The sequence below is a fragment of the Gastrolobium bilobum genome, unplaced genomic scaffold, assembly GCF_033153095.1.
Source record: "Gastrolobium bilobum isolate Gb01-03AN ecotype WA unplaced genomic scaffold, APGP_CSIRO_Gbil_v1 utg31888, whole genome shotgun sequence".
Taxonomy (NCBI): domain Eukaryota; kingdom Viridiplantae; phylum Streptophyta; class Magnoliopsida; order Fabales; family Fabaceae; genus Gastrolobium; species Gastrolobium bilobum.
Genome location: NW_026898389.1, coordinates 1 through 52,855, shown reverse-complemented (window position 1 = coordinate 52,855; position 52,855 = coordinate 1). Strand labels below are relative to the sequence as shown.

The window sequence follows — 52,855 nt, the reverse complement described above, 5'->3', positions numbered from 1 at the left end:
AGTCATTCTCCAGTGCAAACCCCTTCACAGCTGAAGAAATTAAGGTACTGGATGATCTGGAGCTCGGTGGCCTGAAGTTGTTTGGGTTAACGAAATCATTACGTTTGTTGAAGCGTAAGTATCTTCGTTCTCTTGATGAAGCTGCTGCGTCCCGGGAAGAAAAAGCAAAAACTGTTGCCGAGTTACTCAAAGTGAAAGAAGATTTTTCATCGATGAAGGAAAAATATATCCAAAGTTCGTCTGACTTGGGAAAGGCACAAGCATCCTTAACACAAATTCGAAGCGATCATGAGAAGCTTCAATATCTCCATGCCTGCAACAGCAAGAGTTTGAGTGATTTCAAAATCACGTATGAGAGGGCAGAGGGGGAAATGAAGTTAGCACAGGACAAATTGACGGAAGCCATGACCCAGTTCAGTGAAGCTCAGGATGAAGCTCAACTCTACCGGGGTGAACTTGAAAAATCCATCACTGGTTCCTTTTACAATGCATTAAGCCAAGTGCAAATTCTGAACCCATATTTGCTTTTGAATGTGGTTGGCCTAAGCCCTCGTGCCTATGTTGTTGATGGCCGAATCATGTTTCCAGCGGCCTCCTCCCCTTCCCGTGTTGCGGTTTCACAATCCGAGAAAGTTGCTGCCGTTGAGGATGGTGATGAGGCTACCAACCAACCTGCAAAGGAAGTTGAATCGACCAACCAATCCGGCAAGGAGGTTGTGGTGCTAGAAGATCTTCCTGTCAACCCGACGAAATGAAGGGCCGGAATGCCGGTTGTATTTGTAACTTGTTGGGATCCTTTGGGTCCCTTTTTGATTTATTATGAATATTGCCGGTTTTACCTCGGTTTTAATTTTGTTTCCTAGACATACAACTTCGTGTTTGAATATCTTGCTTTATGATATGTCGTTTTGCATCTCCTGATTCCGAATTCACCGTAGATGCATTTATCTAGGTAGTTGATTTGTCAGAATCGAGCATGTCGTTGCAGTAATGCCTTTGCTTAGGCAACTCTTTTTTGTTTTATCGAATGATATAACTTTGGCATACGCATAAGCCCCTTTATGAGGTAGCATTCCCCTTCATACCCGGATTTGTCCCAAGCTTTAGGAATTCCTAAGTGGTCGATTTTCAAATCCGAGTTATATAGATATACTTCACCTTCGTACTTGATGAGTGATACACCAAGGTTGCATTATTTTTCACTACTTTTTGGGTGAAATGTTCATCCCAATTTGTTGTCGTAAACTCGTGCATCATACGAGTTTTTGTTTCATGACCTGGCCGAGGTCAAAGCATCGTACATATTCCTCTTTATGTCAATTCGATGACGCATGTTTGTTTAACTTACTTATTCTGGTAAGCTTGCATATGTAATGGGCCTTGTCTTTTGACTTAGCCATTTAATTGAATTTGAATGTCATAACTCAATTTATCTAAGGTAAAAAAAATAATGTTAAAGTGAATAGTGACCCTAGGATTTGTACCTCGGATTTAGTATTGATATATCAAAGATAGACAAGAAAAATTCCTCATTTATTGATATCAAATTGCGAATTACATGAATTTGCCGGCATATTCGGCTTTTAATCAAACCCCTAGTAGAGGAAAGAAAAATTGCATTTTGAAATATTTAAGCGGAGGAAGCAGATTTAGCTGTAGTATGTCTTCAGCTTATCTGCATTCCAGGTCCGCTTAACTTCTTTGCCTTCAACTGTCTCCAAAATGTAAGCTCCTTTTCCGAGTTTTTCTCTAACTTGGTATGGTCCTTCCCAATTTGCAGCTAGCTTTCCATCTCTGGCATTCTTGTTGCCAATATCTGCTCTCCTGAGTACCAAGTCATTCTTTTCAAAATTCCTTGGTCTCACTTTCTTATTATACTTTGCTACAGTTTTTTGTTTGGCCATCATATTCCGGCAGTGAATAGTGACCCTAGCTTCATCCACAAGGTCTAATTCTTCAATAAGCATTCTACTGTTCTGTTGTTCACCTTGTTCAAGACTATTCAGTCTTCTCCAGGAGGGTTCTCCAATCTCCACCGGGATCAAGGCTTCACATCCATACGTTAGTCTATAAGGGGTTTCTCCAGTTGCAGTTTGGGTGCTAGTTCTGTAACCCCACAAGACAAAGTATAGCTGGTAAACCTAGCTTTCTTTTGCAGCAAACATTCGTTTTCTGAGACCCTCCACAATCACTTTGTTGGCCGCTTCGGCCTGCCCATTCGACTGTGGGTGCTCCACAGATGCGAAACGATGTGTGATGTGTAGGTCTTTCATTAGCTGCTGGAATTTCTTATCAGCAAACTGCGTTCCGTTATCAGTAACCACCTCGGCTGGGATTCCGAATCTCGAAACAATATTTCGTTCAAAGAACCTTTGCACTCTAGCCGAGGTGATCGTGGTGACTGCTTCTGCTTCTATCCACTTTGTGAAGTAATCCACAGCCACGATCAACCACTTGAGTTGTCCTTCAGCAGCTTTAAAAGGTCCTAGCAGATCCATTCCCCATTTGAAGAAGGGCCAAGGGGCCGAGATAGATTTCAGTTCTTCCGGTGGTGAAAGGATCAACTTGCCGTGCTTCTGACAGCTATCACATTTCTTGACATGCTCTTTAGAATCTGCCCCCATGGTCGGCCAGTTAATGTTACAGCAAATATTCTTGGCTCCCATCATATTTCGATAAACGTGCCGAGTCAAAGTCCTCTGGGAAGACTTACCAAAGCGGGTAAACTGACCAGGCTCTACCCGCAGCGTGAGATCCTCAAGCTCTCCATCAGGTTCGGGTCTCGGCATTACTTCTTCTCTCATATCGAGTTCAACCATGTTGACCAGCTTCTTAGATTGCTGAGGAATTAGATTCCTACCGGTTTTATCCCCTGAGTGAATTCGGGGTGGGCTCGAACGTCCCCCTTCATTTTCTTTGACAGTATCAAAGTAACAACCCCTGGATTCCTTCTGATCTCCACAAACAGTGATTATTTCATTCTTGTTGCTCACCATTTTTAACTTCTGGTGTTTTGTAGAAACCAGCATGTCCCACTGATGTATGGTCGGCCTTCCCAGGATTATATTGTATTCTGAAGGGAAGTCAGCCACTATGAACCTAACTCGTTCTGATCTGAACACTTCTTTTGTTCCCAGGGTTAACCTGAGATCAATGTAACCTTTAGGAGGCGTATGTTCTCCGTTAAAGGCTACCAACGTCGTTTTGCAAGGTTTGAGGTCCTCTTCATCCAGGTTCATCTTTTTAAAAGCATCCCAGAGTATGATGTCAGCACAACTTCCTGCATCCACTAAAATCTTCCTAACCCGGCAATTCACTAGGGTCCCCGCAATCACCAGTCCGTCAACATGACCCGGCAACACCCCGCGCATGTCCTCCTTAGTAAAGTGTAAAAGAGGTGGATCTGGCTTGGTTGGGTCTTTTTTGAACTTGGGACGATCTCGAATAGAGAGTACCTCTTTCAAGTACTTTCTTCTAGCACTTACAGTATCTCCTCCACCCCCCAAAGCGCCACTAATTACATTAGAATCAAACTCCGCTTCTGGGAATTCGTCATAGTTGGAATCATTTTTTTGATTCTTATCCTGTTTGTTCTTCTTTTCAGTAACGGGGCTTTTGCTTCGATTCCTGTTTCCCAACTTCCTTTTGTTCTTTTTGGAACCTTGAGTTTTTATTACATATTGACGCAATCTACTGTCTCTTACAAACTTCTCCACCGCATCTCGGAGATCCCATCACTGATCAATTGTGTGGCATGGCCCATCATGAAAGGCGCAGTATTTGGACTTATCTAATCCTCCTCTGTCAAATATGGGACGAGGTCTCTCCACCTTTTTCATCTCTGTCGTGGCTACTTCTCTCCAGATTTGAGAATGCGACGCATTCAAAGGTGTATACTTATCATACCTTCCAATGTGGTCTCTCATGTCCGGGATTCGTTGGCGTTGATCTTTCTTCTTGCTGTCAACTCGTTCCTTTCCCTTCGGGGGTGGGCTCCTCATTCTCGGGCTTGCTCTGTTGCCTTCGTCAGATTGCGCGTTTGCAATCTCCATTTGCTCTAGTTCAAGATATTTCTTCGAACGAGTTCTAAACTCCTCCAGTGTCTTTACTGGGTCTTTATAGACCGACTTGGCGAGTCTGGATCCACCATCCAGACCTGCGACAATGAGGTGGACGTGGACATTCTCTTGCAACCCTGGGACCTGCAATGCAGCGTCCTTGAACCGGTTAAGGTATTTTTGGAGGGTTTCTCCAGGTTGCTGTCGTACCTTTCCAAGAGCGAACTCGGACTTTGGATGCTTCTTGCTGGTTGCAAAGTTCAATAGGAACTTCTGTCCGAACTCCTCAAAGGATCCGATGGAATTAGCAGGCAGGGTTGAAAACCATGCCTGTGCTGCCCCAGTTAATGTTACAGCAAATATTCGGGATATAAGAGGTTCATCAATTCCTCGAATATACATGTCCGTGTCAAAGGCATCTATGTGCACCTGCGGATCTTGGCTCCCATCATATTTCGGTAAACGTGCCGAGTCAAAGTCCTCTGGGAAGACAACGTTTAATATTTCAGTAATGAATGGGCTGTTATTATACTGCCCCCTGCTGTACTTCCTCCTATATCCGCCAAGTTCTACTCGCCCTCAGATGTTTTGAGGATCCTGTTGATACTGAGCTCTAACCCGGTCCTCCTGACCGTCAGCATGTGCTTGATGGTTTTTTGCATCTTGGCCATCAGCGACCTAGTATCCCTGGTTTACTAGGTTACCAGGGTTTTCTGCATGAGGAACTTGGTACGATTGAACCGAGTTCCTAGGTCCTTCTCGGCCTTCAAAATTGGCTATTCTTAGCGTAGTTCGCCTTGTTAATCGCCGCTCCAGGTCTTGCATCCCTCTGGTATTTTCCTCTCGAATAGCCCTGAAATCCTGTTGCCGTTGCAAGTTAGTACGGGTTTCCAGCGCTGCTATTCGTTCCATAATTGCGTTTAACGCGTTGTTGGCCAACCGAGTATCCGGATCGGCCGATTGAGCGATGCGCGCAACCAGATCGCCAGGATGTTGGGCAGGGTTGCTCCTTATCGGAGCTACGTTCGCTGCAGCTCCCCCATTTCGACGTACCAGCGTCGAAGCGGTGTCTGAAACATCGTCTTCGACCTGGACGTGGTCGTAATCCACGTTGTTTCCGATCTGATTGTGAGGCTGATTTATCTCCTCAATGACTGGATCCAACGACTGATTCTGGTTTGGGGGTGGCTGCTGGCTACTGCTCCTCGTCTGGATTGCCATCCCTTATCAGATTTGGTGGGAACTTCATATTCAAATTCAAAGAAAATAATTCCCCACAGACGACGCCAATGTTCTGTCCTTGAGACAGAGATGTCTAGCCCAGCTAGGCTAGTACGTTAATATTGGATCTGATGCTCTCTCCAAGGTATCTACGAGGGAGATACCATTGAGTCAAGGAGATCACTGTGCACAGAATATTATAACGGCGTTAGCCAATGGGGTGTGTGTGCACAGTGACAACATAACAATAAGAGAGAGAATGTGTGTACCTTTAGGGTTTGCCCTTGTATTTATAGAGGTTACCTGTAGGTAGTGTGGATGGGCCTTTAGTCCCTACCATGAGGGTCCGGCCCTGATAGCTATGCTGTCACATTAAGATTAGTATGATTGATTAGCATCAATCCATATCTTGGATTGCCCCTTGTTGGACTTGCTACTTAATGGGCCCATTATACGGGTCCATAACAGTTACAGTTTTTAAAACTTGTTTTACAGAACAAGCCTTACAAAACGAGTTTTTTTGTTTTTTTATCTGAAAACTAAAAAATTGTTTTTAAAAACAGTAATCAAACAGAGTCTAAGTTTCTGTTATTGGTTGTCCAATTGGAGCCTTCTAGAAGAGTACTTCAAATCATCAATTAATGGTACTGTTGAGCTCACTTTTGTACCTTTGTGTTAATAATACCACTATTCCATTGAGACAAAACGACATGCTGTTTTGAACGGATTAAGGGGGTGTTTGGTATGGGTTTTTGGTAAGGATACTCAGGCAAGGAGAAATGGATTTTGAACTTGACTGCGTTTGGTAGGAGAGTTAACAAAATTTAGGTAGGAGAATCCTTTGCCCAGCCAAAGCGTTTTGTTTGCAAAATTTCTGTGGAAGCACTGTTCCAGAAAACCATATTGTGGGTGGTATTTTGGGTTTGCTGGGGAAAGAAAAAATTGAACGCCAATTTGCTAATCAAATTGTCCCTGGTCTACTATTGAAAGTGTCTTTCAACTCTCTTTCCTCAGAAGTCGTACGTCTCCAACATCAGACGTTTTCAGCAGGAAGCACAAAATATCCTCCAATGGGTCTACTGTTCTTGTGTCTCGATTGAAACAGAGCTATGAAGATAACAATGAGGTAGAAGGACGAAACAACCTAGAAACCCTATATTACGAGGAGAAATGAAGTTTAAGACAGAGACTACCTTTTGGTTTTGCCAACCTACAATCTCACTTGTCTTGTGCTCATGATAGCATAGCTGTGACTGATTGGTGTGCAAATAAAATTACTCTTGTTCAAACATTGCTGTTCCAAATGAAAGACCCACAGACGATTATGTTTGGCAAGGGTTAATCTTTCATTTCTTCATATTCAAATATTTTACAAGGGTTATTTCTGTCATTTCAACCCATTTTTCCATCAATATTTTACCTTCAACCAAACATAGGCTCAGAGAATTTAACTCAATTTTCCTGGTGATATTTTTACTTATCAAACAACTATTACCAAAATCATTTTCCCACCATATGCCTAGTAATTGTATTTTTCTGGTAATTTTTTTTTCTCCTCTACCAAACGTCCCCTAAGAGAATGCCACTCCACAACGTGGAGCCGTAAGTAAGGTGTAAGTGAACGAGACGATTTATTAGCTACCATGGTAGTTAAAATTGGAATTTTATCTAAAATCGGAAGGAGGATAAAAAAATCATAAAACTTAAAATCCTAACGAAAAAAAATTATAAAAACGTAAAAGCATTTGGAATTTTGATGAAATCTTTTTGATTAAAAAAAATCATAAAAGCGCAAATTTAAATTGGGATTTTAAATACCATATTAACTATTACTGCCCAACCTATATCAAGTCAAATCTAACGCAATATATTTGATAAGATAGAATAAATTCAGATTATATATATATATTTTTTATAAAAAATAGGTTATAGGTTTAATTTTACAAAACTAACCAATAAATAAAGTAAAATAAAAATAATTTTAATATTATTATTACACAAAAAAGTAAAATAATTTATTTAAATAATTTTATATAATAAAATAATATTAATTTAATTCTTTTTAATTTTGAAAACTTAATAAATTTAAATAAAGAGATGAATATCTCCTAACCTTAAAATCATGTTATTTTGGGGTTTAAAATAAAAATTAAAGAGTATTTTAGTAAAATACATGATATAATAGGAAAGTAAAATTCTTAAAATATATATATTTTTTATTCTAAACCCTAAAATGATATTAAAATATAGAGTAAATACCTTTTTTGCTCCTTAGCAAATTTCAGGAAGACCGTTTTAGTCTCTAGCAAATAAAAAGGCCCATTGTGGTCCCTAAGAAATTCAAAATGAACCCATTTAGTTGAAATCGTGGTCCCTCTCAAATTCAAAAAAACCCATATTAGTCTCTAAAAGGACCAAAATAGGTCCATTTTGAATTTCTTGGGGACCGCGATGAGCCTTTTTATTTGCTAGGGACTAAAGCGGGCGTCGTAAAATTTGCTGAAGACCAAAAATGGTATTTACTCTAAAATATATGATGTTAATGAATATATTTTAATTTTTAAATATATGCAAGAAGAAATCATAATTTAACTAATATCAAATTAATACATCAGGCCAAAATTAAAATATCTTAAATAAAATTACTATATTTAAACCAAAATCTAACCCAACACAACATATTTATGATGTTACTATAAAGGTCCGTTTGGTAGGGGGATACATTTTAGATTCTTAAGAAATTCATATTGAGAATCTTAATTACCTATGTTTTTGGCAATCTTAATTACTTATGTTTGGTACATGGATTCTTAAAATTTTCATGAAAAAAATGAGATTTCTGGGATTTAAAATTATGAATATGAATTCTATGAAATAGTATTGCAAGTAGGGGTGTTCATCAACCGATCCAAACCAATTCAAACTGCGAAAACCGAACCGAAAAACCGATAACCGAAAACCGAAAAATCGGAAACCGAAAAAAACCGCAAATTTTAATTGGATTGGATCGGTTTTCGGATGGGTTGATGAAAACCGATTCAATCCAAACCGATCCAATATATTAATTATCCTCTACCTACTTGTCATTTTTTCAATCATAGCCCAAACCTAAGAAAAAACTTAGTCACGTCTCATCAACTATAGTATTGTTTACTGATAGTTTTGTATTTCAAAAAAATAAAATTACAAAGCCAATATATACAAAAGATATTATTTGCACAATAATCATGAAACTAATTTTAGGATATTCAAAAAATCGAAAATCGATTCAATCCAAACCGAAAAAAATTGAATTGGATCGGATCGGATTTGAAAAAAAATCTAAACCGAATGGATGATTACATGATCAAACCGAAGGGATTGGATCGGATGAGTTTTGCTTCCAAAACCGATCCAATTCAGACCGCGAACACCCCTAATTGCAAGTAAGCATTTTTGGATTCCCACCGGGTGGAAAAATATTATATAATTTATGGAACATAAATAATCGTGTTTTAATATTTTCATGACTATAATACCTCTCTTGTTAAAGCCCTAACCGTGATACTCCATGCTGCTCCGCTTCGATGACCCAACTTCGGTCCCAACATTATTGAATCGACAACGGCGATTTTTGCTGAAGACAATTTCGTGGTTGCACCAAATGGTAATAGCGTGGTTCTGAAGATGATTTGGGATTGCTCTGATTTGTGAACAAAATTGGTTTCAGAACTGTCAAATTTGTTTGGAAAGTTTGGGGTTGATCTCAAACAACGCATTTCAATCATTTTGTGGCATATCAATTTTTTTCAGGGTTAGTTTTATAAAATTAATCTATATTCCCAAAAATAATTGTCGATTAACCAAATATAAAATTAAAAAACTTAAACAAATATTTATGAGAATATTTTAAGCTATTTCCTAACTTTCTCAAAATATTACAGGAATCGTTATTCCCATAAAAAAAAAAAAGAATTTCTCTCTTCCAAACGCTCCTTAATAGCCTAAAGATCATCATTTGATTTGATAGTAGCAAGGGGCACGGCGTTTTGTGCTGTTTGTTTCTCTCTGTGGCTCTGAGTTCCGATCACAATCGTTTCGTTCGCAACACAAATATCATGTCTAGCTCTGTAGTGGCGCATTCCAGCTCTTGGGCTTTGGCACTCGTCAAGATCTCCCCTTATACCTTCTCCGCCATCGGCATCGCCGTCGCTATCGGCGTCTCCGTCCTCGGTGCTGCCTGGTACGCCTTTCATTTCCTATCTTCCGTTTCCGTTTCCGTTTCTATTTCCATTCTTCTCATATTCGAATTCGCTTCAATTAACACATGAAGGGGGATTTACATAACCGGTAGTAGCTTGATCGGTGCTGCAATCAAAGCTCCCCGAATTACTTCCAAGAATCTCATTAGGTAAAATTACTAATCAAACTCACCGCAACTCAATTTTCATGCTTTTACACGCTCTCCACCTTTTTTTAATTTTATTTTTTAATTTTCCACTGGACTATTTATTTTTGGATTTTAGATAGGGAACACGCATTGTTTAATTTTGCTTGGATTGAGGAGTAGAATTTGGACATGTCTTCTTAGTGTGAGAAAGGTTATGATAAGATCTTTAAAATTGAGGAATAAATCTAGAACTGCTTTTTTGTGAATGACTTTTACTGGATCTATATGCGAATATATTACTTTGCCGGTGGCTTGGTGTTCATTTGTTTTGGGGATTCAGGATTTGTTAATAGAAAAATTATGTTACCTATGATTTTAGCTTAGTGCGAAGTGATTTTACTATGTATTGGGCATTAGTTTATTTCTAATAATCAATGATAATCTTTCTTTCTCGTCGATAATAAATTTATCATATAATCTGATGGGTATATCATTGTCCACTTTTAGGCATGAGGCCTACTCTATTATTACATATGTATGTAATATTTGAAAAAAAAAAAAGAAGAAGAAGAAAAGGAAAGAGAGTAGAAAGTTTCTTTCAGCAAGTTTCATTCTCCATTGAAACCCCCTCCTCCCTTTTTGTGTCAGATATAAAAGTTGAAGGATTAATACTGATGGTTTGCAACCAAATTAAGGGAAATGTTTTGAATTTTATTATTATTTTTTTGTTTTTATTGACTTCAGCTTAGAATGCACATATGCACATTATGCTGGGTGGGTATTTAGTATAGATCCCTTTTTGAAGTCAATGTGGAATGAAGTTTTTACTCAAAGTGGTATATAGATGTGTCCCGTGAGGGTGAAGTATATTGATATAGGGGTATCCATTGTAGCAATGGTAGAGACCAAGGCACTAGTGGAGCTTCCCATGTATGTGCTCAAAGGGGGAGTGTGTGTGAGTGACAACATATGAGAGGAGTAGGGAAGAAGAAGCCCCTCTCTCCAAGTGTGAGAGGGGTATTTAGAGAGGAGAGTCCTCTCTTGCAGGGGGGCTTGAGTTGGTCAGCCCATGAACTGTCTCATCAAGCTGTCCCCTGTCAGTGTACAGGGGCAGCAGTGCAGGAAGAGGGAGATGTCCCAGTGGAGTGCCTCTATTGCTTGCCATGGGTGCCCTCTAGAATGTTCTAGCATGTGGGCTTTGAGAGGTTGGGCCCATCTGGTGGGCCTAATGTAAGTTGTATCCAGAACAGGAGCCCCCTAGCTTGGTAGCTTGAAGGAGTCAAGGTGCCAAGATATATAGCAGCATAGGCTGGATACCCGTAGTGTGTAGTGTTTTAAGCAGGATATAATGTAACCGATCAGTAATACGTCGGCCTTCATGAGTTGTTTATTTGTTGTCGTCGAGTATGAGTTGTCTGATTGGCGATGCTTGAGTACTTCAAGAGAATCTTCTATTTATGGCTTGCAATTGTGCTGAACTTTGTTGTCTTCGAAGATGCGTCTTGTTGTTGAGGAAGGTCTTGAAATGTTGTTGAAGTAGTAATAATTTAATTGTAAGAATAAGCCGGCGAGCCCATGTTGAATCAAGTACCCTGTAGATGTTGGCAACTGGAACAAGAATGTCTTGACCGTATGATAATAATAAAATAACGTCGACAGGATTGCAGATCCGAGCTTCGTGAGATAATTAAAGTAGTAGATGAGATCTTCCGGAGAGGATGATGTGTTCCAAAATAGAGAGTGATGGAGATTCTCACGATAAATATATATACTCCCGTCTTCAGAAATTCCTTCTTCAGCAATAAAACTCGTTGGTGATATTAATGCATGATAAATAACGCCCATGTGGAACCAAGCAGCCTGGAGATTTTAACAGCTGGAATAAAGATGTCTTGTCCGTATGATAATAATAATACTCGCTGAATGTATGATAAATATATATGCTCCCTTCTTCAAAAATAAACTTGCTGGTGACAAATAATGTTGTAGATAAAAGCTTCTGGAGAGAATAATGCGTTCCAAGAGAGAAAGATGCTGGTAGTTTTCATAGATGATAGATATGTATGCTCCCTTCTTCAGAAATAAAACTAGCTGGTGATATGAGTGTGTGATAAAATATGCTCAGTGACTTGGGTCTTTGATGTTTGGTTGCTCCGATTTATACGTCGCTCTACGATCATGACCTGCAATAGCTAAAATAATAGCATTTAAGTGACAATAAAAACGTGCCTAGATGGGACGTTGGCTAGGCGTCATCTATTTATGACTTTTGCCGAGGGGCGGCACATCCCGGACTATGTTTGCCGAGGGGCGGCACATCCCGGACTTTGTTTGCCGAGGGGTAGCGCATCCCGGACTTTGTTTGCCGAGGGGTAGCACATCCCGGACTTTGTAACTAATTACCGGGAATATGAGTCGTCTCGCCCTACGTAATTAATTACCGGGAGTGAGAGCTGTCCCGACCTTCGTAAATAATTACCGGGCGTGAGAACCGTCCCGGCTTTCGTAAACATTACCGGGCGTGAGAACCATCCCGGCCTTCGTAAAAGAATTACCGGGCGTGAGAACCATCTCGACCTTCGTAAATAATTCCCGGGCGTGAGAATCGTCCCGGCCTTCGTAAATAATTACTGGGCGTGAAAAATGTCCCGGCCTTCGTAAACATTACCGGGTGTGAGAACCCTCTCGGCCTTCGTAAAAGAATTACCGGGCGTGAGAACCATCCCGACCTTCGTAAATATTACCGGGCATGAGAACCGTCCCGGTCTTCGTAAATACTTACCGGGCGTGAGAACCGTCCCGGCCTTCGTAAATATTACTGGGCATGAGAACCCTCCCGGCCTTCGTAAAAGAATTACCGCAACTCATATGAAATTTATGGTCATACGAAATTGATAATGATGCTGTTGGAAAGAGACATATATAATGATGTTGAAAATAAAACCTGATAGTGTGAGTCTCGCTGGACACCCTGGTGTGTAAATGTTGATTTGATAATTTGTAGTATGTTAATGAATGTTGATCTTCCTCGTGAGCTGCTTCATGTTGGGCGAGTGTGGATCACGAAGATGATGCCAAAGGGAAGTTCCCAGGATCATTCAATTATGCGCTTCCCAAAAATCATGTACACGTGAGTTGCTAGAAGTGTTCCTTTTGAAGAGAATAAATTTTAGGCATACACGAAGTGATTTTACTATGTATTGGGCATTAGTTTATTTCTAATAATCAATGATAATCTTTCTTTCTCGTGGATAATAAATTTATCATATAATCTGATGGGTATATCATTGTCCACTTTTAGGCATGAGGCCCGCTCTATTATTACATATGTATGTAATATTTGAAAAAAAAAAAAAAGAAGAAAAGGAAAGAGAGTAGAAAGTTTCTTTCAGCAAGTTTCATTCTCCAAACCCCCTCCTCCCTTTTTGTGTCAGATATAAAAGTTGAAGGATTAATACTGATGGTTTGAAACCAAATTAAGGGAAATGTTTTGAATTTTATTATTATTTTTTTGTTTTTATTGACTTCAGCTTAGAATGCACATATGCACATTATGCTGGGTGGGTATTTAGTATAGATCCCTTTTCGAAGTCAATGTGGAATGAAGTTTAACTACCCAACTTTGGTACAAGCTTCAGTAATAGTATGAAAAGACTTACTACTGAGTGGCTTGTAATTGTATTCCTGGTATCTTCCATATCAATTTACGTTCACACTACCTCACTGGCTCTTGGGTTTAATGTGATTCAATCTCAATGTGGGTGTACCAGAGGCATTTATAGGCTACTTATTACAGAAATGCCCAGGCCACTACTGAGGTGTTTGTAATGTTCGGCCACTTGTAGGATCAATGATTGTCCTCACAAACCAACACAAGACTTTTCAGCATGTTTTGTCCTCACTCACACACTTCCTGAGAAACTTCCCATGATGTCATCCATCTCAAAGTTGCTCCAAGTCAAGACTATGAAGTTCTTAAGTTATAGGCCATCGAAAAGTAGATGCATTTTGTTAGTATGGGTAGTACATATTAATTCCTTTAAGCTATTCTCATCTGTACAGTCCATACCTGCACAGTCTCTGGATCCCTCTCGTTCGGGTGTTGATTTGATTCATTCATGTATCCCTCCTACTAGAAGCCTGCTAGGAGCTGCTCTTTGTCCGTATCTTATTTACATCGGCGATCACTCTTTGCCCTCGTTTGCACCTGAGATGTTACAGTGTCTCTCAAGGCTTTTCTATATCATTGAAAAAATGTTTGAAAAGGTTTACATGACTTATGGAACCCTATATCAAACTTAGTTTGCCTACTAACAATTACTTTGGTCCATTTGTTTTTTTAAGTAAAATAAATTGATATTAAAATATGTTATCTGTAGAATTTGGCTTCCTGAAAAACATTTTCAGGTTAGACTCAGAAAATATTTTCATCCATAACATTTTTACAGAAAATGATGCATTTTCCTAAAATTTTATTTTCTTGTTTGGTTTGTTTAAAGGTTTTTGATAAAGCCCAATGACTTCTGTTAGGAAGCCACCTAAAGTGCACGTGTACCATAGGAGGTGGAACAGGGGATCACGCCCATTGTGAGTTCAGGCTGCGTGAGTGGGAATTTGGCGGGAAAAGCGGTTACAACAGCTTTGAGGGTGAGTGGGGCCACTAGAGGAGAAGGAGGTGTGTGAGGAGGTATCAAAAGAATTGTAGAGAGAAGTTTGGGAGAGACTAGAACCTCTCGAATGCACTAGGTTATTTGTACTTTCATTTTTTTTTCATTTTCTGTCTCTGTAATTCATCATATACAATCTGATATCACTTTGATATCATATTATAGCAGAATATACCAGTTCTTATTTACTTGCGTGATTCCTCTCAACATCGTCATTTGATCCTTGTAGCTAATTTGACCCAGTGGTTAACCATAGAAGGTTTGATTGTAGGTTTTACTTTTGATGCTTTGTTCAAAGGGGGGGATGTCTTGTAAATTATAGCAATTAACTAGGAGATTATTCTCCTTTGACTGTTAAGGAAAATGTTTTCTAAAAAATGCTTTTCTGCAGCAAACGGAAGATGTTTTCTGGAGAACATTTTCCACACCAAACACAAGAAAGTACGGAATGATTGTTCTCTAAAATTGCATACACTCTATGTACGAGTCTTGAGGAGATTAAATAGCTTAATGCTTTGTTGAAAAAAGTAGAAGCTGAATGATATTTATGGCATGTAACAATCATCGACTCCTTTGTATGTGAGAGGGGGAAAGATAGAGAGTGTATAGGTGTTTTTTTTTTTTTTTTTTTTTTACCCCTCTTCATTTGGCTTTAAATACAATGATCAATTGATCGTACAACAAAGGTTCATTTTTTCGAATCAATGAAGTTAAATAGTAATTTAAGGTTGTCAATCCCTGTATTTAATGTGAATTTCTGATTTGTCTTCCTGAATGTCTGATCTTAAGGTTGTTCTATTTGTGTGCTATGAATTTTAATGTTCCTTTTATATGTATTATCTACATAAAGTATCCTGGTGCTGCTGATATAGTTTCAATTCCAAATATAAACATTTGTGCCACTTGACAATATGGTTCTTAATGTTTGTGGTATTTCAGTGTAATCTTCTGTGAAGCTGTTGCTATATATGGTGTAATTGTGGCTATTATTCTACAAACAAAATTAGAAAGTGTTCCACCATCAAGTATCTATGCACCAGAGTCTCTTAGAGCTGGATATGCTATCTTTGCTTCTGGAATTATCGTGGGCTTCGCAAATCTTGTTTGTGGGTGTGTATTTTTTTTACCTGCCTCCCCGTTGCAGGAAATTCTCCTGTCGAATGGAGGGAGACCTTTTCCTGCTATTACATATCCAATTTTTTTTTTTTTTTTTTCTTGCAGGTTGTGTGTAGGAATAATTGGAAGCAGCTGTGCATTGTCTGATGCTCAGAACTCCTCTCTCTTTGTGAAAATTCTTGTGATTGAGATCTTTGGTAGTGCACTTGGGCTATTTGGAGTTATTGTTGGTATTATTATGTCAGCTCAAGCAACATGGCCCTCAAAAGTTTAGTTTGCCTTATATCAGTGTGGGAATGCAATTATGGTACAGCGCTATATGTTTTCTGTTTCCCGTTTGTAGGAATGTAAAATCCAGTTTGATAGCTTGCCTACATTACCACTTTAGGCTACATCATTTATCAATGAGTTGTTAGCAGTTCTTGCGTATCATCAGATTTATCAGTCTGTTGGTTGAAATTCAATGTTTTTGGAGGACTAAATCTTCAGTGTTTATTCATTTATCAATAAAAAATGTGAATTTAGTTGGGCTTGTGAATAAAGTCAACAAGTAGTTTTTGTTGAAATCCGGGTTCTCTATTTGTGTTCAAGAGATGTGCTAGTGAAGTTCATTTCTTCTCGGTTAGAATTTCAAGATCCACGTTCATATTTGATACTGCATTGAATTTGTGATCAACTGGGAGGAGTCTGAAATTATGAATGTTGAGTAGCAAAAAAAAAAAAAAAAAAAACTTTGTTAAAGCTCGTTCATATGAAATAAGAATAAGTTGGCATTACTATTATTATTTATTACATAATGCGTGTGAGCTTATTTCATTTTAGGTCTCACCAAATGGTTTATCTGCGATTTGTTTTGTAACTTAAGTGGAAGAATTAGTTCTAAAAAGATAGTTATTAAGAAGGTTCATCTACAAATATTTTAAGAGAATGTTTGTCTGAATAGTATTATTAAAATGATTTCTTGATGCCGCACTAAACAAAGACGGATAAATTATTATCCTATAGTATTTTGAATTGTAAATAAGTACAAGTTTTTAATATTTATATCTATTAGTAAATATTCTGAAAGGTATTTTAGGGCAAATTGCCATTGCATCCAAGTTTGTACTTAGTCTTTACGTGATTGATTAATTAATTTTAATAGAACTGGCGTTAATAGAACTAATTTGGTGCCTGCATTATATTCTATTCCATTTCTTTCGTTTTCATTGATCCAAATATAAGCTAAAAGAACCAAATGTCATTTAATATAACTATCACATTTAAATTGTGCTTATTTTATTAGAAAGTATATTTATATAGAAACATGATATCTGTAGTTTCTAACATCTTTATGATAAAATAATTAATTTTTATAAGAAATACATATTTTTATGATGAAGATTTTATCATAAAGTATGTTTATGATTTGTTACTAGCATTTTTTTTTTGGCACTAGTATCTTTGTTTAAATAGTAGAGTAAATATTCTTTTTGTTCCCTAACAAAAAATACGGTCCCCATTTTAGTCCCTTACAAAAATAAATTAGTCAATTAGTCCCTAACAAATTTAAAGTTGACCCATTTAGTTGAAATCGTGGTCTCTCACAAATTCAAAAAAGACCCATATTAGTCCCACAAAAAGACTAAAATGGGTTCACTTTGAATTTGTTAGGGACTAACTGACTAATTTATTTTTGTAAGGGACTAAAGTAGGGATCGTATGAGATCCAAATTCCTTCATTTTATTATTTGTTTGTTGCCAATTCATACGTCTAAGCCCCTCACATTTAGACCCTGCATGTGATAAAATAAATAAATATATAAACAAACAAACAAACAAAGTGATAAATATGTTGCAAAATTTTATTTTATAATTCAATCAAATTTTAGGAATGATTACAGATCATACCAAATAATATTAAAATATAAACTTACTCATATAAATTGATGTTTGTCATTGATCCATATATCATCATTTTATTGATTACAGTGTGAAACTATACTAGTATACTATATATATCTCATTAAGCAAGTCAAGTGCTCTTGAAACACTTCACTTGTTGAGATCAAACCAATGGCGACATCGTTGGCAGCAATGAACCTTGGCACTATGGCACTGCGATCCTTGAAGCTTCTCTCTCGCCCTTCCCATATCCTCTCCAATAAGTTGCAGATGCAGATGCAGCACTCGATTCCTCCCCTCACTCGAAAGGCAAGCCCCTTTTTATTGTTTTCACTTTTCATTATATGCATGCAGAGTATTCTGACATACCCATTTGCCTCTGTGTGTGTCTCAAATGGGGTGCTTTATTATGGTTGCAGAGATTTGAAATTGATTGCAAAGTCACAATCTTTTCGCCTATTCTCACCGACCCACATGAATTTTTTGTTTTGTTTATGTGTTTTTAACTGCTTCCTGTTTAATATTGTACATGTACACTTGCTTCTTTTCTCAATGTTGTTTATGGGTTCCTGATTAAAAAAATGTAAACCCCTTTGTCTTAAGGATGAAAAACTTGAACTGGACTATGCTGATATTTCAGATTATTATTATGAGAGTAAACCATTTTGATGTCAAAATTGATATTGAAATGATCATTTTGATGTATTTATTATTAGAATCACTGGCGGACCCAGAAAAAAGAATTCATGTGCGCACATTTAGTGGCGGGGTTCGGGGCAGCGCCCCCGAAAATTTTGTTGATATAACTTTTATATGGAAGAGTTGACTTATTAATGTAGGAAAAACATATAAGGTGAATAACAATTCTAGACTGATAAAAACATAAACTAGTAAAAGATGATGTATAAATTAAGAGAAAAATGTGTCATTTTAAAGGATGCAAAATTGTGTCATTTTAAGTGAGAGAAAGAGATAGATCGTGGGGGAGAGAGTGGATAAAAAAAAATAAAGGTGTGGGTTTCACCTTTTTATGAGAGTGAAATGGCACAAGTTATGTCATTCAAAAGAACAAACACTTTTCCCATAAATTAAAGGTTACTAGTGAAGCTATGTCCAATTATTATTGAGTTGAGTGATTGAACTGTGCAAATTCAAAAAATCAAGTCATCCTATCTCTTCAGTTACTACATGAAAAATAGTAATCTGCCATAAGAATTATTGACATTTAATCTCAACACAAAAAAGGTATTTAACATCTGCATTGCAAAATTAACAATGACTAATATAAATATCGAACCAAAAAAATAAATAAGGACCTCCAACAAAGAAGAAGAAAAAAAAAAAAAAATCAAAGTTTTCATGTCCGCAAGTGCGGACATGTGCCCAGTCGTGGGTCCGCCGCTGATTAGAGTAGAGGACCATATTGATGTCACTTGTATTTTATCTTTTCTCAATCAATGTTGTACTCCAGCGGATTCCTGGTTAAAAATGTAAACCCATTTGTCTGAAGGATGAAAAACTTCGAAATGGACTATGCTGATTTTTCTGATTATTATTCTTAGAGTAAACCAATTTTATGTCAAAAATTGACATTGAAATGATCATTTTGATGTATTTATCATTAGAGGACCAAATTGATGACACTTGTATTGTATCTTTGAAGGACCAAAAGCAGTGTTTATTCTTATAATTTGTTGCAATATTCTTGTCATTTATTAGGGGTTTGTTTGAATGGCAGATAAGCATGGATGCACGGAGTGTTGCCTCCCAGCTTAGTAGTTCTGGACTGTTGAAGACTCAGGGCCTTATTGGAGGAAAATGGAGAGATGCTTATGATGGGAAAACCATAAAGGTATGGCATACCTGCTGTTATTTCTCTCTCTCTCTCTCTCTCTCTCTCTCTCCCCTTTTCTTCTTGCAATCTTTTTGCCAAAGTATAAAGGAAGAGGGGCCAGCATGTTCTTGCTGCTTCGTTGTCAATTGATACTACAGATGGTCACAGTCTGTAGCTGCAGTTTGTATTTCTCCCTGTTTTATCACTATAAGTTCTATTGTTTTGAAAGCGCTAGTGTTAGAATCTTATATATTCAATGCTGTTACAGGTTTATAATCCAGCAACTGGTGAATCTGTGGCAGATGTTGCATGCATGGGTGGAAGAGAGACCAACGATGCAATTTCCTCAGCCTATGATGCATTTAAATGTATGAAACTTCACAGTTTGATGCTATATCCTTTATTTCAGACTAGAAACAGAAATATTGGAGAGGATTAAGATATACTATCATAAATGACTGAGTATAGATGTCTTTATGTAAGATACTTAAGTGTGTAGTTATCAAATAGCTTAGGTACTGATGTTTCTTTTATTACATCTGGGTCAAATTTGCACAAGATATATGTGCCTGAGATTGTTATTTTGAATGACAATAACAACTTCGGTGTAAAAATTGGATTACCTAAGGTGCATGGTCATTCTTTTGTTTTCTCTTATGAGCTTGCAGACCTATAAAGAGTAACATCTCTTGCTGCAGGTCGAAATCTTAAGTTTCGTTAAACCAAAATGGGGTGGGTTCCAATTGAAACTGAGGGTAGATGTTAGATGCACTATGCTTTAAAAGAAGAACAACTTTGCAAGGGAATGTGGACAGAGTTTTAGTTAATATTTGCAGAAATGAAACCCCTATATATTTGAATAATTATTTTTTAGAGTGACTAGCATCAAGTGAGCGATTTATATATTTCAATGTTATAGTCAATGGTGATTATAACCCTAGCTGATTTGGTTCTATCATATTAATCATAACCCTTCCACTCCCAATTTCCCTTTGCTGTATTGATGTTGTATTGGTCCTTGATTTATGTTTGTATGAATCCTTGTTACTTGATAATGCAAATAATGAATTAACTAAAAAATTATGTTATTGGTATTATTGGATTATTCACAATATTTCAATAACTAAGATTTCCTCCTCTTTATGTAGCATGGAGCAAATTCACTGCTGCTGAGAGGAGCAAATTTCTGAGGAAATGGTATTGTTCTCTGCTGATTTCATGAACCACCTACTTTGATGGAAATATTGGACTTATCTGCTGACTTGTATTTGTTTTAGGCTTTGGGGTCATTTAGGGTTGGTATTCTGAGTTTAATATGTTAAGAAGAAATAAATGTTTTTAATTTTTTTTATTTTTATTAAATTTTTTAAATCTTAGTAATGTTTTAGAATAATTATGCTTTTTGTTTGTCCCCAATTCGTACCATCATTGTTAATGAATGCGTTTATGATTATATATCATTTAACTTTTTGATTGCTCTTAATCTTGTTTGACATCAGTAGCCAGTGTAGTAATGCAGAAATTAATATATATTTATTATTTAATTGTCTTCGCCCTGCTAAATAATTTGTTTCTTATCTTCATGAGTTGCTCCATTAGTGCATTGTTATGCAATCATACTTGCATTTTGCATTGGTGATTATTTGTCTTTAACTGTCCATGATGAATTTTTAATCTGCAATTTTCTAGTACTGTATTAAATGTGTTAGAATATCTAGAAGATATCGTATAATATTAAGATTATATCTTAAAATAGTTTAGAATATCCTAGAGGATATTTTACAACATCTGTGTTGATAAATTTCGCTGGCAAACTATGAATATATTCTGCCTGCAGATCTGGTTGTTGCAATGCACTGCATTGGTTCAAATTAGAGTAGTTCTTGACTTTGATGTAGTCTGCATTTGTATACGTCCTTGACATATTGACCTTATCATGACAAAAGTTCCTTGAATAGTGATTTTTTCCTGATAGTAGTTACATTCTGTTAATTTTCTCCTCAATTGCTTTAAGGTATGATTTGCTAATGGCACATAAAGAAGAGCTAGCACAGCTTATGACCTTGGAGCAAGGAAAGCCTCTTAAAGAGTCTATGGGTGAGGTACACAATGGATGAAATTTTGTTATAGTATACTCTGCCAATTATTGTTTCTTTTCCTAATTATGTATTTTCCCAAGGTGAATTTCGTTATTTTTGCAACATGTTTTGAAAGTGACTGTTTTGCAGGTAAACTATGGGGCTGGCTTTATTGAGTTTGCATCTGAGGAGGCAAAACGTATATATGGGGATATAATTCCTGCACCTCTATCTGATCGGCGTTTATTTGTTTTAAAACAGGTACTTCAAAATTTATTTGGTGTCTTATATTTATGTCTTCAGGAATTTGTACTGACTTCCAATAACTTAGTCTATGTGAATGCTGCATGAAAGGATGATTTTCAATTGCCTCTTATATTGAAAGTTCTAGATTAAGATTTTACTATTTTTTAATATTCAATTTGTGTTTGATAACATAATACTTAAATACATGACTCTTATTTACCTCTTTTTTGGGATTTGCAGCCTGTAGGTGTTGTAGGTGCAATTACACCTTGGAATTTTCCCCTCGCTATGATTACCCGGAAGGTATGTTCAGTTTTAAATATTTACTGTCCAGATTTTACCCATTTTCACTTTTAAATGTTTTTTGAAGTAAGTGAATAACAATCATTTTGAGAGTGGTGTTTTCTTTTAATTAGGTTGGCCCTGCCCTTGCATGTGGCTGTACAGTGGTCGTAAAGCCATCTGAACTTACTCCTCTCACTGCGCTAGCTGCAGCGGAACTCTCTATTCAAGCTGGAATACCAGCGGTAGTTTCTTGTACCTACTTTTATGGGTGTTATGGAAGTTCATTGCATATTGGCTTTGGTAATTTAGTATTTGAATTTATTGAAAATTGCCACAGAGGCATGACAATTGTACATCTCGAGCTTCCTTGTGATGTTTATAGAAAGTTCATTATGATATTTTGGTATGTAATATACCATGTCGTTATGTCAAAACTCTATTTAGTATGTGCTTTTATTGAAGTTTCCCTGCTTGTCTTATTACTTACTTTAATACTTAACTCGACCATAATATTTTTGACCCTTTTCAAATACATTAATCTTTGTAGTTTATTGTTTTAGTATGTGTAAAAAACCAATTCAACCCAAAAGCTTAAGCTGTTAGGTGAGACTACATTAATGGTTTTATATTTCTCTAACATACTTCCTCACACGAGAGCCCATTGGGCTTGAAGGGTAGATAATGCACAGGCTCACCTACCTGTGCTAAGAAACTCCACAAGACATAATTAGTTATTAATTAAATGGGGACGGTGAGGATTGAACCCGTGATACTGAGGTTCTGATACTATGTAAAGAACCAATTCAACTCAAAATCTTTAAGTTGTTAGGTGATGGCCTTTTTAATGGTTTATACTATTCTCTAACACGACCCCTCACACAAGAGCCTACTGGGCTTGAAGGGTGGATAATGCACAGGCCCACCTATCTGTGCTAAGAAATTCTACAAGAAATAATTAATTATTAATTAAATGGGGGGTGGTGAAGATCGAACCCGTGACACAGAGGCTCTGATACCATATAAAGAACCAATTCAACCCAAAAGCTTAAGCTGTTAGGTAAGGCTACATTAATGGTTTATACTTCTCTAACACATCCCTCACACGAGAGCCCACTGGGCTTGAAGGGTGAATAATACACAGACCCACCTACATGTGCTAAGAAACTCCACAAGACATAATTATTAAATAGGGGCAGGGAGGATACTTCGTGTACCAACGCTCCTCAAAATGACCAAGTTGCTGACAATAATTACAACGAGTCTCTGACCACGTAAAGAACCAATTCAACCCAAAAGCTTAAGCTGTTGGGTGAGAGCCTTTTTAATGGTTTATACGTTCTTTACAGTATGTATTTCACGTTTGTGGATCATACATATTTTACATCTGAAGTAGGTTTCCCGAAGAAAAATTCTAAGTCGGTTCCATTGGATGGCCTTAGTCATCATTTGTTTCTTCCACTAGATTGTGTAAATCTTACGGCAAATTCAAGGATAAAGTCTTTGGTTTACCTACCTCTTATGTTGCTACATGTTTGCAGACCTTTTCTCTTTCTGTTTCTTCTTTCCTTCTTTCCCCCATAAATCAAGCTTCCTGTTTTTTGATCCCTTCCTGCCTGTGTTTTATGGTTCTAATGGTTGTGTTATACAATGTCATAGGGTGTTGTCAATGTGGTTATGGGAAACGCTCCTGATATTGGGGATGCTTTACTTGCAAGTCCACAGGTTTTGTCACCGTGTGATTTTATGAAGCAATTACCTTGTGAATATGGTTGAACATTTGAGAAAGAAATTATCAACATTATTTAGGTACGGAAGATCACATTCACAGGCTCGACAGCTGTTGGAAAGAAATTGATGGCAGGTTCAGCTGAGACAGTTAAAAAAGTACGCTTTGGTGTTGTCATGAATTTTTTCAAATACAGGATCTAGACATCATTATATTCAAATAGATTTTTTGTCCTTATGTATATGTTTTTTGAACTTCTAGGTATCTCTGGAACTTGGTGGCAATGCACCTTGCATAGTTTTTGATGATGCTGACCTGGATGTTGCAATTAAAGGAACAGTAAGTTAGAAAGGATTACGATTATGTTGGTTGTAATGATGTTTTGTTTAAGTTGTTATTTGTGTGGATATGTTATGTCTGAGCTGGTAACAACTTAACATATACAGTGCATGAGACCTTTTGAATATGACTTAACAGTAGTTGGAATTTTTTGTGTTCTCACTTTGTGGCCTCAAAATAATTACATGAAAACCTTTGAACTGAAATTGATTAATGCATTGTTGTAATTTCTTGGATAAAGGGTGAGGGTAGTATGGAAATCATTATTCTGGAAAAGAGATGTCTGCTTGAATCTTTTTCCTCTGCAAGTATATGCAAGGACTGAGAGATTGCAGATTTAGAAAACAATGGAAGTGTCTGTGGCAAACCTACCAAAAATGGAAATTTATGTCTATGTGTTGGTGTTGAGGGTTGGCCCTAGACAATTTCTGTTAGATTGAGCAAAAAATATGGGGTTTCTTTGGCTATGTGGAACTTAATTTGCACAGGAAAAATGTAGCTTGGTGGTTGGCCCTGTGTACATGGGTCAAAAGCAAAGCCCTAAATTCAACATAACAACTCCATCTTTCGTGGAGGAACCTTGACTGCACGTATCACCAATATGACTATTGGTTTTAGGTTGGTGGCTGGGGCTTGCTGGGCTAGGCAGTTGCAATTTTAGGAGTGGATGTTATAGTTCAGTGGTTCCTCGCATGCTAGTGTTTAATTCAATCTCAGCTGCTGATAACTTTTGGGGCACAAAGTAGCTAATTGTATTTTAAGTCACCATATATCATGCATTATTTCTTTTAAGGGCATGATTTTGTTTATGCTTCTGTTAGAATTGAATTCTTTACGAGGCTAGAACAAGTGATCCTTGCTTTCCTATTTCTTAGAATAAGTGGGTCACTTGGCCCAATTCTTAAATACATACCTTACCTTGTCAAATTCGATCTGTGATCTTTTAGACATCACTTTTTACCTTCAGTTAGATTTTTCTTTGTATAACTGTTAACTGCTGAAGTTTTGGTATATGAATATTTCTTTAGCTTCATATTCTTATCTATCCTGCTGAGGTGATGTTATTTTATTGAACAATCTTTTGGCAGCCTTTTGTGATTTTTTTTTCCAACTTGTAGATTTGTTCCCTAGAAACCACTCCCCATTAAACCCCAACTAATGAGGGTAGAGGTGACGGCAAACGTTGTCAGCAGTCTTATCCTTGCATATTTGCAAATATGATGTTTCTTTGTTTTGAAACCGTAACCCTTGTATATTTGTTCCCTGAATCATCTTAATTGATCACATATCTTTCAAATTTTAATATATGCCTTAAGACTAAAATAACGTGCTTTCTCTCTGATCAAATGCACTGAACTCCCTCAACTTTGGGTGTCAGCCTCTCCAGTTTAATTTCAGCAATTTTGGAGATTATGGGTTCATGGGGGATGGCTGATTTTGGAGATTATGGGTTCATGGGGGATGGCTGATTTTGGAGATTTTGGTTTGTATGCATGAATTATTTTGCTGAGGAATCAATGGATAGATCTGTGAGTGGGGAATTTGAGCATGGGGTGGTAACAGCCAACAAAGCCACATAAAATGATAAAAACTAAATAGTAGCTTCAAATTTTGGGTTAATTGCTAAAATTGAAAGTAGAGGGGGCATGCTGTGATCTGCCCACCCTTCTGTTTTGGTGATATTAGTAATCGTAACATTTCATTCATCTGATTGCAGATTGCAGCAAAGTTTCGCAATAGTGGACAAACATGTGTTTGTGCAAATAGAATTCTTGTGCAAGAAGGTTAGATGAAAATGATAGTAAACTTTTTACAGTTATAATGCATTTATCTGATTTGCAACATCTTAAATCTTCATTTGATTATAACATGTATGATTCCCAATTTATCAATACTCGTAAGAGATTTAATAATTAATTCTTTGTCGGTTTTGATCTTTTTGCTCTCAGTTCCTTCTCCTAACTAGTATAAGTCGCGGGAATGTGTCACACATACTAGCTGGTTCATGTAAATTGCCATGTATTACTGATATCATCAATATGTGAAGTCTTTGCCAGATTCTCAATAGCATTTTGTAACCTCATATTACCCTTATCATAAAGCTTATTGGTTGTGATTGCAGTAAGTAGTTTCTTATTTAGTTTTGATCTCATAAATATGACTTGGAATTTGTTATTGTTTTAAAAAATAAAAATTTCAGAAATGAAAATTAGAGAACAGGATATAAAGAATAAAGGGAAACTGCACTGACATTCTCAAATGAGATTTTGTTCCAATTAGTAGTGTTAATGTACTCCTATTGATTATTTAGCTGTTTCTAACTTACACCAATATGTACGTGTGCATTTAGATACATTGTTTAAGACACATTGCTCTTCTTTATTTAACCAAGTTTCTCCGTGAAGGTATATATGAGAAATTTGCAAATGCTTTGCTTGATGCTGTTCAGAATATGAAAGTTGGGGATGGTTTTAGTGAAGGTGTTGTTCAGGTAGTTATTGATTTATTTTTGATATTTTTTTTTGTTTTTCTTTCGAATCAACTGTCTATGGAAATTGCCTGCGCTGCCTTGCCGTTGTTCCCACTTAATGGGTAATCTTCTCTAAATTACACTTTAAAGTACTTTTGGATATATGATAATTCCTTTACAATATTCCTGGAGAAATATATTTTGAACGTCACTACTGTTTAAGCTTTCTGAGAGCATGCTGTAACTCAATTTTATATCCATCTCTGAACAGGGCCCTCTGATCAATGATGCTGCAGTGAAAAAGGTTTGTGCTTCTCTTGGTATTTCAATTTCTATATGCATTGTTGCAGGGTATCTCCTCTAACTCATGCGAACTTCTATTTTGTTTTGTGATTTTGCCTTACAGGTTGAGTCCTTAGTTCATGATGCTACATCAAAGGTTTGTCATCTTTGCTTTGCTATTTCTGCAGTCTGATTCTCCACTTCATTCCCCCGTCAAATTTCTATGACATCCTATTCGAACTCTTGAATTCTGCATAATGAAGATAAGAGAGTTGGATAAACCAATTATTTTTCTGTCAACCATCAACCGTATTTTGCTATCTGAGATCCCCATGGGGACTACTAATGTTTATTAATAATGCAATTTTCATATCCATATAAAATGCTTTTTCCCCGGAGTTAACCTTAGGATAATGACCGGAGTGGGATGTTATCTGCATAGGGAATTTTTAGGTCTCTTTGGCATTTTTCTGATGCTCTTTTGCTACTATGGTGAATACTTGAAGAACACCCAAGCCTTATACCAATAGGTGGGGTAGCTACATTGATCAAACAATGCCATTGTGCTTTATCAAAAACCAAATTTTTAGAAAATCCGTTTATATCAAGGTCTTTTTTAATGATTGTCCCTAATCTGTTATTTTATTTTTGTTGAGATATATAAAATCATTAATGTAACCTCACCCAACAGCTTAAGCTTTTGGGTTGAATTGATTCTTTATATGGTATCAGAGTCTCGGTGTACCGGGTTCGATCCTCACCGCCCCCCACTTTCTTTCTAGTGGAATTTCTTTCTTCGCACAGGTAGGTGGGCCTGTGCATTGTCCACCCTTCAAGCCCAATGGGCTCTCGTGTAAGGGGGTGTGTTGAGATATATAAAATCATTAATGTAATCTCACCCAACAGCTTAAGCTTTTGGGTTGAATTGGTTCTTTACAATTTTTTTTTCCTTTTTTCTTTTGCCGTCCTTATTTACCTATGATTTATACTTGAACAGAAAAAACTTAATTTAAAAGGTATTTTGTTTTGTTCAAGTGTACATTTTTCCCTTCACTTTGCTCTTTGGAAAATATAGCGAGATAAATAAGTATATCGAATAACAAATGGTAATAGTTCTGATGAGTCAATTCCGTTTTATCTGAAGGGGGCAAAAGTAATTCTTGGGGGTAAAAGACACAGCCTTGGATTTTCTTTCTATGAACCAACGGTCATCAGTGATGTTGACAGTGAGATGCTCATATCAAGGTAAACCTTTTAAGATGTTATCTAGTGTTTCTGACTTGTGGCTCACATTAGACTTTTGAGTTTTGGCCAGCAACTTTGACATATGTTAATGAATTTGTAGATTAACTGATGTTAACAACCATGCCTCACAGCTTGTATGCATTATAGTATCTGGCCTTCTTAGTTGGAATTTGATGCTACACATTAGATATTTGGTGCCCATATACATTATATTAATGAATTTAAACTTAAAACACCTTCTTAGATATTCATCAATAATATTACCATGATTGTTATTGAAAATCCAATGAATGATTTTGAATGTGCCCATACTTAGGGATGTTGTTTCCCATCCTTTCTCGTATCTAAGTTGATGCCCATGTGAATTAGATTATCAGAATAGATGTATTGGCACTAGTGGTAGTCAGATCCATATTACATAAATTGTCAGTTAGATTTTCTAATAATGATCATGTTGAAAAATTAAAGAAAAGAAGGTCTTGCAAGAGAATCAGAGGGGTATAAAACATAATCAGCAAATAAAGCAACATAATCAGCAAGTCATGTATCCAAATACAATGGCCATAAAACATTACACCAAGACATAAATCATGATAATAGGGCGAGGTGCATCCATCATCTCAACTCAACTCCGGCCTCCTGCCGTCAGAGGTCTTAACCCCAGAAGTACATGTACTTGAAAATGTGCCCCACATGGGGTGAGATCTCAAACGAGAAATCTCAGTAAGGCAAGGGGTCCTCAAGGATCTCTCCACCCCAAGCTCACTTACATGTGCAATATAAGTTCTAAAATGGTAACAATAGTATAATATCAAAATCTGTGCAATGCAGCATATGTCCATGTCATGTGTGTATGCATCCTACTGGTCAGAGAATAAAAGGTAGGGATTATATACGTCTACAACCCACAGTACAAGGAGTCCACCTTGTACCTCACACACGGAGTTACCTTCTTGCATGTGGCCCGACATGCTAAGGAATTACCGTCTCTTGTGGAATACCCCACATACATATGCATATGGCAATTGCACTATAGTAAAATCCAGCTCAACAGCATATTCAATATTCATCATATAAACAGATATTATTTCAGAAAAACACATCATGCATATAAACCATTCCTCCATGAGGTATGGTAGAACCATAGTTGTCAATAGCAGTTAGCGGCCGGTAGCGGCCGACCCCAAAAATGGTATAGCGGTATAGCGGGTAGCGGTATTGCCGCTACGGTGAAGTATTAACAGAACAGTCTTAACTAATATAAATGCTCAACTATTAGTCCACCCATGCTCTAGTTATAGATGTCATTGTCATGCATATTGTTTTGTGTACTTACTGCATATTATATTGTGTGGCTGTTTGTATGTGGGCATTGCACAACCTACAAGTAAGGGAGAGTGGCATAGGCATTTAATCAGCTGCACAACACGTAAAAGGGAAGGAAGGGACCGTGGCATATTAATTTTTTGTTGTTGTTGTAAATGTGAATATTAACATCAGCCTTTAGAATGCTTTGTGAGCTGGAACTGCAACGTATTGCTTACCAAAAATTAAAAAAAAAACTGCAACGTATTTATATATACAAAAATAAAAAAACTGCAACGTATTTGTTAACTTGAGTGATGCATATATATTAAAAACTGTAACGCTTACCAGTTAAATACTGGGTATATAAATATGAGTAATGCATATATATTAAAAACTGCAACGTATTGTTTACCAAAAATTAAAAAAAAAAAACTGCAACGTATTTATATATACAAAAATAAAAAAACTGCATATAAATATGTTCTGGTTTTATATACCCAGTATTTATATATACAAAAATAAAAAAAATCTGCATCATATATTAAAAAAAAACTGCAGTAGCCTACCCAAAAAAAAAATAAGCAAAATAAATAAAATCATAAGTGGCACCTTACCGAAAATACAAGAAAGTTTACCAAAAAAAAAAATACAAGAAAGAATAAGTAAAAAATAAAACCAGAAGTACCCAAAAAAAAATAAGCAAAAAATAAGTAAAAAAGAAAAAGAAAGAAGAAGCCTCCATCAAAGAAGAAGAATGGGTAGTGAAGATAAAAGAAAGAATGAAGAGTGAAGAGTGGAAGGAGGAAGGAGGAAGGAGGAAGGAACAAAGAAGCCACAAAATGTTGAGAACTTACCGGAAAATAGAAGCTCTCTTGCCGGAGAAGAGTGGAAGAAGGAAGGAACGAAAAAAAAAAAAAAACACCTTGGCTGCTACTGCAACTCCATTGTTCTCCTTTGGTGCCACCCTGCCACGTTTTTTTTCTTCTTTCCCGCGTGTTATGTGGTGGTAATGGGTCCTTTATGTATAACTTAATAATAAACTTTTTCTCTTGACAAAAATACCCCCCAATGCAAAGGAAAATGACACCGTTTTATTTGAAGCATCAAATTAAAAAAAATAGGTCTTCTCCTTCTCGTAGCGTCCTGTAGCGTTCATCTTCTTCGGCTGTGAGAACTGCTACGCTACGCCGCCACCTCCTCTACCGGCCAGCGTCGCGTCGCGTCACAGGTTGTGGCGGCCGGCCGCCGCTACCCGCTACTGTAGCGGTTTAGCGCCGCTACTCACCGCTATTGACAACTATGGGTAGAACAAGCAACGGATAAAACCGAGGACACAAAAGCTTACTTGTATTGCCAAAATCCCTATCCAATGGCTCGGTATACACAGACACACCAATAGTCACACAATCTGACAATTGCAATCTGTTTTGTATGAAAACATAATTAATATTCAAAATTCCCAAATTTCATATCCATTGAGCAATGTTTTCTTTTCGTTTACATCCTTCTAAATCATAATTATCGCATATTAACCCTCACTGTTATTGGCATTAATATTTCTCAGCAGTAATACTGATTCCCTAGGGTATCATTCCCAAATAGGGACTTTCCCACCGCATCAGAATTGGTTTCTGATCATTCTGACAGGGGGTAATCGATTACCATACAGGGGGGTAATTGATTACTCAACACGGTAATTGGTTACCAATAACAGGGTAATGGATTACTCCACATGGTAATCGATTACCAAGAACAGGGTAATCGATTACCACGCGGACAGAACACGAGAACTGCAGAATTTTCTACATAATCCGCGGGTTTCATGGCTTCCAAGGGTCCAAGGTCCGATTTTTATCAAAACAACAGTTCAACTTACATTTTTAGACATCATGGTACCATATTTTACATGCATCATTAATATTTCCATACTTAACTTCACAAACTAACTCATTTTCAAGAAACTACAAAGGAAATGACTTGTAGTTACCTAGGGACATTGGAAATCAGAAAAATGGTGAAGCATTGAGGACTTTGGAGGTGCTCCAACCCACTGACTTGGTGGTGCACGAAAATTTCACTCCAAGGTAGGTTCTTTTCTCTTAAAGGTTGGTTCTTGGAGCTTTCTAGAGAGTCTCCAAGGCTCACACACTAAGAACAACCAAAGTCAGCCTTTACCCATTGAATGCAGAAACTAAAAACCCTCAAGACCTAGCCTTTACCTCACAAGACTCAAGTTTTACAAGGTTTAATGGTGGTTCAATGGTATAGAAGTGGAGAAATAGGAAGAAAGGTGGGTTTTTGATCAAGTTCCATGCACAAGGCTCAAGCTCTCATGGAAGAAGAAGGTGGCAGCCATGGAATCAACCTTGGGATCAGGAAAACTGACCTAGGGTTGAGTGTAAGTGACTATTTATATTAGTGTCCCCACTAATCAATAGTATTAGTTCTAATAGTTTCGCTAATCATTTTTCCACTAAACTTAATATTCTGAACCTAGATATTTTTCTAGGAATTAACATATTTTTCTTATAATTTTTTGCAACACTTTACCGGTACGCGTTTATACATAGCCGGTATTAGTTCGGACATCACCGCTGATTATCTTTACTCCAAACTTGATGTCCTAGATCTAGATATTTTTCTAGGAATATTTATATTTTTATTATAATTTTTCGGAATACTTCGCCAGTACACATTTATACCGTGAAGCAGAATCGGTATTCACATTTTTCATCAAAAAAGCGATTTAATCATTATTTGACCTTCTCGATAATTATTCTAATCTTTCTATATTTATCCAAAGTTAATTATGAAATGATTTCCTTATTTCATAATTAAATTATTTAAATTCCTAATTTAACAGTGCAGGTTCTTACAATGCACACTGTCTATATTCTATATTTGCAGAAATCATGATATGGTTGAATTGAAATTTGCCTTGCCTTACATTTATATGATGGAAATTTGTTTTTAATTTTTGGTGGACCTTGTTTCTTATAATTCACCTATATGATTTGTCTTACACCAGAGAGGAAGCATTTGGACCTGTGGCACCCCTTTTGAGGTTCAAAACTGAAGAGGATGCTATCAGAATTGCTAATGACACTAACGCAGGTAGTTCTTGCAGATTTATTTACTAATTTGGTTCTTCTTCCTACAGTCTTGAATGAAGTTTTTTTTCTCTCCTCCTATACTGCTATTTTATGCTCTTAAGTGCTTCCATATCTGGTTATTCTTGATTCAACATTGTCGAATTTTTTGAACATGAAACCTTAACTGTGCATATGAAGGATTGGGTTCATACGTATTTACAAACAGTATCCAACGATCATGGCGTGTTGCTGAGGCTCTTGAATATGGACTTGTGGGTGTTAATGAAGGAGTAATTTCAACCGAGGTGCATCTCATTCCTTATTAAATGTGAAATTAAGTGGCAATGAGATATGTTTCTTGATGGATTTAACTACACATATGCGTTGATGTAGGTGGCTCCATTTGGTGGTTTTAAACAGTCTGGCCTCGGAAGAGAAGGCTCCAAATATGGGATGGATGAATATTTAGAGGTAAGTACAAATTTAAAGCTTTCTGTTCTGTAATTTTTCCCTTTACCTTAGAAACAAAACAGCTTCATAGTCCATAATCGTTCATTGAACTCATTTTTGTCCTTTGAAGTTTGTAAAACTCATTTTAGTTGTGGTTGAAAGAGGCAAGAAGAGAGAGGGTATATTTATGAAGGATTTTGAGTGTGGTGGACAATTAGCTAGGGGGATGTGTTGAATTGTTGATGCCATTGTAAGATGTTTTCAATGTTTTGGGTCAATGGAAATGGGTTGATACTTGGTAAATGAAATGATATTAGTGTCCTCTGAGATGTTTTACCAAATGAAGCCAGCGCGATAAGGTCATTCAACTATTTCATATGTAGTATTGGTGGATAACTAGAAAGATTCCTTACCTTGCTTTGTTCAGTGCAAGCAAAAGAGGACAACTATGTATTCTATACTCTATAGAAATACATGGTGACATTTATCACATATTATCAGCTGAATACTATTATATATGTTTAGAAAATTTCTAAGAATGAAGTTTCAGATGCTAAATTTTAGTTTTATTTTCCTAATAGTACTGTTCAGAGGTTTCAGTATTATGATAAACACGGATATGGCTTCTCTCTTGAAGTTCTAATACTCCATGGTTCAAATAAGTGAACCTCTACATTGAATACATATTCAGTCAATTTGTCATTTCTTTTTGATAAATTCCGCAATACAATGTGTGACATTGTTGAAGTTCATCCTTATTACTTTTCCAGATCAAGTATGTCTGCTTGGGAAACATGAACAAAGATTGAAGAATGAGGTATATATACATGAGGCAGTGCCACACTATTAGTGTTCAGCGGCTGTTCAAGTGTATTTGGAGTTTGGAAGAGGGAGGGGGTTATCTTGTGTTAATTTATAGCAACTTAGCAAGAGATGCATGTAGCTGCACCTGTGTTGTGTACAAATAAGTACAGGCTTGCAAAGGAATACTTTGATTTTCTTTGTTTCATTCTTTTCCTTTCCTTTTTCATTTATTTCTTTATAGTTTTTAAGGTCTTTTTGAATATAAAAAAAAAAGCACTATAGAAGGTTTGAGATTTTTTTTTAAAAAAAGGCAAATAAAATCTGACCAGTGTGTTCACTGTTAAAATTTAGATTAAGTTTACAATGCAAATGAGCAAGTAAATATGTTGTTGACTTGCACAAAATTTGATGCACAAAGAAAAGGTATAATAGAGAATATGGAATTTGTCATTATAGTTTCAGTTGTGTAGTAAACATAACGTGACGTAAAGGATAAATATAGAGACTAACGATTGTTAGCGAAGGAAAAGAGGAACTCAAACTGGATATGTTTATCTTGATTTAGCGTCAAACTTGAGACTTGTATCTATTATTTATAAGATGTTTCACTTGAAATATTTTTGTTGATCATTCAGAAAGTCTTTGCCTAACTTCTATAATTGAGATGCTGACCCATTTTACTAGCTCTTAAAGCAACAGAGAGATCTTAAATAACCTTGAGAAGGATAGGAACTAAATTAATACTTATTAAATAGTATATTTACTATTGAACCTTTGCAAAACTGGATTACAACGAGAAAAAAAATGATATTTGATGCAAAATTTTTTCTTAAAATGAGGTTAAGCTCAATATCCAAACTTTAGAAGTCACATTTTTATAGTTTTATGAGTTAGCCTTGTCTTGGCCCTTTCTAATAATGCAAACTCGAATGAATTTGAAACTGCAATAGCTTCAATCAGCAAACTTGTTGGGTGGAGTCCTTTCCATCTCTCTTCGTAATGCTGCTGGGGAAAACTTGCTTGTTCCAATTCCAATTTCAAAAGTAACATCATACTTTGATGATATTAAATATGAAAAGATTGAAATCAAATTTTTAAGAAGTTAGAAAAAAAAATGAAAAACATTTGATGTTGGAATATAATATTTAGGGTTTAAACCAAAACATTTTTCATATCAACTCAATGGGTAAATGAAATCAGCAAGAGATTGTGCTTTGCACAATTGAGGACTGGAGTCTTAAAATTTAGCACACACCAACCTTTGTTCTAATAATTTATTTATTGGTCTTTGATCAAAGTATTGCATTGCTGCACTATTGTAATCAATTACTTACCAAGATACTTTTTTTTTCCCGGTAAACAACAAGATACATTTTAAATGAATAGCTTATTGAGGATATGAACTTTTTGTAATTTCTTTGTTTATTTGTTTTTGAAAATAAATTATAATTGCTTCTTTTCTTTTTCTTTTTCAATTTTTTTTTTTTTTTAGTTTAATTTGACTTAGTTTAGCGTGTTGAATTTGATTTCGCTAAGCAAAATTTATCCCTATGTTACTTGTGTTCATCAACTTGTATTTTGTTTATTCAGGTGTATTAACAATTAGAAAATAAAACTATACTCAATTTCCTTTTTCCCAGAAATTTAAAATTTAAAACAATAAAAGCCCAATAAGACTTATAATTTTGGTAAAAAAAGAATGAATTATCGAGAGAAAAAAATAAATATAATTTCACCCAAAATTAACCTATGATGGGTAGCTTTTCTATTTGTTAGTAAATTTGCATCTTTATTATAGAGACCTAAACGTAACATGTTTACAGGAAGTAACACGTCCCTTATTTTAATAGACGGAAGGTTTTACCGATGTATAAAGTTATGGGAAAATATTTTCTAATGTTGTAGAAAAATTATTTTTTTCTATTAGTGACCGTTATTAATAGGTGAAATCGGCTTGCGGGAAATTTTTAGTTTCCTACCATAGACACATTCACATAACGGGTCCACCATCCTTTAAAAAGAAAAAGCTTAAAAAAAATTGATGTGGGGATAATATAAGATGATTTTCTCCAACAACATAAAATCATCTCCCTTATTAATATAAAGGTTCTATTAATCTCATGTTGTTGTTGGAGAGAAGTTATCTCCAGCTGACACATGTTTTTTAAGATACGGTTTCGTATTCTGGAAAGCATATGACTACATCAGATAACTTCTCTTTTCTGCAGCTGAAGAGTAACACTTCCCATAATATAAAGCCAATAATAAAAGAAAAATATATTTTTCATATTGCATAAGACAATTTTGTCTCATGTCCACACACAAAATTAGTGGAACTCACTTTTTTTTTCTTTTCTCTTTTTCCTTAGTGGATTCCACCCATTGTAAATATATTCCCCATAATAAAATAGTCAAACTAAAAATTTTAAATATACTGTAAAGAACCTTGGGATGCACCACCCCAAAAGCTAGCTCAAAGGGTGAGAGTGTTCAAGGCCTTATAAACTCCACATTAGTTGCACATACAACCAATGTGGGACTATATCTCAACACGCCCCCTCACACAAGAGCCCATTGGGCTTGAAGAGTGGACAATGCAACAGGCCCAGCCTACCTGTGCTAAGAAACCCCACAAGAGAAAGTGGGGGACGACGAGGCTCTGATACCATGTTAAGAACCTTGAGGTCACCACACCAAAAGCTAGCAACCCCATTTTGTTGAGGGGTGTGGGCACACGACGTGAGGTGAAGAATGCCATGAGAGGCCATGAATGATTGAAATGGCTGAGACAGATACTCACGAGCATTATCACTACAGAGAGTGTAGATAGGAATACCAAATTGAGTAAGAATTTCTTGATAGAACTTCTGAAATATTGAGAATAGCTCAGAGCGATTTTTCAGTCAAAATAACCAGGTGTTCCGAGAATAATCATCAATAAATGTGACAAAATATCTATAGCCCCGAGTTGACTCAGTACGACTAGGTCCCTAAACATCAGAGTGAACCAAACTAAAAGGAGATGAGGCATGACGACTGGCTTTATCAGGAAAAGAACTACGAGTATGTTTCCCGAATTGACATGATTCACATTGCAAAGTGGTCAGTTTGGATAGACGCGACACCATCTTTTGGAGCTTTGTAAGACTAGGATGACCCAACTGAGCGTGAACAGTGAGTGGAGAATCTAATACCGAATGAGCATGAGAAGAGTTGGAGAGCATGTAAAGGCCATTTGACTCAAATCCACCGCCAATTGTCCTCCTCGAACTCCGGTCCTGTAAAACAACAGGATTTTTGGTAAAAGAGATGAGATAATCAAGAGAATGTATTAAACGGCTAATGGAAAGGAGATTAAAGGGTGAACCGGGGACATAAAGCACGTTATCAATAGTATGAGAAGGAAAAAGATGTATTGTTCCAATTCCACTAGACTGAATTTGTGAACCATTAGCCATAGTAACAACAGGCAAATAACCAGAGGTAGAAAGAGAAGAGAACAAAGACTTATTACCAGAAATATGATCAGAGGCACCGGAATCAAGAACCCAATGACCAAAGGATGAATTTTGAGTGAAACCAGTAAAGGTATTACTTATATGTGCAACAGTAGCCGTGGAACCAGGGATAGTGGACCGAGAAACATATTGAGGAAATGAGCTAGAATCATCCATGGTCCAAAAATAGAATACAGTACCAGTAAAATAAAGAACCAAAGTCACAAGGAACCTCAATGTTACACAGTAGCAAGATCGAACACTGGGATCAAAAGCACATAGGTACTGAAAAAGTGACTGTATCTAATGTTGTGACTGTGGTGAATGATCAAATCTGAAATAGTAGCAGCAAAACCAATGTGGAGCGGTTGATCTACACTGCAAGCAAGCTCCTGGATATGGCAGCAAATGAGAACCGCTTCGCCCGAGAACAGGAACGAACGATTGTTGCTGGCTTCAAACAGCAGCACACGAACAAAGGCAACACGATCAAGGGACACGAACTGTGAACTGGATCCAAATGAAGTCGGTTGAACGAGGTGAAGGCTAATCTGGAAAGAGAACAGTTGGGCGACCAAGTCTGTCCTTGATCGACGGCGAACGGCCGCCAGAAAACACCGCACGCGCCGGAGGAAGGTGGTGCGTGTTGGCCATGCGCAGAGAAGAAAGTGGCGCGTCAGAGAGCGTGGGGCCACCTATGACGGTGGGTCCTTTGGCTTTGCGTAGTTCGGCTCCTTTTGAGTCTGTTAACGTATGCCTTGACAAAAACGGTTGCCGAAGAAATTTTCCGGTGACAGAGGACGGTGGCTGACGGTGGCCGGAATACTGTCGGTGTGACAGCTTCCGAAAAGAAAAATTTTACTCGATGAACAGTAGGTCCACCGGACAGACGTAGATTAAAATTCCTCTCGTTAGGCTCTGGATACCATGTTAAATATCATGACCCGAGAGGTTGTGAGTAATCCGTGTGTCTTGACTACACAACGGATAGTCTATTATATAACTGAAAATAAAGGAAGTACAAAGAGATATACATGATGTGGGACTATTTCTCAACACGCCCCCTCACACAAGAGCCCATTGGGCTTGAAGAGTGGACAATGCAACAGTCCCAGCCTACCTGTGCTAAGAAACTCCACAAGAGAAAGTGGGGGACGGCGAGACTCTGATACCATGTTAAGAACCTTGAGGTCACCACCCCAAAATCTAGCTCAAAGGGTGGGAGTGCTCAAGGCCTTATAAACTCCACATTAGTTGCACATACAACCAATGTGGGACTATATCTCAACATATACCATAACTAACATGAGAGAACTAAGGTCGTCCACCTGTTGTCCTTTTCTATTACTGGATTGCCAATTGGAGCCTGGTTGGATTAAGCTATGATGGAGCCTTGAATGGTATATCATGGCATGCTGCATGTGGTGGCATTCTTTGGAATGAAAAAGGGGAGTGGATTACAGGTTTCTCAGCATATCTTGGCTGTTGTAAACCATTAGATGCAGAATTATGGGGCATTATGAAAGTCCTGGAGACTGCTTCCCCTATAGGAGCAACGCAGATTGTCTTAGAGGGTTACTTGACAAGAGCTTTGGCTATAATTGGCAACTCAGCTACATATTCTAGAGATTCCCGAGTTGCAGAACACATAAGAAGATGGATGAAGAGAGATTGGTCCATCCGCATAAGCCATGTCCCTAGAGATAGAAACGCTGCAGGCGCAGCTCACCTTTTGGCGCAATGTGCTTTGAAAGAACATGAGTACACTACTTATCGGGAGCCCTCTACTGAAATTTGTTACATGTTTTCCAATGCTACTTGCATATCATTAGGAAGTAAGCATAGTTGTTAGTTGTTTTGGACTTTCCAGCACTCCTTATGTACAAAAAAGAGAGAGAGAGGAAAGAAAATAAACGAAGCTTCATATGCTAAAAATTAATGTGATACCCAAAAAAGAAATAGCTTCACATTAAAAAACCGCTAGGGGGTGTTTGCTAGGTGTGGAAATTTTTTTTCCCTAGGAAAGTCACGTTGGCAATGTGATTATCCCATGTTTGGTAGAAGGAAGTCTAAAATTTATTTTGGGAAAATTACATTGCAAAGATTCTTGTTTACTCACACTTTTCCCATTTCAGAATACCATTGATAAGGTGGTATTTTATAAATCTCACATTGTGGGAAAATGGGCACAAATTTTTTTTGTATACAAAAATATCCATGCTTGAATATCTGGGATTGACCAGGGGGGCTATATTTCTTGGAGCGAACTGCAGGCGAATATGAAGCACATGGACACAAGTTATTCTTTGGAAGAGCTTTGGGGTTGCCTGTCAGGGCTGCAGTTCGCTTGGAGTTTGAATACCAAGAACCTTGTCCTCTTATGTGACTCCATAGAAGTATGCTCATGTGCCAATTCGCTCATTGAGGATGCTAATCTCCTGCATCAAGTAAGAAGCATTTGGGGTCTCTTGAGGAACCAGTGGCAGGTCTATATTGTGTATGTTCCTCGATATGCAAATGAGTGTGCTGATGTAATGGCTAAGATGAGGTTCAATCTCCGTAACCAAAAGATGGAAGTCTTCATAGCCCCTCCTGCTAAAGTTGCATCTTTGCTTGAATGAGTTATCTAGATTAGAGAGTTTGCAAGTTGTTACTAGCTTGCATAGGCATGTTGTTTCATTCTTGTAGTTTTCTTTGTTTTTGTTTTGGGCTTGAAGCCCTCCTTTTATACCAAAAAAATAAAATAAATAGCCATGCTTAGTTAGCTTTTGCGTGAAACAAAACCAATTTCCTCTTAAACTTGCGTTCCTTTAATACAAAATTAGTGACCCAAATGTGAACATTTTTGTAACAAAAGTTGAAAATCAATTTCTTCTGAAATTTGCGTTAGCTGAATGTTAAAACCAGAAGGAAAAATTTGTTTGCAAAAGGAGTTATTTTGTTTTAAGCCTAAATATCAGATTTTGTTTGTGGCTGAATGTTAAAGGGTGATTTTGTAAAATCACCTCACATTTCCATTAATATTTGATAATCAACAAAATATAGTATCAATAAACTTGAGCCAATATTCTTGGTAATATTTTGACCTATTAAACAACTTTTTTGTCACATTCTCGAAAAACTCACTTTTTCACATATTACCAGTAATCATAATTCTCGGGTAAAAAAAAAAAATTTCTCTCATACCAAATACCTCTTATTTTATTTTATGATACATGTTTCATTGTCAACTATATGATCTTAAGATCTGGTAGAAACAAAAAATAACAAAATATGGTCAGAAAAAAATGTTGTAGTGGTCGGTCACATATATAAAAGGTAGTTACGAGAAAACTATCTTTCATTTTAAAATTGTTATAAACAAACATTTCAAAGAAAAATGATACACTAAAAAATCATATTCATATTTTTTTTAATAATCTAAAATCATACTCACATTGTAAAATGAGCGCGCCTAATGAAAATTATTTGACTAGTTTTTTTTTAAATCAATTTGGTTTAATTTGATTTGAGCTTTGAGCGGCTCTTTCAATATTTTTTATTTTTATTTTCAAGGCTTGAACTCAAACTCGAGCTGGAATAAATTCTTTGCCACTTGAATAAATTATTGTTGGTTATTTGACTAGTTTTTTTTTCTTGGATTTTAAATTATAAACCATAGATATATAAATTTCTTATGATGCTATTTAATATGATTCTGATCAAAAACACGTCTTTAAACATGTGATAGCAATTTTTTTTTTCAAAAAAAATTCTGTACTAGAAAAGGAATTCTCTAAACTGAGTTTTACTTTTAAAGAAAATCCCAAATTATGATTGCAAACATATTAAAATCTTGAAGTAATTTTTCATCCATTTTTAAGGTTGAACATAAACACCGTCATAAAGAACATTTATTAGTACTTTGAATGTTTAGTTCAAGGCACATATGCGATATTTATGATAAGTCATCATTAAGCAATTAACAGAAGTTATTGATGTAAAATGCAAATTTTACTAACAAGATCAGTGTTTATCATGTTGTAGGTAATAATTTTATCTCACATGGATAAAATTAACAGTGTGTAAGATCTATTTTTTTTGCCTCTCACATGGATTCACACGGATCTTATATACTTTTATATGTGTGTAAAAAATAAAATTATTTCTTATAATATGAAAAACATTAATTCTTTTATTAATCTAAATAAACAAAACCGTGACGGCTTCGGAAAAGGGTGTCAATTAATTAGTGCAAAACCTAATGCTGTGAAAAATTGATAGTATGATAAAATTAAGCAGAAGTATATCTTCTATGGTATTTCTAACAATTTTTTTATTTTATTTTAAATATGATGGACATGGCTACATCTAACCATTTTTTGTTTTACTTCCTAATAATAAACATTTGGTTATTGCGATTAATATCTTTTGGGGTTCATGTTCTTGTGATTAATATAATTATTAAATACTCAACAAGAATATGTAGCAGTAGTAGTATATACATATTGCTTAAGTAGTTCCCACTTTACACGTAATTGAAATAGCGCTTATTGCTTTGTTTTTGCATATAGTCAAAATTGACGGCTAGTTGTACAAGGTTTAGCTCATGCAAAGTGAGTTATCCATTACATCAATGACGTTATTAGGCAATACGATCTTTCGTATGGGAACATATTCTGAAGTTGGTCTCTTCTTGCACGTTTACACTTTAAAATTATTTCTGTACTTTCAAAATATTGATCATGCGAGGAATATGCTTCTTACATTCGCTGCTTCTCTATATATTAACCAATTAGCTAGTCACATTCACAACACATAGTATTCAATCTCCTTTTTGTCCAAGGAAAACTCAACAATGGGGAATCAATCTTCTTCTAACGAGAAAGAAACTCTTCCCATTGAGACCACATTCAAACTTCCCAATAACATACCAGTTTGGCCACAAGGTGCACATTTTCGTCCTTCCCTTCTTGATATTTTAGTGTTATTATTAACTTCGACTAATAAGTTTCATAATGGATTCTGAATTACAACTTTACATGTAGGAGGTGGATTTGCTAGTGGAATTATTGATCTAGGTGGGCTAAAAGTGTCTCAAATTTCAACATTCAACAAAGTTTGGACAACCTTAGAAGGTGGACCAGATAATGCAGGGGCTACATTCTTTGAGCCAGCAGGAATACCTGAGGGGTTCTTCACATTAGGCTATTACAGCCAACCAAACAACAAACCTCTTTTTGGATATGTTCTTGTGGCAAAAGATGATTCTTCAGCTGATAATGGAGCTTTAAAGGAACCAGTTGATTACACACTGGTATGGAGCAGCAAGTCCCAAAAAATAAAGCAAGATAAGGATGGTTATATTTGGTTACCAACAGCACCTAATGGCTATAAGGCTTTGGGACATGTTGTCACCACCACTCCTGATAAGCCTTCCCTTGACAGAATCAGGTGTGTGAGGTTAGACCTCACAGACAAATGCGAGACATACTCATGGATTTGGGGACCAGGCAAGAGCAATGATGAAAAAGGTTTCAATGTTCATGATGTAAGACCAAGCAACAGAGGAACTCAAGCTCCTGGTGTTCAAGTAGGAACATTTTTTGCCCAAGATGGTGGCACTACTAGCACTATCCCAATTGCTTGTTTGAAAAACACCAACATGAACTTCTCCTCCATGCCTAATCTACCCCAAATTCTAGCATTGGTCCTAGCTTACTCTCCAATCATGTACTTGCATCCTGATGAAAAGTACCAATCTGCTTCTACTAAGTGGTTTTTCACCAATGGGGCATTGCTTTTTGAGAAAGGGGAAGAGTCCAAACCAGTGCCAATAGACCCAACAGGTTCTAACCTTCCTCAAGGTGGCACCAATGATGGTGCCTATTGGTTGGACCTGCCTACTGATAAAGCCAACAAAGAAAGGGTCCAAAAAGGAGATTTCAAGATTTCCCAAGTTTACATTAATGTAAAACCCATGTTTGGTGGAACATTCACTGATCTTGCCATGTGGGTTTTCTACCCTTTCAATGGGCCTGCAACAGCAAAAGTAGGACTAATAAATGTTCCACTTGGGAAAATAGGAGAACATGTTGGGGACTGGGAGCATGTGACATTAAGGGCAAGCAATTTCAATGGAGAGTTAAGAAAAGTATATTTCTCACAACACAATAAAGGTCAATGGGTGGATTCTTCTGAACTTGAGTTCCAAATTGGTAACAAACCAGTGGCTTATTCTTCCTTAAATGGCCATGCTTTTTACCCAAAAGCTGGACTTGTTATGCAAGGTCTTAGTGATATTGGATTAAGGAATGACACTGCTAAGAGTAATATGGTGATAGATATGGGGTTGAGATTTGAAATTGTTTCTGGGGAATATTTGGGGTCAGCAATTACAGAACCACCATGGTTGAATTATTGCAGGGAATGGGGTCCAAAAATTGACTATAACATTAAAGAGGAGTTTCACACAGTGGAGAAGGTGTTCCCTGCTTTGAAAGTGCTTGAAGATAAATTACCAAATGAGTTATTGGGAGAGGAAGGACCCATAGGGCCTAAGATCAAGAAAAATTGGAGTAGTGATGAATTTTGAAATTTTTTTGGTGGCATTACTCAGACCAAGCAATTAAAATGAAGACTTTGATGTACCAAAAAAAATAAAAATAAAACTAAAAACAATGAAAACTTTTTTTTTTTTTTTTTTGTACAAAAAAAAATATTTATAATGAAGACTTTGCCTTGTTTGTTGCGTGTATTTATAATGTTTGTCGTGAATATATCTGTTCCGGATGGCTTAACCACATCCGAAGCCCAAAGGCTTTGTAACATAGATGACCCAATTTCGCAGAGCCCCAAACAGCCTAAGCCCAAAACCCCAAGTTATATATACGTCAGCCCTACCGGTTGGCCCTAGACGCATGCGCCAAGGCAGCTCGCCTCCCAAGGTAAGACACCAAAATGTCTTACCTTGGAACCCCATATGCTCTGCGGGTCGCCCAGAGACCATAAGTGAAAACCGCCCTGCTGCCGCATGCTGACACTGCCCGAGAGTAGACCCTGCATCGCAGCAGCGCCTGGCGTGTCAGCCCCTCATAATGAAACCCAAGGAGCGTTGACCTCCAATACGTAAGCCCTAACGGATCAGACTCCTGGACTCCTATAAATACCACCCTTGGGCACAAGGGAAAGATCTATCTTTTATGTACTGTTATTATGCCCATTTACTTCCAAGTTATACTCTTACTATTAGTCTGCCATTAATATCAGCTTGCTACCTCTTGGAATACTACCTTCTAGCCTGGTCTTTACCTCAGCTAGGGGTATAATCCATATAACAACATTACCCTCAAGGGTACATAGTGGGCTCACCGTATCTAACGGTACATTGGCGCCGTCTGTGAGAATCTATAAACTTCTATTCCCATTCTCCTACCACTAAATACGCAAGACACTTACCATTTTCAGACCAACATGGTGGTCACAACAAGACGAGCAGAACAAGTACGGGCAGTCACTCCAGAAGGACACGTGCAAACTGTGCACTCCAACTCCCCCTTCTATGCACTCAATCCCAGCTGGGCGAGAAGCTGCGGAAGCCCTGCCTCCGGTGCTATAACCTGCAGATCCCCAGGTGCCAGCGGAAGGTCTCAGAGCAGCATTCCTGAATCATCAAGTTCCAATGCAAGAAATGCAAGGAGAAAACTGGTTTGATAACCAACCCCCACCCCCCGGTGTCCAATTTGGAATGCCTTTCCCTACCACCCATCGTGTCCAACCGGCGCAAAGCCAACCCGTAGCACTATATAATAACCATCGAGTCCCAACGTACCATCCCAGACCTTGTATGAATAATGTGGCCGCTCCTTTCCCCCCACCTTTTCCAAATGGTTACCCGTTTCAAGGATACCCCTACCACCCTCATAACGCGGCCATCCCCCAACCACAGGGATCGGTCGTTGACCTTGGCCAACCCCGTTTTGGAGCCCGCCAAGCCCCAGCTATCTCATACTCAGTCGAGGCACCTCATGAGCCTCGCCCTCCACCAGATTTACAAGCCCGTAACCCATACTTACAGACAACCCCTCCAAACACCTCAGGGCGTAACAAACCCCTGACTGATAGCCTACGCCTCACTCCTATTCCCCCTGGCTATAAGGGACCATCCAATATCGTCACGTACGTAGGTGACGCTGATCCGTTCGAATGGATACAAAAGTTTGAGGCGACAATGACCCTACATGGTGAAACAGACCTCCTGATGTGCAGAACCTTCCCAACGCTCTTGGGCGGGAGAGCGTTAACTTGGTATACCACCTTACCAACGGGTAGTGTAGCATCCTGGGATGACCTGGCAAGAAAGTTCCAGACCCACTTTGCCATTAGTCGCCCTGTGCCAAAGTCTGTCCACGCATTGGAAAAAGTACGCCAACAATCCGGGGAAACTCTTAGGTCATTTCTGGATCGTTTTGACAAAGAAGCCCTGCAGGTACAAGGGCTAGACCCAAAGGTGTAGTTGCACATACTTTTATCAGGATTGCGCGAAGGAGCATTCGCCTACGAGCTTGCTCGTCACGAGATTTTGGATCTTGAAGAAGTCAAGCGTAAAGCTCAAGAGTTTATGCGAATCGAAGTGTACAAAGGAAGTCGAGCAAGCGACAGTCACTTCCAAGAAAACAGAGAGACTAAAAATAGTGACCATGCTGAGGAACGTAGAAAGAGTCGCAAACCCGCCAAGTATGCCAGTCGCCAGCAAGGGCAAGATATGGCTGGACGTCATACACATAGCGTCCTTCAGACCGAGTACAAGGAGGAACGCAAAGACAACCCAAGACGTCAGCAGCGATCGCAGGGGGATGTTGTATACTGCAAATTCCACCGCAGTAACGGCCACAGTACCGAGGAGTGCACACATCTGAAGGATGAAATTGATGAGATCATTAACAGTAGAGGTCAAAGAAACATGGGAAGCAACGCCCGAATCCCAGGAAACAACAGGCGATATCGAGAGCGTAGTTGGTCACCAGATCGAAGAAGGAGCACCCAGCCCAGGTATCAAACTCGTCGCGGGCGGGATCGCAGGGAAAGGTCCCCCCCAATCCATAAGGCGCATGATAACCAGAGCAGTAGAGAAGGCGTGACGGAGGAGACGAAGATTCAGCAGCCATAAAGCATGGAGTGATAAATATGATCTCTGGAGGGTTGGGTGGCGGAGGAGTAACAGTTAATTCCCGAAAGAGACACTTGAAGCAGTGCCTAGCAGTGGCAGGAAAAACCATCAGCAAAACGAGCACAGATGCAGGTCAGGCCAAACCCAAAATCGTCTGGGACTTCAACGATTTGGGCGATATCCTACCTGGCCATGACGACCCCTTGGTCATCCAAGCAATCATTGCCAACTGGAGCGTCAACCGCGTATTTGTAGATTATGGCAGTTCTGCTGACATTTTGTTTTTGCCTTGTCTTAAGGCTTTGGGTTTTACTGTTAATGACTTAACACCAGTGGCAGGTGAACTTGCAGGGTTTAACGGCACAACCACCAAACCTTTGGGGTTGATAAACTTACGATTATCTCTGGGAACGCCACCTACCTCAAAGTCAGCCGACATTCAATTCCTGGTGCTGGACACCCAATCAGCTTACAACGTAATTCTCGGCAGGCGAATGTTCGCCGCTTTCGAAGCAAGTGTGTCACACCCACACTTGGCAATAAAGTTTGTGGCAAGAGACAACAAGGTGGCGACGGTAAGAGGCGATCAAACGGTAGCAAGGAGCTGCTACAACATATCCATGAAACCAGCACCAAAAGTCACTTTCAAAGCCCAGCCAACACCCCATATGGCGACAACCCAGGTAACAACTGATGCCCTCACTGGAAAGGGTAAAGAACTTGACCAGTGTCTTCTTGTAGAATTTGATGCACGGGACGACCCTCGGATGGAGCACTCCAGGCCCACACCAGACGGAGCTCTAGAGCATGTAGTGCTGGGCGAGAAGGACCAAACCACAACCGTTGGGGCGTTCACCAACCCGGAGTTGAAAAGCAAGTTGATCAAACTCCTACAAGACAACAAGGATCTGTTCGCGTGGAAGCCATCTGACATGCCTGGCATAGACCCGGAAGTATGTTGCCACAGATTGTCAGTAGACCCCAAAGCAAAGCCCGTTTCGCAGAAGAAGAGGAAGTTTGGCCCAGATCGCCAAAGGATCATTGACGAAGAGGTAAAGAGACTCTGGGATGCCGGTTTCATCCGAGAAATTAAATACACTACATGGCTCTCAAACCTCGTACTAGTCAAAAAACCTAGTGGGGCGTGGAGAATGTGCATTGATTATACCGACCCAACAAGATGTGCCCTAAGGACGCCTATCTCTTCCCAAGCATTGACCAGCTTGTAGATAACTCGTCAGGATTCAAGGTGCTTTCATTCATGGATGCATACTCAGGCTATAATCAGATCCCATTGCTAAAAGAAGACCAGGACAAAACGGCGTTCGTCACACAGACTGCTAATTACTGTTACACCATGATGCCGTTCGGATTGAAAAACGCGGGTGCCACTTACCAACGAATGATGAATGAGGTCTTCAAAGACTTGATTGGTGACAGCATTGAAGTCTATATAGACGATATGATCTCTAAGTCACAAACTCCAGAACAACACTTGACACATCTCCAAGGCGTGTTCAATAGGTTGAGAAAATACAACATGCGGCTCAATCCAAGCAAATGCGCCTTCGGAGTTCCAGCAGGGAAGTTCCTAGGCTTTATGCTGACTGAAAGAGGTATTGAAGTTAATCCTGACAAATGCAAGGCGGTCATTGACATGAGAAGTCCCCAGACGGTTAAAGAAGTGCAGCAGTTGACCGGGAGGATAGTCGCACTCACTCGTTTCTTAGCAAATTCTGCCTACAAGTCCCTTCCATTGTTTAGCCTGCTCAAGAAGGGCTGCTCTTTTCAATGGACTGATGATTGTGAGAAAGCTTTCCAAGAATTCAAAAGAGCGCTGTTGTAATACCCGATATTTTTATTAATAAAATAATAATAATAATAAACTATAAATTAGTAGTAATAATAATATAGATATATATAAATAAATATTATGGTGATAGATAACAAAGTAGAATATTAATTTTATATTTGATAACATTATTTTGTGCGATATGAATGCTATTGGAAAATAATTTTGATACTTTGTAATACTCTAAATTATTTATAATAACATAATATTAATATGTACACAGATATATATATATATATATATATATATATATATATATATATATTAGATGATAAATTGTAATTAATTGGATTATTAATTGATTGATGATTTAAGCATTAATGTTTGATTGATAATGATTGATTGATAATGTTTGATTGGTAATGATTGATTGATAATGTTTAATTGGTAATGATTGATTGATAATGTTGATTGGTAATTTGATTAGATATGACGAGTCAATAATGAGTCAGCATTGAGTCAGTAATGCACGAAACTCATATCTGAGCCCAAAACTTCAACTATAAATAGAAGTCTAGCCTAACCAAACCAATTCACTCTTCAACATTTCTCCTCTACTACTCTCTCTCCTTACTTCAAAAGTTTATTTGTTTTATTTTCTATATTCTTTTGGTTACCAACCGGTTCTCTGCCCCAATTTATTCTCTTCTAGAAGTTAGCAAAAACGGAGACTAGGTAATCCTAATCCTTAGGTATTTTTAGATTATATTTATTTTATGTGAAATTTGGTATGTGTAATCCTAATCCTTAGGTATTTTTAGATTATATTTATTTTATGTGAAATTTGGTATGTGTAATCCTAATCCCTAGGTATTTTTAGATTATATTTATTTTATGTGAAATTTGATATGTGTAATCCTAATCCTTAGAAGTCTTAGGTTAATTTTATATGAATTTTGATAGGATAATTATGATCCTAAACATATATCATAGTTACACTTCGTTGCAAATTTCTTTTGATTTCTGTGCAATTCTTTAATTGAATTCGAATTATACTTATCGTTGCTTTTATACATGATATAGTTCACAAAACAAAAACAAACAAACAAATCTCCTTTCTCGATTTTTGTGCGTCACTTTCAATTGAATTAGATGTATGTTCACCATCTACCATCTGAATCGTTTCTTTCAAGTTACATATATTGCAATTCTGCTTTTCGATTTACGTGATGAACATATTTCAAATACATTAGTTATATGAATTTAGTTTCAATTGTTTTTTTTATATTCTGTGCTTTACTTTATAAATTGAGGCACTAATATATATATATATATATATGTTTTGGTAAATTGGAAATTAATTGTTTGCTGCAGAAAATAGATATTACATATATTTAAAATAAATTGGGAAATTTTGTTATGTCTGTATAAAATAATAATAATAATAATAATAGTGGGAGGATAGCTTTGGGATGGTACCTCCCAAAGTGATGAACACAATTTTTGGGCTTTATGCCTCCGATGTGAAACTGATGTGAAAAAGATTATATCCGTTCTTCCCAAAGTGGTGTCTGTCAGGGTTTCCCGGGATACTAGTAGCAACTTTGGGAAGAGGTGTGCACACTAGGAAGATGTGAATTGATTATGGCCAATTTTGATTATACGTGGCTGGTAACAGTGGTTTTTTCCCGGGTCACGGGGTAGACTGGCAGGGTTTCCCGGGTCTACCATGGTTCTCTTCCCACTAAGTACAATGAACTTAAACATGATTAATAATGAAACATCATTTGATTTGATTATGATGAATGTCATTGAATTGTGAATATTACCATTTATGTAATATTATGATTAATGTTGTGCTAAATATGTTAGTTGACAATTACCCTTATACACTAAATGGACTAAATAATCTTAAACATGATTAATAATGATATTAATACTTGATTTGAGTTATGATTAAATGACTTATTTGAAATATTGCTTGAGTTATGAATAAATGACATATTCGAAATATTAATTGAGTTGATTATGTTGATTATTCTTAAATAAATGTCTTGATTGATATTGGGTTATATTATCCTCATTTTGTATCTTGATTGGGATTACCAGCTTTGCTGACTTTTGTATTTGTTTGACTGCAATGATCCTGCGGCTGCGGGGGAGCAGATTTTCAGTGAAGCATGTTGCAAATGATGGGGCTAGCTGTGGGCAGTGAGGATCACGACTCGGATATTTCTAGCTGTCATAAATATTATGTATAAAAAAAAAAAAACTGTAGTCTTAGATTTTTATTTGAATGTAATAGAGTTAGCCTTGCACTTGTCCCTGTACAAGTGCGGCGGTAACACTTCCCAAATTTGATTATTTTGAACTTCCGCTGTTATCTATAAAATCATTGAATTTATTTATGCTATTATAAATTGTTAGAATTTGGGGTGTTACAGCTGTCATGCCCGCCTGTCTTAACAAAGCCAGATATTGGAGAGATCCTTTATTTATATCTCTCCGTGGGTGTAGAAGCCATCAGTGCCGCCTTGGTCAGAGAACCAAACGGAGAAGCACAGAAACCAGTGTATTTCATCAGCAAAGTCCTGCAGGGCGCAGAGCTTAGGTATCAGCAGGTTGAAAAGGTTATTCTCACACTCATCTTTGCTGCGAGAAGACTTAGGCCATACTTCCAATGTCACCCAATCACAGTTAGAACTAATCAACCCATCCGCCAAGTATTACAAAAGCCTGATCTGGCGGGACGAATGATGTCTTGGGCGATTGAACTGTCAGAATACCAGATCAATTATGAACCAAGAACAGCCATCAAAGCACAAGCCCTCGCAGATTTCATTGCTGAGATGACCCATACCACTGCAAGCGGCAATCAGTTGGGGGAAACCCTGGCGACATGGAAGCTGTTCGTGGATGGATCAACCAACGCCAAAGGGTCAGGAGCCGGGTTGATCGTGGAAAATCCTGATGGTGTGACGATGGAGCATTCTTTAACCTTCGACTTCAATACGACTAATAATCAAGCAGAATATGAGGCTTTGATAGCCGGTTTACTTCAAGCCAGAGAACTGGGAGCCCAACATCTCAAGGTTTTTAGTGACTCACAGCTGGTGACCTGTCAAATTTCTGGCGAATATCAAGCAAAAGGTTCCCTGATGTGCAAATACTTAGAAATAGCCAAAGATATAATGGAGACATTCATGACAGTCAAGGTGGAGCACATTAGGCGGGGAGAGAACACCCGGGCCGACATACTCGCCAAACTGGCCAGTACCAAGAGTCCAGGTAATAACCGTTCGGTCATCCAGCATAACCTACAAACGCCATGCGTTGTAATGAGTATTACGGGAGAAACAGATGAAATCGCAGCTGACACCTGGATCACTCCAATCGCTAACTACCTTTCAGAAGGTACCCTCCCGCCAGACGTGAAAGAAGCAAAGAAGATCGTCAGAAGGAGTGCTCACTTCTGCCTGATGAATGGCTGGTTATATAAAAGGTTTCTCAACCCCACTGTTGAAATGTTTGAACCCAGGAGACATGGGGTATGGGTTGGAGGAAATCCACGAAGGAATTAACGGCCACCACATAGGTGGACATTCTCTAGCAAGGAAAGCGCTGAGAGCTGGATTCTGCTGGCCGACCATGGAGCGAGACGCTTATAACCATGTCAAGAAGTGCGATAAGTGCCAACGTTTCGCGGACGTACATAGAGCCCCACCAGAGGAGTTGACCTTGATAACGTCGCCTTGGCCCTTTCACAAATGGGGAATGGACATTCTTGGACCTTTCCCAAAAGCCACGGGGCGTATACAGTGGCTAATCGTTGCCATTGACTACTTCACCAAGTGGGTAGAAGCCGAGGCAGTCGCCACCATCACTTCTCAGAAGGTCAGGAAGTTTTTTTGGAGAAACGTTGTCTATCGTTTTGGCATCCCGGGAGAGGTTATTACAGATAATGGAACCCAGTTTACCGATTCTAAGTTCAGAGAATTGATGACGAACCTTCAAATTTGGCACCACTTTGCAGCCGTAGAACATCCTCAATCTAATGGGTTAGTTGAATCAGCTAACAAGATGCTATCCAAAGGAATAAAAAAGAAGTTAACCTCCCATAAAGGAGCCTGGCTTGAAAACCTCCATGGCGTGTTGTGGGGATATCGGACAACCGCCCAATCCAGTACGGGAGAGACCCCTTTCCGTCTGATTTATGGTGCAGAGGCTATGATACCAGTCGAGATCGGTGAACCTTCTTGGAGAAAGGAGCAAGTAACAGAGGTAACCAACCGTCAAGGTCTCAAAGAAACACTTGACTTAATTGAAGAAATCCGAGAACGGGCAGCGCAATCTGATCGGCAGTCGAAAGAAAGGTCAGCCAGCCGATACAATAGCAGGGTCATCCTCAGGAAGTTTCAAACTTTTGACCTCGTTCTCAGGCGAGCCGACGTAGGAAACAAGAACGCTCAAGACGGAAAGCTCGCTCCGAATTGGGAAGGACCATATCGAATAGCAAAGGTTTTGGGCGGTGGGTCATACACCTTAGAAACGTTAGGCGGGAAAGCCATTCCAAGGGCCTGGAATGCAGACAAACTCACTAAATATTATAGCTGAGTCACAATGTAACAGTCACACTGCACTCTTTTCCTCTCCAAAGTTTTAGCCTATTAGGTTTTTTGGCGATGAGAGGTTTTTAATGAGGCAGGTAGCCTGTGTTTAATAAAATGACAGTTTGTCACCCCCCAATTCGTTTGTCACTCCACTTGTTTGTTTGAAGTTTTAAAACATAAAAATCGCGGGACGGTCCTCACCCCCACCCAAGAGTTGGACTGGGACGGTCCTCCCCCCAGCCAACATACAAATCGCGGGACGGTCCTCACCCCCGCCCAAGAGTTGGACTGGGATGGTCCTCACCCCCAGCCAACATACAAATCGCGGGACGGT

The 52,855-nt window shown here is 37.8% G+C and overlaps 4 protein-coding genes across 6 annotated transcripts; all 4 read left to right on the top strand.

Moving 5' to 3' along the window:
- Positions 1-8,885: 8,885 nt before the first annotated feature.
- On the top strand, positions 8,886-15,996 carry LOC133315666 (V-type proton ATPase subunit c''2). Of its 3 annotated transcripts, XM_061517333.1 has the most exons (5): positions 8,905-9,072; positions 9,203-9,501; positions 9,592-9,669; positions 15,255-15,425; positions 15,537-15,996. In XM_061517333.1, exons 2-5 carry the CDS (start codon positions 9,377-9,379, stop codon positions 15,703-15,705), a joined length of 543 nt encoding a protein of 180 aa, XP_061373317.1. In that variant the 5' UTR covers positions 8,905-9,072; positions 9,203-9,376; the 3' UTR covers positions 15,706-15,996. The 3 variants fall into 3 exon arrangements, with proteins under 3 accessions (XP_061373316.1, XP_061373315.1, XP_061373317.1); XM_061517332.1 differs by having other exon boundaries at positions 8,886-8,925; positions 15,255-15,996; XM_061517331.1 differs by having other exon boundaries at positions 8,888-9,072; positions 15,255-15,996.
- A 1,482-nt stretch (positions 15,997-17,478) lies between these two features.
- LOC133315663 (succinate-semialdehyde dehydrogenase, mitochondrial) lies at positions 17,479-33,721 on the top strand. Its single transcript, XM_061517329.1, has 20 exons — positions 17,479-17,624; positions 19,054-19,167; positions 19,418-19,517; positions 20,298-20,346; positions 21,164-21,251; positions 21,378-21,488; positions 21,714-21,776; positions 21,890-22,000; positions 23,415-23,480; positions 23,565-23,642; positions 23,746-23,823; positions 25,541-25,607; positions 26,229-26,314; positions 26,565-26,597; positions 26,700-26,732; positions 27,720-27,820; positions 32,157-32,242; positions 32,419-32,525; positions 32,614-32,691; positions 33,441-33,721. The coding sequence occupies exons 1-20, from the start codon at positions 17,487-17,489 to the stop codon at positions 33,477-33,479; spliced, it is 1,626 nt and encodes a 541-aa protein (XP_061373313.1). The 5' UTR covers positions 17,479-17,486; the 3' UTR covers positions 33,480-33,721.
- An 8,080-nt stretch (positions 33,722-41,801) lies between these two features.
- On the top strand, positions 41,802-43,545 carry LOC133315667 (hypothetical protein At1g04090-like). Its single transcript, XM_061517334.1, has 2 exons — positions 41,802-41,899; positions 41,999-43,545. Exons 1-2 carry the CDS (start codon positions 41,809-41,811, stop codon positions 43,543-43,545), a joined length of 1,638 nt encoding a protein of 545 aa, XP_061373318.1. The 5' UTR covers positions 41,802-41,808.
- Positions 43,546-47,380: 3,835 nt separating this feature from the next.
- On the top strand, positions 47,381-52,429 carry LOC133315664 (uncharacterized; the record flags this gene model as incomplete). The annotated part of the gene is made up of 3 exons (XM_061517330.1): positions 47,381-47,735; positions 50,339-51,325; positions 51,414-52,429. Coding segments are annotated over exons 1-3 (2,358 nt in total), but the record flags the coding sequence as incomplete, so codon positions are not given.
- Between the last annotated feature and the right edge of the window lie 426 nt (positions 52,430-52,855).

Coding starts and splice junctions, on each gene's coding strand:
- LOC133315666 (XM_061517332.1), top strand. CDS start 9,377: ATGTCTAGCTCTGTAGTGGCGCATTCCAGCTCTTGGGCTTTGGCACTC. Junction 9,502..9,591: donor TCCGTCCTCGGTGCTGCCTG/GTACGCCTTTCA, acceptor TAACACATGAAG/GGGGATTTACATAACCGGTA. Junction 9,670..15,254: donor ACTTCCAAGAATCTCATTAG/GTAAAATTACTA, acceptor GTGGTATTTCAG/TGTAATCTTCTGTGAAGCTG.
- LOC133315663 (XM_061517329.1), top strand. CDS start 17,487: ATGGCGACATCGTTGGCAGCAATGAACCTTGGCACTATGGCACTGCGA. Junction 23,824..25,540: donor ATGTTGCAATTAAAGGAACA/GTAAGTTAGAAA, acceptor ATCTGATTGCAG/ATTGCAGCAAAGTTTCGCAA. Junction 32,692..33,440: donor GGATGGATGAATATTTAGAG/GTAAGTACAAAT, acceptor TTACTTTTCCAG/ATCAAGTATGTCTGCTTGGG.
- LOC133315667 (XM_061517334.1), top strand. CDS start 41,809: ATGGGGAATCAATCTTCTTCTAACGAGAAAGAAACTCTTCCCATTGAG. Junction 41,900..41,998: donor CATACCAGTTTGGCCACAAG/GTGCACATTTTC, acceptor CTTTACATGTAG/GAGGTGGATTTGCTAGTGGA.